The sequence below is a fragment of the Benincasa hispida genome, chromosome 2, assembly GCF_027475165.1.
Source record: "Benincasa hispida cultivar pf3 chromosome 2, pf3_genome.v1.1, whole genome shotgun sequence".
Classification (NCBI taxonomy): domain Eukaryota; kingdom Viridiplantae; phylum Streptophyta; class Magnoliopsida; order Cucurbitales; family Cucurbitaceae; genus Benincasa; species Benincasa hispida.
This window is the reverse complement of record NC_143479.1, coordinates 57491463-57563551: the sequence shown is the minus strand read 5'-3', so window position 1 is coordinate 57563551 and position 72089 is coordinate 57491463. Positions and strand designations below refer to the sequence as shown.

Below are 72089 nucleotides of genomic sequence, written 5' to 3'. Positions count from 1 at the left end.
CACTAACCAGTTCTTAATTGTAGTCAGTAGACCTACAACATTCCCAATGAGTCAGATATCGTCTACATACAACACTAAGAAGACTACTAAAGCGTTGAAGATCTTCTTGTAGACACAAAGTTCATCAACATTTTGGTCAAAGCCATACGACTTGATTGCAACATCAAACCGCATGTTTCAAGATCGAGACACTTGTGTTTAGTCCATAAATGGACCGATTCAGTTTGCAAACCTTTTTCTCTTAACCTTGGGCTATGAATCCCTAGGACTGCACCATATAAATGGTCTCTTCAAGATTTCCATTCAGAAAGGTCGTCTTGACGTCTATTTTCCAGATCTCATAATTATAATAAGCTGCAATGGACAGGAGGATGCAGATCGATTTTAACATGGCAACAGGCGAGAAAGTCTCCTCATAGTCGACTCCTTCTACTTATGTATAACCCTTTGCCACATGTTGAGCCTTGAAGGTCTGTACCTTCCCATCAGCACCTTGTTTGTGCTTGTAGATCCATTTACAACCTATAGGGTGAACCCCATCAGGCTGATCTACAATATCCCATACTGATTTGAAGTACGTCGACTCCATCTTGAGATCCATAGCCTTGACCCATTCATCCCGGTCAATATCCTCCATTGCCTTCTTATAAGACAAAGGATCCTCAACACCGCCATCTGCTACCAGAGCAAGGATTTTTGTGAAACCCAGATAGCGAACGGGTGGGTTTGCAACCCTCCCACTATGTTGAGGTTCCTATAACTCTTGAGGTGGAACCGACCTACTAGATGAACTCCCATTAACAACTCTTGTTGATGTAGCAGGCTCTTCAACAACTCTTGTTGAAGTTTTAGTAGATTCATTGGAAAGCTCATGCAACATGACTTTGCTTCGTGGACTGTGCTCCCTTATATGATCCTCCTCTAGGAAAGTAGCGTTTATTGAAACAAATACCCTATTTTCCGTTGGATCATAAGAATAACCCCCTCGTGTACCTTTGGGATAGCCTACAAAGAGGCATAACCTCAACTGTGGTTCCAAATTCTTGGGATTAACCTCAAGCACATGTGCAGGGCAACCCCAAATGCGAAAATGATGTAAACTAGCTTTACATCCGTTCCACAACTCTAGAGGTGTTCTTGTAACACTCTTGGAGGGAACACAGTTGAGTATGTTCACCATAGTCTCCACTACGAAACCCCAAAACGAGTTCGGTAAGGAAGCGTAACTCATCATCGAATGAACCATGTCTAACAAGGTTCTATTTCACCTCTCCGCTACACCATTCTGCTGAGGTGTACCGGGCACTGAGAGTTGGGAAACGATTCCATGTTCTATCAATTTGTCCTAGAATATAGAGTCCAAAAACTCTCCACCTCGATTTGATCAAAGTGTTTTAATTCGTCTATCTAATGCATTTTCAACTTCAGCATTGAACTCTTTGAACTTTTCAAATGATTCAGACTTTCGTTGCAAAAGATAAACATACCAGTACCTAGTGTAATCATCAGTAAAACTAATAAAATACTTATAACCACCTTGGGCTCGCACATTCATAGGACCATAAATGTCCGAATGTACTAACTCAAGAGGCTCCTTGGCTCTAGAACCTTTTCTAGTAAAAGGTCGTTTAGTCATCTTACCCTCAAGGCAAGATTCGCACACGGGTAAAGAATTTTTTTCTAACTCACTTGGAAGTCCGTTCTTCACCAATCTCTCAATCCTATTGAGATTTATGTGCCCTAAACGTAGATGCCAAAGTTGGACATTTTCTTTTGGAGAAATTCGTTGACATTTTGATTGAGTTAGGGCAGTTCTGAACATTTCAGTATTATGGAGGGAATTAATGGCTAATGGCCTTAGCACATATAAATTCGATTCCAAATTTGTTGTGAAAATAAAGACACCATCTTTATGAATAAACGCTTTACTCAAATTGAAAGAAATAGTGTATTTACATTGCAATAAACACTTTACAGAAAGAAGATTCCTTTTTAGTTCAGGAACAATATATACATCATTTGAAATTAGAAACCTATTCTGTAAAGTCAACTGGAGTCCTCCCACTGCCACAGCTGAGATGATGTGCCCGGTGCCTACTCGCATCGTCATCTCACTAGCCTCCAGTTGTCGCCAAGATCTAATCCTTTGAAAAGAAGAATAAACATAGTTAGTGGCACTTGAATGAATTATCCAAGTTGAATCATCATTCTCCACTAAAAAAGTTTCGAGCACAAGTAAATCACATTTACCTTTATCCATCCTGGCCTTAACCTTGGCTGCTTTCTTCTCCTTCAGATACCGAGGATAGTTCCTCTTTCAATGTCCATTTTGGTTGCAATGGAAACACTTTCCCTTAGCAACCGATGGATGCCTCCTCGGGGCGATAGGCAGTGGGTTAGCAGGTGCCTTCCCTTTTTCCTTACCACCCTTCTTCTTCTTCCCCTTTGCAGAGTTAGAAGTAGAAGGTGCAGACTTTGTTCTTGAGCTCAAAGTCCTTGAGAATGAAGCGACATTTGCCTCACCCTTCTGCCTCTTCTTACTTTTCAGTAAAGGTTAGTATGTCTGCAACTCGTTGAGGAGAGTTGTAAGGTTATATTTCATTTTTTTAAGAATCACATTGCTAACAAAGTGCAGGAAGCTCTCTAGCAAAGAATGCAGGATTATGCTAACCTGGCTGCCCTCATCAATGGTAGACCTATTCAACTCCGCCACATTGAAGTGGACCATCATGTTTAGCACATATTCACGAACAGAGGTGCCTTCTTGCATTTTGGAGTTGAATATGTATTTAAGAGCCTCATGCATAAGCTGTTCAGATGGTTGTCCAAACATCCCCCGCAGGGACTCCATGATCTCATTGGCTGAGACCATAGGCTCATGCTTCTTGGCCAAGACGTCATAAAGACTTGCCAAGATATAGGCTCCGGCCTTCTCATTTGCCCTCGTCCATCGGTCGTATGCCTTCCGAACATTTCGAGCGGCATTTGGAGCTGGAATAGGAGGATAAGCCTCCGTGAGAGCGAACATGAGATCCTCGATGATTAAGATCGTCATGATCATGTGTTTCCATGTTGAAAAATTGTCGCCAGTTAATTTTTTGGCACTTACAACGATAAGGTGGCTGTAGCCATTTGAAAAAATTGCTGAAAATACAAACAAATGTTTATTAGATTTTGCTAAACCACTTTTAAACCAATTTGTTTTGCAAAACAATTTCAAGTACCCTAAGCAATAAACTTCTATTTTGCAATGATGCCCCAGTGAGTCAGGACAAATGCCACCGGTGGCGTGATCAGTTGTCCCTTCACTGGGATGAGACATTCTCAACCATTAGGCAGAACCAACTCTTGGAACTGAACATAACAGCCACCATTTTTGGGTCCAGAATCGTTACCTTTAACTATTCCGTGTAAGTGTAACCCCTTGTTTTCGGTGTAGAGTCCCGCCCTAATGCGCTTACCGTAGGGAAAAGACAAATTAGGACAAGAGACTAAGTTACATTATCCTTTTATAGGAGATCAAATAAAGAAATGCGCAAAACTGCCATCCTTTAGGGGGACACTCCCAGGGTGCCTCGAGGCGATGTGCAGTAACTTTATTCAACCTAACGAGGGAGACCGAGGAATATGTTGTCACACTTCCCGCTCCCATTTACTATGAACATTCTCTCCATCCACCTTGATATTGACCTACCCAAACACCATCCGTTGGGGGGGACATGCCAAAGGTGTCGCGAGGCCGAGAGTAGATCTCACGGTGTGGACTTTAAGAGAAAAGTGAAAGGTTTAAGTGAAGCTTCTTATGCCCCAAGTACCTCCCACTGAATGTTCTACCTAGGGATTCATTAACCTAGACAATCCAGCTACTGGTTTTAGTCTAAGTGGTCTTTTAAAGCCTGCTCATAAAGAACGTTTGTTTATGAAATATAAACTAGTTCAAGTAGTCACATTTAAACACTTTAATGGACTGTCCTTAACTTGCATGCATGCATCAAATCTATCTAATTCACCTTTCTAGGTAAGTTCCCAGGTAAGGATGTTACGTTTCCATCAACTTAAATACCCTAGCCTAGAAAGAACTTGCCTTAGACAAAAGGTCCCGTATAGATAGATTTGCTGCACTTTAACCTTTTATTAGCCAATTTAATCCTTTAAACTGATTAAAAAATAAAGCCTTAGGGTTGCTAATCATATTAGAACCGTGATCTTAGGTTTATGTGATCTAAGTTTTAAACATTTTAAAACCATGAATTAAACCTAAGTGAGCATGCATGTCTTTCTTATTTCTTTTAGTTCTGATTTCTCTATAACTCTTAAAAAGAAACAACTAAAAAATATTGTGCATAACGAGGCATTTATAACATCTATAAAGTAACCTATGTGTCATGCTTCATGCTATGTCCGGTCATTACTATATATCTTTTATATTACGCGTAATAACCAAGCAAACATGCTATCATTCACCCTTATACTAACAATTATAATATAAAGATGATGCATGTCAATTTTTTTTATGCATGCATAAATATAACTCTTATATTATATGATGCATGAACATGCTCTTACATAATTAAAATCATGCTTCTCTAAATTATAACAATTACAATAAAGAGATGATGCATGATCAATACATAACCTAAGAGGGATTTACTATATGTGCATACCATATGACATAAAACATACATCGCATGTATTAAACAAATAGATTAATGGACCGAGATGAGCCTTTAAACCAAAAAACCAGAATGAAAAACCTTATCTATTACATTTTTCATCGAGCAAACCGGTTCACAGGCGAACCGGGTCTTGAACCGCCAAGAGGTTTTCATCGTGTAGCAAACTTCAGCAGGTAGACGATCATTCAGTGCACACTAGAGGATAGGAACAATAGCAAACGATCGCGTAGACAAAGATGAGGCTATGAAGCCTGATCGTCCATGCAATCATGTAGTGCGACGACAGGTAAACGATTCACCTTGAGTTACTAAGCGATCATTTAGTCAGTTACTAAGCGATGAAGCTTGTTGACCTAAACGATCATCTAGCACTCTTTAAATGATACACGAACGTCTGATCGTCTAACCGATGCGTGCAACTTGGTAAACGATTTACCTTGCGATGCTAAGCGATCGTTTAGTCAGTTACTAAGCGATGAAGCTTGCTGACCTAAACGATCATCTAGCTCGCACGCGCATTAAACGATTCTCAGTGATCGCGTGCCCGATCATCAACCCGATACGACCAACTCTTGATCGCATACCCCATCGTTCAACTGTGATCGCATAGTCCTTCATCTTCACGATACGATGGACAGTGATCACATAGAACCTCTTCTGCAAGATGCGATCAACCCTAGATCATCTCCTTCCTCGAATAGCCGCAACCTTTGCCCAGAACTTCGACGAACGACTCAAGACTTCAAACATTTTGAATATAGACTCGAGTATGATTATTTATGCCAAAAAACGCAGGGGCCTTTACAAACAACCGCAAATGTAAAAGGAATTAAACAAACCGAGGCAATTCATCCCGAAAACATTCATTAATCCGGCACATCCATAGTAGAATTAACATTTAAAATAGCATAGAAATGCACCCATATGAATGTAAATGTTATTTCGTTGCAATAGATGAAATTAGAGTATCAGAAACCTACTCTAATACCAATTGAAGGACCATACCGAGAGTTCCATGAGCGGGTTTAGATCACTCCGATTTCACAGTGACCGAAATACAAACGATATACATTCAACATATACAGTTATGCATATTAAACTCATTATCGACATGCTTAGAATACAATAAAACACAAGGAAAAAGGTTCATACTGATAACTTGTAGAAATACAAGTTATTTATGCTGCCTTATTTAGATATTGTGGCCAAAAAAGAGTAAATATGCGTCGATTGTATGAAAAATAACTAAGAAATACAATAATTATGAAAAGTAACTGAGTATTGATCGGAAGAAATTCAGGAAGAGAAGAGACAAGGTTTGAAGGGTCTTTTGGTAATAAGGTTTATAAGGTTGTTATGCATTGATGTGCTTTGTGCCAAAGACATCCGAGGCATGTGGACGCATAGGAAAATGGTTTGAAGGGTGACACCGCAAGGGCGCAAACATGGGATGGATGCATATGCCAATTGGTGGTGTCCGGACATAGGAATGTTGTGGCAATTAGATGAACGCATATGAAGGATGGACGCATTCAAGGTCGTCATCTAGACATGTGGCTTTTTGGGAAGGAATCTTAGGTCTTAAGAAAATGAGATGGATGCATAAGAAGACATGAAAACTTGAGGGCCATGCATTGGTGAAAGGAGAAGAAGACACCTCAGATTGCAGTAATATAAAGGTTGCGGTATTAGTGTGTCGGCCAAGCAGGAGGTGTCAGCCTTAGAGAAGTCTTGGACATCTATAAATAGGGCCAAGGACTTCAGATAAGAACTCAAAATCTCTTCAAAGGACATAAATAAGAGTGTTTGGGAGGAGACTATGCGTTGATAGTAAGACCATGCATTGGTCAAGAGGTTCCAAGAGAAGGAGATACTATCAGACAGGAAGGTCTGGAAGTAGCATCAACTTGGGACGAGGATTTCTCCCAAAATACTTGTTTGTTTGATGTGATTTCAAAGCCATATGAAAGATAAAAGAGTCTAGTTTTCAGGGTAGGGCTGCTGAAGAAGGAGCTCCAAGGAATCGGGCTGGAGAATGAGGAAGAGACAGAAGGGTCGAGCTGTCAGGAAAACTGGGCTAGTCTTGATGTTGTGAAGATTCCGGCCTAACCACAAGGGGTTATGGGCTAAGATTTCGAGGTAAACTTCTTGAGACATTTTAGAGAATATTTTTAGAAGGAAGTAACTCGAGATAAAACCTAGAACTTAGTCTGAGCTTTAAGTTGAATCTGGAATTTAGGGTTCAAAAGAGGAGCCCAGGAAGATCAAGGAACTTCTAGAGAGAAAGGTTCCTAAACGACCAAGGTGAGTGGTACTTTCCTTTAAGTCTTAAAGCTTATCTTTTAGAGTAAATTGTATATGCTTATGTTATGAATGAGTACCTAGCAAGGGAATGAAATTATGTGATTGGGATGGTCAGGGGGTCAATAGACCAAGTTCCTGAGCCCGAAAGAAAAACCTCACGGGATGGTCAGAGGATCGAGAGGTCTAGTTTTTGAGCCTGTGGGAGGATCCTCGTATGGGATGGTCAAAAGGCCGACGAGCCTAGCTTTTGAGCCCATGCGTGGGGAGCTATGTTTAGCAACAATTAACTATCTACCGTGTGTGTAGGTAGACAACATACTCATTCTAAGTAGTTATCAGTTTAGCTATCTACCGTGCATGTAGATAGAGTTGAGAACAAACTCATTCAAGGCTGAGGTTTGAACGTAACCTCGTATTTATGATATGCTTGCTATTTATGAGTTGAAATAGACTCTAGAAATTTCTTACCACTCACTGAGCTTTGTGAAGCTCATTCTGTTATTTCATGTTTTTCTTCCCAGGTAGCGAAAGGTGAGAAGTTCCAGGGTGCTGCTAAGGTCAAGGTCTGCCACAAGCCACAGTTACACTTCCGGAGGGTTTTATAGTTGTTGATGTAAACTTTGTAGTTAAGTCTTGGAGTTGTATAAACATTACATTGTTGTAACAAAATGGGCCTACTTAACCAGTTGTTGTTATCTCATTGACTTAAAGTTTATCGAGTGTAGTAGAGAGGTTCGGTTGGACAGTAGGTATCACAAAAGAGGGGTATCTGTGGTCCCTCATGCCTCTCCTCGACTTAGGAGTGTGGGCTCGGGGTGGGGTATGATATTGGTGCCACATCGTTCAAGCCCCGGAATCAGCCCTTAAGGGAGCCATCTATCTACTTACCCCTGCCTCAGGGAAGGAGTGAATTCCATCTTGTGTAGCTAAGTTCTCAGCTCCCGAATTAGACAAATCTCCAAAATGGTAGGTTTGAATCTGCGACTTGGCCACTCGCACCCATACAAATCAAAGGACCGCCCTCAATGGCAGGAGTTCCTAACTCACTCAGGATTGAGGTCAGGTTACCTATGGTCATCCTAGTGAAATGAGGTCTCTGTCATGAACGATGTTATATAACGAGACATTAACACTTCGTGGTCAGGTCTTATACAAACTCTTTGTATAGGATGCTCCCGCTTGCATGTCCTCAACAGGAATGATAAGGATCAGACCATCTGTGGCAAGTCACAACACTTGTGACCATTCCATAAAGCGGGCCGCATCCGTAGCATTACCAGGATAAGGTTTCCCTCCTATATCCATATACTATAGACCATTTTTGTTATCACTCAAGACATGATCCACTTGTATGTCACCACATACATGCTTGAGTCACATAAAGATAACTAGGGATTTTATGTTTATTGGTTTGTGGTAAAGCAAATAAAACAAAGAACCGAGCAAAACAACAAGATGTGAAGTAAATATCATATATTAACAATCATTGGTGGTCATATATACTGTTTACAAACTACAGGACATGAGATTTTAGGGCATCAACCCCAATATATCTGATGTCTTAGCCAAAATATATGAGAGCATGGTCACTGCACTTCAAATCATGCAATCGTTGCAATAATTTTTTGAGTGAGAGTTCTCACAATTCAAGCAGGATGGAGTTGATTTTGATGAAATCAGTAATGTTAGCTCCTTAAATGAACTCCAATCCATATTAAATGTCAAGGGACTAATAAGGGAGACAAATGTTGCCAACTCTAGTCAAGTTTATCATTGTGGTTCAACTTCTAAGATAAAACTTGGAGTTTATGGTAAGGGGTTTGAAGCTGATCTCACTATTCTCCATAAAAGGAAGAAATCCAATGGCAGTAAATCTGATTTGCTTGTCTTAGAAATTTGTTTAGTGGAGAATGATGATTCTGCCTAGATAATTGATTTAGAGGGCCACTAACCATGTCTGTTCTTCATCTTAAGGAATTTGTTCATGGAGACAATTGAAAGCTGAAGAGATGACTCTTTTAGTTGGTATTAGAGCGATCGTTTCAGCTGTTGCCCTAGGTAAACTCAAGTTTGTTGGGAATGTCCTAAAACTTGCAGTTCATAAACATTCTATTTATCAATAAAATATTATTGAGTATTTTATTCAATAAAATTATTGATATTGCATTCTATTATGAAAATTCAATAAACAAATCTATGGCTATAGTATGAATACTTTAACTTTATATGGTGACATAAATAGGATAAAGTTATAGTATATAGCCTAAATGGTCTATAAGTATATGGATGATATCTCATCCTGGTAACACTATTGGATACGGCTCATTTTGTATGCTGATACAAATGATGTGATCCATAGATCATTCATGTAGAGACATGTGAGTGGGGGCACTATGCAATAAGTTTGCATAAGACTGGACCTCGAAATAGTCATTTTTCCTTATAACGACCATTAACTATTAAAAATGACTATTTCAAACTAAAATAACCTAGGATAACTCGATCTTAATCCTGAGCTATGAACTTCTGTTTATTCGAGATTATCCTTTGATCTGCATAGGTGAGAGTAGTCCAACAACACTACTCAATAAGCCTTCTATTTTGAGGATAAGACCGGATAGATAGCTGAGGACATGGTCTTGCAAGATGGAATTCACTCCTACCCGTCTTAGGGTTAGTAGATAGGATGTTCCCTTAAGTGCTGATTTCTGGTTTTGAACAACGGGACTTCACCCTCTTTTGGTAGAGAGGGACATGATTCATAAGTGGAATTATGAATCAGTTGTTCAATAGATGGTCAGTGAGAGCTTAAGGAGCAAGATGTATTCATAGGGGTACAATGGTAATTTTGACCCTGCTGTAAATACGAACGACCTGTGAAGGATCGACTTATCGATTATGGTTAAAATGGACAGAAATACATCTACAATAAGAAGAGTGCAACTATCAAGCTAAAGTGGTATGTTTTCATAGTTAACTAATAGTAATTAATTTAGTTTAAAGAGTTTAACCAATTAATTACAAATCGTTGGAGCTCATAATCTATAGGTTCACTAGGTCCCTCTACTAGCTCGTAAATTGGATTAATAAATTGAGTATTATTGGATGAAATTTGAAATTAGGATTATGAGTTTGAAACGTTCAAATTCAATTTAGGGTTTCAATTAATTGTATACGATACAATTGAAACGTTTAATTTTATCGAAAAGTAAACGAAATTGGAGAATCAATCAATATTTAAATTATGATTTAAATGTTAATTACATGAAATTGAATTCATTATATTGGAATTGGTGTTTTACTAATTTAATATTAAGATATTAAATTAATAAATTAATTAAAGGTTTAATTAAAATTAAAATTAGATTTATTTAAAATTGATTAATAGAATTAATTTTGTAAAACTAATATTAAAATAGATTAGTTTATTTTAATATAAAATTATATTAATATTAAATCAATTTGATTGATTAAAATTAAAATAATGTTAAATTTGTTATAGTGATTAAGTAGTTTAATCAACCAATTTCACTACTGAATCCATTCAAACTTCAAAGCATGTGCTGGCTGCCATGCACCCCATCTCCTTGCATGAAAATAAGCTTATAAATTGAAGTTTAAGGTTGAGAAATAAGCTATGCATGCTGGTTTTTTGCACCAAAGTTCTGCTAAAGTGAAACCCTCTTCCCTCTTTCAAATTCATCCAAATATAGGTCAATTTGAATGTTTCTACCACACAATCCTTACTTGAGATTAGTAAAGAAGATCTTTGTTGTGGTCTATTTGAAGATTCAAGTTCAAATTTGTGGATATCTTGTTGAATTCGTGGGGGTTTCTTCAAAGGTAATATGAAACTCAAACTCTATTGTAAACTTGTTATGAGAAGCATGTTTAAACCTCAAATTAAGAGTAGTTAGAGTGCTTATTGATTCTGAATTCTTCCGTTGTATGTTATCTAATTCGTTCAGTTGATATCAGAGCATGATTTAAGCACTCAATTATCGTTAATTTGTGTGTGAGTGACTTTCTAAGCATGTTTGAGTTTGTGATGGATATGGTATAAATTCAACATTGGCATTAGATTTCTCTTTGATTCCTTTGTTAAAATTGTAATTGGCTTTTGATTGATGATTTTATATGTGTGCTCTAGAGTCTGTAATTTATTTGGAGTCATTAGAGTTGAAATTAGGCTGCAATTTGGAAATTGAAGCAAGCAAGGTCGAGCAGTAAAACGGAGCTGAGGTTTCTGTCCAGGCAGCATCGCGACGCTGTTTATTGAGTGTCGCAATGCCACGGGCTCACTGATGAACAGCGTTGCAATGCTAGGGTGTAGCATCATGAAGTTGTTCATCCTAGATCAGAATGGTCCGCGCACTGCTAGTCCGGTTCACGGGTTGAAGGGATCCGGTTCGACCAGTTCTTCCTCAAATCAGTCTGGTTCGACCCCTTAAGGAGTCTTGGTGGTTCTGTTCGGGTCGATTCAAGTGGTTCTTCCTCAAATTAAAGCTATTTTTATTCAATTTTTTAATAATTTAGTATTTTGTTTACTTAGAATGCCAAAGTTGAACCATATTAGTCTTATTTAATTATTTTATGCATGTGATGTGTATTATTTTTAAATTAAACATGTTTGTGCATATAGTATGTCATTTAGATTTAAAATCCCACCATAGGTAAACATGTTACATGCATTATTGTATTTATAATTAGTTATAATATATAGTATGCATGTTTTTGGGATTCATTCAAATTGATGTAAGTGTTATATTAATTTTGAGTGCCTTTGAAGCATGTTATGGTTTGTTAAAGCATTTTTTTATAAGTTTGTTATAAAATGAAATTAGACTTTAAAATCCATAACAAAGATAAACAACATGCTCACTTAGATTAACACTTAATGGTTAAAATAGATTGTTACCTTGTAAAATTTGGTTACAAACTCAAATCGGTTCATAAACCTATCTAAGGCTGGGGGTACTTAAGTTGACAGTTTACGTAACACCTCCTACCTGGAGATTATGACCGAAGTGTCGAGCATTATTAATTGATTTTATGAGCTTGCGTGAGCAGTGTGAGGTTTAAAACTAGTTTAAATGCCTAGACATCGTAGGTTAATATCTAAATATAAAAGTTATACTTGGATAAAAATAACATAGACTTAGGTTGTTTAAAATTAGCCGTATTAAACCTAAGTAAATGAATACCCAAACATTTAGAACAATTTAGTGGGAGATTAACAATATATTCGATATATGGTTATTAGCTCTCACGTCCTCAAGTGTTGACACCGTGAGATCCATGCTCGGCTTCGTGTCGCTTTTACCGTGACTACTCCATTCGGAAAGTGTTTGCATGGGTCAATAACAAGGTGAATGGGGGAAGTAGTTCATAGTAAGTGGGTGAAGGAAATGTGTCAATATTGTCCTATGGTTTCTTCCATTAGGTGGAACCGTGATATTCCTATGTTGCACCTGTTGTCATTTTTAGGCGGTACTAGCTAGTCGTTAACCACGACGATCCCTACGAAGGGTTGTAACATAGGATTTAGAACAACTTGAGCTTAAAAAATGAATAGGGTCTTATAGTTTCGTCTTGGATATCGTCTTCTAACTTGGGGGATTATTCATACTGTTCTATAAGATTTGTAAATGGTGGGTCACACTTACAAAAATTACTAATTGTTAGTAAAGATCTTGACCGAAAACGATAACCAAATTTAACTAACTTACAAGAATTACTAATTGTTATTCGATCATTCAACTGCTCGCTTCTAATAAGTTGAATGGAGAAGGATATTCCATCTGGAAATCGAACATAAATACAATATTAGTTGTGGATGATCTGAGGTTTTTGTTAACAGAGGAATGTCCTCCGATTCCCAGTTCAACAACAAACCGAAATATTCGGGACACCTATGATCGGTGGGTTAAGGCTAACGAAAAAGCCAGGGCTTATATCTTAGCAAGTATATCTGATGTACTTAATAAGAAACATAAAATGGCCACTGCCCGTGAGATTATGGTGTCGCTTCAGGAAATGATTAGGCAATCGTCATCTTCTGTTCGACACGAAGCCATTAAATATGTTTATATTACACACATGAAAGATGGTACCAATGTTAGAGAACATGTTCTCGACATTATGGTCCATTTCAATATTGTTGAAGCTCATGGGGCGACCATAGATGAAACCCAGTATGATAATAGAATCTCTTCCGAAGAGTTATCTAACTTTCCATACTAATATTATGATGAATAAGATTAATTAAAATTTGACAACATTGTTGAATGAGCTACAGACTTACTAGTCAATGATGAACTTAAAGAAAGTTAAGTAAATGTTATTTCACAAGCAAAAAAGTTTATCAAGGGTTCTTTTTCAGGAACAAAACCCGCTGACAAAAAGAAGTTATTTTTGTCATCTTTAAAAGACAAAAGTGTGCAAATGAAGAAGAAAGAAAAAGGGAATAAAAAACCCACTGCAAAGAAAAATAAAACTCCTAAAGGAAAATGTTTTCATTTCGGAGAGGATGGGCACTGGAAGCGTAACTGCCCAAAGTATTTAGCTGAAAAGAAAGCGAAAAAGACAAACCAAGGTAAATCAGATTTACTAGTAGTTGAAACATGTCTAGTGGAAAATTCTCACTTAAACTGGGTATTAGATTTGGGTGCTGCTAATCATGTTTGCACTTTTCTACAGAAAACTAGTTCTTGGAAATAACTTTCTGAATATGAAATGACTTTCAAGGTGAGAACATGAGAAGTCATTTTGGCTAAAGCAGTGGGAGATGTCAAGCTATTTTTTGGAGAATCTTTCATCTTACTAAAGAATGTATATTATGTACATAAGATGAAAAGAAACTTAATCTCCATTTTCCATCTGTTAGAAAATATGTACAAAATATCTTTTGAAATTAATGAAGTGTTTATTTTTTCAAGAGATGTTCATATTTGTTCTGCAAGACTAAAAAATAACTTGTATATATTAAAACCAACTAAAGCAAAATCCATTTTAAATATAGAGATGTTTAAAACGGCTAAGATTCAAAATAAAAGACGGAAAATTTCTCCTAACGCCTATCTTTGGCATCTCAAACTTGGTGACATTAGTCTCAACAGGATTAAGAGATTGGTAAAAAAATCGGTCATCTAAATTAGTTAGAATATCGTTCTTTACCTCCATGTGAGTCATGTCTTGAAGGAAAAATGACTAAAAGATCTTTTTCTGAAAAAGGTCTTCGTGCCAAAGAACCTCTTGAACTTATATATTCAGACCTTTGTAGTCCGATGAATGTAAAAGATCGAGGTGGATATCAGTTTTTTGTCAATTTTATTGATGACTATTCTAGATTTGGCTATATTTACTTAATAAGTCACAAGTCTGAAACTCTTGAAAAGTTCAAAGAATTTAAGACCGAAACAGAGAACTAGGTAAAAGAATTAAAACACTTTGATCCGATCGAGGTGGAAGGTATATGGATTTACAATTCCAAAACTATTTAGTAGATCATGGAATTCAATCCCAACGCATAGCACCTGGAACACCACAATAAAATGATATTGCTGAAAGGAGAAATCGAACCTTATTGAACATGGTTCGGTCAATGATGAGTTACGCTCAGTTACCTCAATCCTTTTGGGGGTATGTAGTACAGACTGCAATATATATTCTGAACATGGTTCCCTAAAAAAGACTTTTAGAAACACCACATGAGTTATGGAAAGATCGTAAAAGTAGTTTCGTCATTTCTAGATCTAGGGATTTCCAGCACACATGTTGGTACAAAATCCTAAGAAACTGAAAACACATTCGATATTATGCCTCTTTGTAGGACACCCTAAAAAAATAAAAAGGAGGATTGTTTTATGATCCCCAAGAAGATAAAGTATTTTGTCGGCAAACACTACTTTATTGGAAGAAGATCATATTAAAATCATCAGCCATGCAGTAAACTAATATTACAAGAAATGACCAAAGATACTACAGAAAAATCAACAAGAGTTGTTGATTAAGCTGGTCCATCAACAACTTTTGTTGTTCCGTCACGTCCTTCTCAAGAGTTGAGCATGCCTTGACGTAATGGGAGGGTTGTTCATCAACCTAAATGCTATATGGGTTTAACTAAAACTTAAAACATCATACATGGTGATGGTCTAGAGGATCCATTAACCTTTAAACAGAAAATGGAAGTGTTGATAGGGAACAATGGATAAAAGCCTTGGACGTAGTGGAGCCAATGTACTTCAACTATATCTGGGAACTTGTAGATCAACCACATCAGGTTAGGTTATAAATATAGTATGATAAGTTAGTTGTCATTTATAACTTATCATACTATATTTATAATAATATTAATTATTGGATAATTAAATCTTTTCTCTAATAACCAATCGAGTGGGAGGTTATTGGTGGTTCATGGTAACTATGAGATAAAAGAAATTTTATTTTCCTAATTTTAGTAAATTTTTGTGAAAATTATTTTTGAGATTTTCTCTCTCGGAAAAATATCTCATAGAAGTTGTCAAATAAATACGGATTTCTTAAGTGATAACTTGTTTTAGTAAACAATCGTGTAGTGTTTTGTAAGCGATAGACACGCTGCTAAACAATGAGCTAAACGATTGTTTAGCTTTTGCTAGACGATCGCTTAGCTTTTGCTAAATGCTTGGGCATAGACCTATACGATAGGTTTCAGCCATCTCCCACTTGCCCAATCGTGTACACATTGTTGTTTCCTCCATCGTCTGCCTCAATTCAAGTCCACACAGAGCCCATCCTCTAGATTCTCACACCGAGAATTATTGGGGTTGATGCCCTAAAATCTCGTGTTCTGTAGTTTGTAAACAGTATATACAAACACCAGTGATTGTTAATATATGATATTTACTTCACATCTTGTTGTTTTGCTCGGTTATTTGTTTTATTTGCTTTATCACAAACCAATAAACATAAAATCCCTGGTTATCTGTATGTGACTCAAGCATGTATATGGTGACATACAAGTGGATCATGTCTTGAGTGATAACCAAAATGGTCTGTAGTATATGGATATATGAGGGAAACCTTATCCTGGTAATGCTACGGACGCGGCCCGCTTTGTGGAATGGTCACAAGTGTTGTGACTTGCCACAAATGGTCTGATCTTGATCATTCGTGTTGGGGACATGTGAGCAGGGGTGTCCTATACAAAGAGTTTGTATAAGACCTGACCACGAAATGTTGATGTCTCATTATATAACACCGTTCATGACAGAGACTTCAGTTCACTAGGATGACCATAGGTAACATGACCTCAATCCTGAGTGAGTTGGGAACTCCTGCCATTGAGGGCGGTCCTTTGATTTGTATAGGTGTGAGTGGCCAAGTCGTTGATTCAAACCTACCATTTTGGGGATTCGTCTGATTTGGGAGCTGGGAACTTAGCTACACAAGATGGAATTCACTTCTTTCCCGAGGCAAGGGTAAGTAGATAGATGGCTCCCTTAAGGGCTGATTCCGAGGCTTGAACGATGTGGCGTCACACATCTTCTCTTGGCTCGAGAGGTGTTCACACGTAGTTGGGCTATGTTGTATTATTCATTAGAGGAATCAGTGGTACTTAAGGAGTGAGATGTAACTACAGGGGCAAAATGGTAAATTGACCTAGCTGTACTTACGAGCATCTGTGAAGGGTCATCGTACTCATGATTGGTTATATCCGATGGACACAGAAATATATCTGTGGTAAGAAGAGTTCAACTATTGGTCTTTAGTGGAATCACTGTAGTTAACGGATGGTGAATCTCGTGGCTAAAGAGTTTAGTCAGCTATTCATGTACCATTGGAGCTTCGAGCCACTGGTCCATTAGGTCACCTCGGTAGCTTGGATAAAGTCGAGAACCAGTGTTTGAGTTAATTTGAAACGTTCAAATTGACAAGAGGAAGTTCAATTATATATGATATAATTGGACTGGTTAATTATATATGATATAATTGGCTAAATGTATGAGATATATTATTTTGGAGAAAATTAGATATAAATATGATTTATATCAACTAGAGGAGAAAATACTATAGTAGATATATGATATCAAACTATAGGATATAAATATAATATGATTATATTTATTAATTAAATTAATTGATTAATTATTTGATAATTAACCGATTAATTCACGTTCGGACGTAGGAAGTGGGGCTTATGAAGATTATTGTAATCGATGGGTTAAAGCTATGAAAATCGTTTTTCATTTGATACTTCAATTGTGCATTCGTATCGCTCGTGCCTAAAAAGAATCCATGAAAGAGCGATCGCAAGAGCCTATACGATTGAAGCTCGTTCGTCTAAACGTCGTTTAGTTCATGCGTTTTCTAAACGATTGTATACATCTTTCCTAAACGATCGTTCAGTTTTTCCTAAACGATCGTGTAGCGCTACTATACGATAAGTATTTCCGCTATATGATAACAGAGTTCATCTCCCACTTGCTTATCGTTTACACGATGTCTTCTCCTCCGTCCTCTACCAAACTCACCAGAGCCCACTCTTTAGGTTTTTTACGCCGAGGATACCTGGGTTTCTCTTATGGTGGTGTCATCCCTACGGCATTGTTCGTGTACGTTCGGATTGTATTGTAGCAGTCGATAGACTCGTCGGGTGCTGGTAGATTGATAGGAGGTTTTCCGCTGCTTTGAGTTCAGTTGTTCAAAGAGTGTCTTCATCTGGTATGAACCCTTTCTTTGTGTTTTGTTTGTATTTTGAGCATGCTGATTATGAGTTTAATATGCATAACCGTTTGTATGGAATGTATATCGTTTATGTTTCGGTCACTGTGAAATCGGAGCGATCTAAGCCCACTCATGGAACTCTCGGTATGAGAGATTGGTGAAGAATGGACTTCTAAGTGCGTTAGAAGAAAATTCTTTACCTGTTTGCGAATCTTGCCTTGAGGGTAAGATGACTAAACAACCTTTTATTGGAAAAGGTTTTAGAGCCAATGAGCCTCTTGAGTTAGTTCATTCTGACCTTTGTGGTCTTATGAATGTGCGAGCCCGAGGTGGCTATGAGTATTTTATCAGTTTTACTAATGATTACTCCAGGTACGGGTATGTTTATCTTTTACTAATGATTACTCAAGTCTGAAGTTGAAAATGCATTGGATAGACGGATTAAAACACTTTGATCAGATCGAGGTGGAGAGTTTTTGGACTCTGCATTCCAGGACTATTTGATAAAACATGGAATCGTTTTCCAACTCTCAGCGCCGGGTACACCTAAGCAGAATGGTGTAGCGGAGAGGAGAAATAGAACCTTGTTAGACATGGTTCGTTCGATGATGAGTTACGCTTCCTTACCGGACTCATTTTGAGGTTTCACAGTGGAAGCTGCGGTGTACATACTCAACTGTGTTCCCTCCAAGAGTGTTGCAAGAACACCTCTAGAGCTATGGAACGGGCGTAAAGCTAGTTTACGTCATTTTTGCATTTGGGGTTGCCCTGCACATGTGCTTAAGGCTAATCCCAAAAAGTTGGAACCACAGTCGAGGTTATGCCTCTTTGTAGGCTACCCCAATGGTACACGAGGGGGTTATTTTTATAATCCAACAGAAAATAGAGTGTTTGTTTCAACAAACTCTACTTTCCTAGAAGAGGATCATATAAGGGAGCACAGTCTACGGAGCAAAGTCGTGTTGTGTGAGCTTTCCAATGAAACTACTGAAACTTTAACAAGAGTTGTTGAAGAGCCTACTACATCAACAAGAGTTGTTGATGGGAGTTCATCCAGTAGGTCCATTCCACCTTAAGAGTTTAGGGAACCTCGATGTAGTGGGAGGGTTGCGAACCCACCCATTCGCTATCTGAGTTTCACAGAAATTCTTGCTATGGTAGCAGATGGCGACGTTGAGGATCCGTTGTCTTATAAGAAGGCAATGGAGGATATTGACCGGGATGAATGGATCAAGGCCATGGATCTCGAGATGGAGTCGATGTACTTCAACTCAGTATGAGATCTTATAGATTAGCCTGATGGGGTTCACCCTATAGGTTGTAAATGGATCTACAAGTGCAAACGGGGTGCTAATGGGAAGGTACAGACCTTCAAAGCTCGACTTGTGGCAAAGGGTTATACCCAGGTAGAGGGAGTCTACTATAAGGAGACTTTCTCGCCTATTACCATGTTAAAGTCGATCCGCATCCTCCTGTCCATTGCAGCTTATTATAATTATGAGATCTGGCAAATGGATGTCAAGACGGCCTTTTTGAATGGCAATCTTGAAGAGACCATTTATATGGTGCAGCCCGAGGGATTCATAGCCCAAGGTCAAAAGCAAAAGGTTTTCAAACTAAATCGGTCCATTTATGGACTGAAACAGGCGTCTCGATCTTGGAACATACAATTTGATGCGGCGATCAAGTCATATGGCTTTGACCAAAACGTTAATGAACCTTGTGTCTACAAGAAGATCATCAACGCTTCAGTAGTCTTCTAAGTGTTGTATATAGACGATATCCTACTCATTGGGTACGATGTAGGTCTACTGACTGCAGTTAAGAACTGGCTAGCGATCTAATTCCAAATGAAAGATTTGGGAGAGGCTCAGTTTGTTCTAGGTATCCAGATCTTTCGCGATCGTAAGAACAAAGTGCTAGCACTGTCTCAGGCATCATACATTGACAAGATTTTGCTCATGTACTCGATGCAGGACTCCAAGAGGGGCCTACTGCCATTCAGACATGGAGTCACTTTGTCTAAGGAAATGTTCCTAAGACGCCTCAAGAGGTTGAGGAGATGAGACGGGTCTCATATGCATCTGTCATTTTAAGTTTGATGTACGCGATGCTCTGTACTCGTCCAGACATCTGCTACGCTATGGGCATAGCCAGTAGGTATTAGTCTAACCCAGGCCAGGGTCACTGGACCGTAGTAAAGAACATCCTCAAGTATCTTTGGAGAATGAGAGATTACATGCTCGTGTATGGTTCGAGGGATATGATCCTTATAGGATACACGGATTTTGACTTTCAGACTGATAAGAACTCTTGTAAGTCCACATCAGGGTCAGTCTTTACTCTTAACGGAGGAGCTGTAGTATGGCGAAGCACTAAGCAGGGGTGCATCGCCTACTCCACTATGGAGGCGGAGTACGTAGCGACTTGCGAAGCTGCTAAGGAGGTCGTCTGGCTCGGGAAGTTCTTGACAGACCTGGAAGTTGTTCCAGATATGTCTAGGCTCATTACCCTCTATTGTTATAATAGTGGGGCAGTGATGAACTCCAAGGAGCCTAGAACTCATCGGTGCGGTAAACACATAGAGCAAAAATATCATCTGATCTGCGAGATAGTGCATCGAGGGGACATAATCGTCACGCAGATCGCTTCGGAGCACAATGTTCCTGACCCGTTTATGAAGGCTCTCACGGCTATAGTGTTTGAGGGTCACCTATGGAGCATGGGTCTACAGGATCGCCCGCGGCTGAACTAGGGTAAGTGGGAGATTTTATTGTATTGGGCTTTTATGCCCTAATTTATTGTTTTGTACTAAGTTTTTTGTACACCCCACTTCGCTTTAGGACAAGTGGGAGATTGTTGGGGTTGATGCCCTAAAGTCTCGTATCCTGTAGTTTGTAAATAGTATATACGAGCACCAGTGATTGTTAATATATGATATTTACTTCACATCTTGTTGTTTTGCTCGGTTATTTGTTTTATTTACTTTACCACAAACCAATAAACATAAAATCTCTAGTGTGACTCAAGCATGTATGTGGTGACATACAAGTAGATTATGTCTTGAGTGATAACCAAAATTGTCTGTAGTATATGGATATAGGAGGGAAACTTTATCCTGCTTATGCTACGGACACGGCCCGCTTTGTGGAATGGTCACAAGAGTTGTGACTTGCCACAGATGGTCTGATCTTGATCATTCGTGTTGGGGACATGTGAGCAGGGGTGTCCTATACAAAGAGTTTGTATAAGACCTGACCACGAAGTGTTAATGTCTCGTTATATAACACCGTTCATGACAGAGACTTCACTTTACTAGGATGACCATAGGTAACATGACCTCAATCTTGAGTGAGTTGGGAACTCCTGCCATTGAGGGCGGTCCTTTGATTTGTATGGATGCAAGTGGCCAAGTCGCCAATTCAAACCTACCATTTTGGGGATTCATCTGATTTAGAAGCTGGGAACTCAGCTACACAAGATAGAATTCACTCCTTCCCCGAGGCAGGGGTAAGTAGATAGATGGCTCCCTTAAGGGCTGATTCCGGGACTTGAACGATGTGGTGCCACACACCTTCTCTTGGCTTGAGAGGTGTTCACACATAGTTGGACTATGTTGTATTTTTCATTAGAGGAATCAGTGGTACTTAAGGAGTGAGCTGTAACTATAGGGACAAAACGGTAAATTGGCCCAGCTGTACTTACGAGCATCTGTGAAGGGTCATCATACTCATGATTGGTTATATCCAATGGATACAGAAATATATCTATGGTAAGAAGAGTTCAGTTGTTGGTCTTTAGTGGAATCACTGACAGTTAACGGATGGTGTATCTCGTGGCTAAAGAGTTTAGTCAGCTATTCACGTACCGTTGGAGCTTCGAGTCACAAGTCCATTAGGTCACCTGGGTAGCTTGGATAAAGTTGAGAACCAGTATTTGGGTTAATTTGAAATGTTCAAATTGACAAGAGGAAGACCAATTATATATGATATAATTGGACTGGTTAATTATATATGATATATTTGGCTAAATGTATGAGATGCATTATTTTGGAGGAAATTAGATATAAATATGATTTATATCAAGTAGAGGAGAAAATACTATGGTAGATATATGATATCAAACTATAGGATATAAATATAATATGATTATATTTATTAATTAAATTAATTGATTAATTATTTGATAATTAACCGATTAATCCACGTTCGGACATGGGAAGTGGGGCTGCGAAGGTTATGGTAACCAATGGGTTAAAGCTATGAAAATCATTTTTCATTTGATAATTCAATCGTGCATTCGTATCGCCCGCACCTAAAAAGAATCCATGAAATAGCGATCGCGAGAGCCTATACGATAGAAGCTCGTTCGTCTAAATGATCATCTAGTTCACGCGTTCTCTAAACGATCGTATACATCTTTCCTAAATGATCGTTTAGTTTTTCTTAAACGATCATGTAGCGCTACTATACGATAAGTATTTCCGCTATAAGATAGCAGAGTTCATCTCCCACATGCTTATCGTCTACACGATGTCTTCTCCTCCGTCCTCTACCAAACTCACCAGAGCCCACTCTTTGGGTCTTTGACTCCGAGGATACCCGGGTTTCTCTTGTGGTGGTGTCGTCCCCACGGCATTGTTCGTGTACGTTTGGATCGTACTGTTGCAGTCAACAGACTCACTGGGTGCTGGTAGATTGGTAGGAGTTTTCCACTGCTTTGGGTTCAGTTGTTCGAAGAGTGTCTTCATCTCTTATGAACCCTTTCCTTATGTTTTGTTTGTATTCTGAGCATGTCGATTATGAGTTTAATATGCATAACTGTTTGTATGGAATGTATATCGTTTATGTTTCGACCACTGTGAAATCGGAGCGATCTAAGCCCGCTCATGGAACTCTCAGTATGAGATCCTTCATACCAAGGTAACCTTCTTGGTGGTTTCATAATTGTTTGTATGGTGTCAGCGCAAGGGAAAAATCCCAACATGATAAGAGTTAAGTCATGAAAGAAACCTGCTCGTAGTTGGATGTTCGCATGTCACCCATGGGAGCAAGTCAAAACGAAGGTAGGTTTCCAGGATCGACATAATATGAAAAGAAAAAAAAGAGAGAAAATAAGAATATAAGAGACAACTTCTCTGACCCGCAAAAGTAAAACTTGGCTGAGAATCAAGAGTTAAAGTTGAGATTGGTACACAATCAAAGTTGGATGCTCGCATGACACCCGTGGGAGCAAGCCAAAACGAAGGGTGTAACCATGATCAACAGTCTCTAATAAAATGACGCAAACCAGGCCACTACATAAAGACGCACCTAGTTGTTTTTGCAAGAAGAGGTAAACATTCTTCTCAAATCTAGAAGGGAATTTTTTGGGTAGAGGTTTGTTGTAGAAAAGAATAAAGTAGAGCATGCGATGAAATGTCAAAGGATAGAAGGAAGTTGCGTTGTCAAGTAATTTTGTAGAAGTGGAGCATTTGGAGTAGCCAATCGACGCAAAGTTAGGATAGGAATTGAGTGAAATTTCCTTAGTTGAAGATATGCTTGAGGACAAGCATATATCTAAATTTGAGGGTGTGATAACTTGTAGAAATATAAGTTATTTATGCTGTTTTATTTAGATATTGCGGCAAAAAGAGAGAAAAGTTGCGTCGATAGTATAAGAATTGGTTGAGAAATATCAAAATTATAAAATGTCGTAAACACATCCATTAACCCCATTACGATGGCGAAATAGAATGTTCCAGTCTCTATTTTGTAGGAAATAGGTCACCGCATGCGTTAATGGCTTGAGGAAAAAATGTACAACGCATCTACATCGCATGCGCCAATTGATCAAGAATGAAGAAATGATCAATGCAATGACGGCGCATGCAACGATCAATCATGGGTTATAGCGATCAATGCATTTCAACCGCATGCAGTAATCAAAACAAAAACACCGCATGTGACGATCGATCGAAGATGTGAAGAGCAACGCATTCGCGGACGATTCTGAAAAGTGTACAGCTTTATGTTGTACGATTCTAATAGATTAATCATGGAGCAGAGAGGAATTTCCCATTATGCCATGGCAGGAATTATCAGAATTATATAGTGGGACCACTAATTCAAAAAGCCAAGGTCTTGTCTATAAATAGCTTCCTTGAATTCATTGCAAAGGAGGCTGGTCTGAAGAGACTTTATAGAGAAAATCCGGGAGATCGACGAGACAAGGCTGAAAAGTGAGTCTTCGAGCAAGAAATTCTTCCGATTCCCGAAGCTGAAGCTTTGTGCAAAAAGGTCACTTCTACCGAGAAAGCAAGCCTGAGAGGGAAGCTTTCCTCTCCACTTCATCCATATACCGGCAAGCAAAAAGTCTCCGAACGGGATCTGTGTCAAGACGTTGACACGCTTTCCGTATTTGTTTCTATTTTTTCAATTCATCTTCTGTGTTCATCTTCTTTAATCTTTCATTCAAAAATCATGTATCAAACGCTTATCTTTAGATTTAAATGTGATTATCGTCATCATTATCATCTCTCTATTCCTTTCCATACATTTATCATCCATTTTCTCCATCATTTGTTCTTAATCCCCTGGGTAAAGAGAAAGAATTAAGCGAGTGAGTTAATCTTTGTTAAGGTAATCGGTTAAGTTTAGCTAAAGCATGCTCGACGGCATCTTCAGAGCAAAAGTGAAGATGTTATTCTGCCTATCAAGAGAAGGTTGGAAGAATGTGTTAACTAAAGCGAGAAGTATTTCTAGAGATGGAAACAACCTTGCGTTCATCACGTTCATCTCTGTTTCACCATAGACATATGGGAACGCGGCCGATCACTGAAAGGTGTAAGCCAAGGGAAAGCAGAACCTTAGTTGCGTCCTTAACGCGATTGACGAACTTGCGATGTTCTTTCCCTCTACTCATTCTCTTTCTGCCTCATTCACAAGACTTTCCATCGCATTCATTAGATTCTTTTATACAATTTCACAGCCAGTCCTCACCCTGTATCATAGTAGTTTAGACATTTATTTTATCAATGCATTTTATTTACAACGCATTTTACTTTCAACGCAATTTACATTTCTGTCAAAACCAAATTCTTTATTCTTTATTATAACCGATCGCATATACCACATTAGTATCACATATAAATGACAACAATCCCCATGTTCGACCTCGGATCATTCTGAGAAACTTGCGTTGGAATTATACTTGGTTTCAACGCAAGGAAACTTGTGACACGCACTACATCATCGCATACTACGAAACATATCACTACCAACGCATACACTTAGAACGTAATATCGCAATAGTATCTTTATCACAAAACACTTGAGCACATAGCACAGAGCATCATACTTTCATTCATAAGCCATGCGTTAGATTTAGATAAAGAACATTATAAATTTTAGTCATCAAGTTTATGGCGCTGTTGCTGAGGACATGAGCTTGTATCATTCATTCTTTCATCAGTAGTGTGCATAAGCGATACAATAACACAGCATCATAACATATCCATTTTTATATCCTCACAGGTCTTCAAAGAACCTTGACGGTATCGAATTGAGTATGACATCACCAAGAAGGTTACCTTGGTATTCTCGATGTGAGAATCCAGAGGGTGGGCTCTGTGTGGACTTGGAATGAGGCAAACGAAGGAGGATTCAACAATCGTGTACACGATTGGACAAATGGGAGAAGGTAGAAACCTATTGCATAGGTCGATGCCCAATCGTTTAGCTAAAGCTAAGCGATTGTCTTGCAAAAGCTAAGGATCGTTTAGTTCATCGCATAGCTCAGTGTTTGTTGCCTACAAACACTACACGATTGTTTACTTTGAGCAAGTTGTCGTTTAATAAATCTATATTTACTTGACAAGCTCCATGAGTTTTTTTTTTTTTTTGCCAAAACTTACTAAAATTAGGAAAACAATTTTTCTTTTAACTCACGGTTACCATGAATCACCAATAACCATCCACTCAATTGGTTATTAAAGGAAAAAAAATAATTATCCAATAATTAATATTATTATAAATATAAATGATAACCAACTTATCATACTATATTTATGACCTATAGTTTTAATATTTCATCTCATGAAACATATAAACCATAGTTTCTTTTCTATTCCATGGTACTTAATGTAAATCTCATTTACATCAATTCTCCACTAGATGTATCTCATACATCATACCGATTATATCATATATAATCAAAATACCTCTTGTCAATTTGAACATTTCAAATCAACACCAAAAACTGATCCTCAATTGTATCTATTGAGCTACTAAGGGAACTTTAATTGCCAGGCAAAGTTTTGTTTTTCTGAGATCTTTCATCTCAAATTCTTTCTTAAGATATTTCATTGCCTTTCTCTTCAGAAGTTCCAATTATATTCAAGTCATCAATATATACAATTATAAAAGCAATCCTGATTGTGATTTCTTTATAAAAATACACAGATATATTGGATTATTTTTATATTCTTCTTTAAATAAATATCCACTCAGACGATTATACCACATCCGTCCTGATTGTTTCAATCCATATAGTGATCTCTGTAACTTTATTGAATAAAATTCCTGGGAATTTAATGTATATGTTTCAGGTACCTTAAATCCTTATGGGATTCTCATAGAAATATCATTGTCAATAGATCCCTATAAATATGTTGTGACTACATCCATAAGATGCATATCCAGACTTTTATACATAGTCAAGCCAATTAAATATCTTAATGTAATTGCATCCACCACCGGAGAATACGTCTCCTCAAAATCAATACCAGGTCTTTGTGAAAAACCTTGTGCAACTAGTCTTTCTTTATATCTTGTGACCTCATTAATTTCATTTCTTTTCCTCATAAATACACATTTGTATCCCACAGATTTTACACCTTCTGGTGTTCAGACTACTGGTCCAAAAACTTGACGTTTTGAAAGTGAGTTTAATTCTGCCTCGATTGCTTATTTCTACTGAAGCCAATCTTTTCTATTTCGATATTCTTCAACAGATTTTAGTTTAGGATCCTCATTTTCAGATATAATATCAAGAGCAACATTATAAAAAAAAATATTGTCAATAATTACATTAGTTTGATTCCATCTTTTTCCTGTCATGATATAGTTTATTGAAATCTCATTATTATTTTTAGATATTTCTCCTTTCTCACTAGTCATATCGAGGATTTCTTCATGGATATTTACATCCTCAACCAAGTCTTTTTCACTATTAATTATTTTTCATTTTCGAGAATTTTTATCTTTGGAACCCATTGGTCTACTACGCTTCTGTCGTATTCTAGACTCATTCAACAACTAGTTGTGTCGGGATATCAATTTTTGATGCAACATTTGCAGCTGGTATATGTGACTTAGTTACTTTTTTTGTATCTATAAATGCATCTGATAATTGATTTGCTATATTTTGCAAATAAATTATTTTCTGAACTTCAAGTTCACATTAATCTGTACAGGGATCTAAATGAGACAATAACGATACATTCCATGTAATTTCTTTTTCCAACTTCTTAATTCCTCCCCCAAATGTTGGAAAATTTGTCTCATTAAAATGACAATCAGCAAATTGTGCAGTAGATACATCACCCGTCAAGGGTTCAAGATATTTAATAATTGATGGGGAATCATATCCAACATATATTCCCAACTTCCTTTGAGGACTCATCTTAGTGCGTTGTGGTGGAGCAATTGTCATATACTGCACATCAAAAAAATTTCAGATGGGAAATATTTGGATCATGACCATAAGATAATTGTAATGATGAGTACTTATGATAAGTTACTGGCCTAATGTGTACAAGTGACGATGCATGCAAAATAGCATGTCCCCATACAGATGAAGGAAGCTTAGCTCTCATGAGTAATGGTCTTGCAATTAATTGCAAACATTTTATAAATGATTTTGCTAAACCATTTTGTGTATGAACATGAGCTACAAGATGTTCAACACTTATCCCAATTGACATACAATAATTATTAATTATCAAAATCTTGGGATATAAATTCACTAACATTATCAAGACGAATGGTCTTAATTGTATAATCAGGAAATTGTGCTCTTAACTTAATTATTTAAGCAAGTAATCTTGCAAATGCAAGATTTTGACTTGATAATAAGTACATGTGTGGCCATCTACTGGATGCATCTATTAATACCATTGGTCCACTTGGTGGGTTAATAGGTCCACATATATCACCATGAATTCGTCCTAAAAATGCAGGTGATTTATTCTCTACTTTAGTTGGTGATGGTCTAATTATCAATTTTCCTTGCGATTAATTATATTATTCTCATATACGAATAATTTTCCTTGAGATTATTGAGATATATGAATTGTATATTAATGCATTATTAATTGTAAATTTTTTTTCCCTTTCGGATAAATAATATTTGTTTTTCCAAAACCTTCCATCAAGTTTGCAAAACCTAATATCGTATTGACTTTTGTTTTCAGCATTGTCCGTTTGGAAAAATATTTTTTACTTGTAAGTATTGTATGTGTAGTTGCACTGTCTGCCAAACATAGATCTTATTTTCTCATTTTTTAAACATCCAACATATGAAAATAATTCATATTTTTTCATTAAAAGAAAATAATTACAATAAGAAAAACAACACTTAAAATATACAAAAGTTACTAAAAAATCATGAAGATAGATAAAATAAAACAATAAAATTAAGTCTAGATATTCTCAAAATCAAAAGAAACACTTGGTGTTCCATCAACTGCACCAATCTTCTCTTCAAGAGATTCAAAGAAGTCCGAGACATCCAAATTTGTCATATAGGATGGGTCAAATATATCATTACCTTGGTATGCAAAATTTGCTTCCACATTTTTCTCTTTTTCCTTCAGGGAGGCTTGATAAAGGTCAACTAAGTATTTTGACGTATGACAGATATGTGACCAATGCCCAGTCATTCCGCATCAGAAGCATTTATTTTCAACATTTTTTTAACTCTTATCTTGTGGAGTTTTTCCTTTGTGATCATCCTTTTGTGTGGTTCTTTTGAAATTTGAATGATTAAAACGATCACCACGAAAATAATAATTATTTCTTCATCTACCACGGTCACGACCTTGACCTCGACCATGATTATTATTAAAATTCACAACATTCACTTCAAGGAATGGTGTCGTTCTGATTGGTTGAGATTCATGATTTTTCATCAATAACTCGTTATTTTGTTCGACCAAGAGAAGACATGAAATTAATTCAATTTACTGTTTAAAATCTTTCTTTCGATATTGCTGCTGCAGGAGTATATTCGAGACATGAAATGTAGAAAATGTCTTATCTAACATATCAGAATCAATAATTTTCTTTTCGCATAATAACAATTTTTTTAACTAGTTTTAAATAATGTAGAGTTGTAATTACTTACTGATTTGAAATCTTGTAGCCTTAAATGCATCCACTCATAACGAGCTTTAGGAAGAATAACAGTTTTTTTTATGATCATACCTCTTTTTCAAATTTTTTTCACAAGATACGGGGATTTTTTATTGTAAGATACTTCATTTTCAATTTCTCATGGATATGATGATGAAGGAAAATCATAGTTTTTGCTTTGTTCTGACTAGATGTCGTATTTTCTTCTTTAATAGTCTTCCCAAGATTTATAGCATCCAGGTGGATTTCGGCATCAAGTACCTATGATAAATTAATTATTGTCGTTAATATCAAGGGTAGCAAATTCTAATTTTGTGAGATTTGTCATGGTAGCACTATCATAAATATTATACTTATGTTAGAAATTTAATAAATATTGAATATGCAAAATAACATTAAATTTATTAATTATAACGAGAAAAGAAAAACCGTCATACCTTTAGGACCTACCTTTAGCGGGAAAAACGACAGAAGCTCGTGTTGATAACATGTTCTGAATTTGAGGAGCACAACGGGAACACGAATGGTAATAAAATAAAATAAAACAAAGTAATGAGAAAATTCTCGAAATTCTCAACTTTCTCCAATTTGTAGGGAATTTGTTCACATGTGATTTTAAGATCCACCAAATGTCACTATTTATAGGAAGATGTGAATTTAATTGGATACCAAATAGCATGACTTTAGGACACAAAGCAATGGACTTATAAAAGACAAAATATAATGTGGACGACGAGAGAGAGGCAATTGGCGGGAAAGCGCAACCGTCCGAAAGTAGCGTGAAGGAGAAGCTTCTGGTCTCTTCCTAATGCAAAAAAAACCTAACCAAGAAAACCACTTCTCCGTCGCTCTGATTTTCTCCGGCGCCGCTGCCTCCAGTCTTCCGACCACATTCCTTCCTCCTCCGCCACACGATTCTTCTTTATGACGGTTCTTCGGTCTCGTGAAGTTATCCCTCCGCCACCCACTCCCAAATCCCTAAAATCCCCTTCCAAAACTCTCCGTCATCCTTCTACGCCCTCTCAACATCATGAAATCCAACCCCCTCACTCTCCTCCCCATCCTTCCCCTCCTTCATGGACCGCTTCTGTCGCTGATTCCACTGCCTTGCCCTCCGATGGCGTCTCCAGTCCCGGAGTTTCTCGGAGGCGGAGTTCCCGACTTGCTGCGAAAGGGCTTGGCGCTGAGCATTCTGATGTTGATCACGTTTGTGATAACTCCCCCGGAAAGAAGATGAAAGCGGACACGATTGAAAATCGAGATTTGAACCTGGCCTCTGATGGGAAGTTGGAGGTTCGTTCAATTTGTACTGAATTTGAGGGTTTAGGGGTTAATGAAGGGGCCGAGAGCTTGAATGAACCTAGGCGGAGAATCGATTTTGAATTTACAGGGTCGAAGAGGGACGAGGTTGATGTAAACGGGAAGAGAAAATTGAACCCCAGTATGGATTCGCCTGCTGGGGAATTGGTCGATGAAAGTCCTGAGAGTAAAGAGTGTGTCAGTTTACGTTCGGGGAAGAGAATTTTGAAGACGATGAAACAAGCAATTGGTTTGGACATTGGTACACCCCAAGGTAATGTTGATGGGTTAGTAGAAAAGTGGAGGGGTTTAAAGGATAGTGACAATGTTTCAATTGATCTGAATCGAAATGGAGGAGTTGTGATGAAAAAGCTAAAGGAGGAGTGCTCAAGAATTGAAGAGAATGGTTGTACCAATAGTAGGAATAGGTTCAGCCGAAGAGAAAAGGGTAAATGGATTGTTGATGACCAAAGTTCAAATAGAAATGATACGGTTGTATTACATTCTGAGCGAAACAATGAGGTGTTAAGTGATAGTCTAGTTGAGCATCAAAATTATCGGTTGGTTCGTGAAAGACCGAAGGGAATAGTAATTGAAGAAGGTACAACAAAGTTGTCTGGTGCAAGTTACAATGATGGAGGGGATATGGATGCTAACGGCTATACTGCCATTGAAGGAGATGCTTCAGAACATAATAGTGAAGGGAAATTGATTGCAGAAGCTCTGTTGTCTCTATCTGAAGAATTTATAATGGATTCAGAATCGAGATATAAATATAGTTCCATAGAAGGTGAGGCTTCAGGCACTGCACATCTGGCAGATGATGGCCCTCAGAGCAATGACAGTCAAGAGATGGAGTCTAGTTCGGAAGAGGAAGGTCATTTGCATTTTGCTGCCCCACAGAGACAGTGGATGGCTTTATCAGGTGACTCGTACATAAGAAGAACAGCTATTGAGTTTGCTCGTTATAATGAGGACAATGATAGTTTGCAGAATGTTGAGGCTGAAGGTGAAGATGATATGAAAGATTGGCCTGGCCCCTTCTCTACTGCAATGAAGATTGCTAGTGACCGAGCGAACGGTGTACGAGTACGAGTTACAAAATCTTCAGAGGAGGAGAATGACCCTGCACCAGTTGAATGGATCCCTAAAAAGAAAATGTGTCGTAGCCGGTTCCAGTCTTTGCCTCCCTCATTGGGAGATTTGTGCTTAAGGGTTCTTGCTGAAAATGCCGATTCAATTTCTTCACTGGATTTTGTCCCAGATACTTTCAGGCATAAGCTTAGTTGGCTACTTTGTGATTCTCGAAAAATGAACAGTTGTTTTTTGAATCTTCTTCTCTGTGGTTCCCCAACTGAAGTCTGTATAAGGGACTGCTCTTGGCTGAGTGAAGAGGAGTTTGTGAAATCTTTTCAAGGGTGTGACACTAGCAAATTAATGGTACATATAGTTTCCAGCATTAAATTAATTAATTACCGCAATGTTAAAAATTCTAATAGGACTATGAATTTTGATGCGTTTTTTTCATTATTCTTCATGTGGGGGATTAATCATGAGACATCGAAAACTTGATGTAGATATTGCTGCATTGGGCAAAATCCTGCTTCTTAGTATCTTAAATCTTGGAAGAGAACCTCTCTTCACCACTCTTTAAATTTTTCAAAAAATAAACTTCAATATTTCTAATGTATGGTGTTCTTCTTCCTGCCGTTCCTTTTGACTTGGAAACTTGTGTTATGAAGGAATGGAATATGTTTCTTAATAGTATCATCTTTCTTTTGGCTGAATTATGCACAGATTAGGCTTACAGCTTGTTGTGTAGTTCATGCTCTGAATTATGTAAATTCCATTTTCTGTTTCTTTGGACCAGATACTCCAGCTTGACCAATGTGGACGTAGTATCTTAGATTTTGTTGTATTATCTACATTGGCTCGGTCATCAAATAGCTTACCTGCCCTGAGGTCGTTATCCCTAACTGGTGCATGTCGTCTTTCTGACGTTGGTATCGCTGCACTTGTATGTTCTGCTCCTGCATTGCAATCTTTAAATCTGAGCCAGTGCTCCTTTCTCACCTTCTCAAGTATAGACTCTATAGCCAATTCTCTAGGATCAACTCTGAGGGAATTGTATCTGGATGATTGCCTAAAAATCGATCCAGTGCAGATGGTTCCTGCAATGAAGAAGCTTCAACATTTGGAAGTGCTGTCATTAGCTGGGATCGGAGATATTTGTGACAAGTTCATCCAAGAATTCCTGACAGCTGGGGGCCATAATCTGAAGGAACTCATTTTAACCAATTGTGTGTATGTTTCTTGAACATATCTCTATGGATTACTGTTATCAAAACCATTACTTTACATCATTTTGTTTTTGTCTTTGAACTCTGCTTTCTTTCTTGGGTGCAGGAAATTGACCAATAAATCCATAAAAGCCATCTCAGAAACTTGCTCTTCTCTGCGTGCTATAGACCTTGTGAATCTGTCAAAGCTAACGGATTATGCTTTATGCTGTCTTTCAAGTGGTTGCCAGGCTCTTCAAAAGTTAAAGCTTTCCCGAAATCTTTTCAGGTTCTAACCAGAGTTCTCTTATTTAGTTCTTCAATGCTTACTTTCATTTGTTATAAGTTCAAAAGACGTCAACCTCACCATATTTCTATATAGTATTTTGCTGCTACAATAATTGGTTAGATTGAAACAATCCTAACACTGTTGCCCTTCTAGCAATTTGTTATAGTTGTCAAGCCATATTTATCTTTGTTGTGACACTTTTTATTTCTCATGAGGCTCATTAATAATTGTCGAGCCATATTATCTTTTATTGCGACACTTTTTATTTCTCATGAGACTCATTTAGAATTGAAACTCTGTAACTAAATATAACCTTTAATATTCTTAATGATCGTTATTCTGGATGGTTATTCACGCCTGATGGATTGTATTGTATATTTAAAAGGTTTTTTCACTGTCGTGTTTTCGAAGTGTTATAGAAAAGATTACAAATAAATTACTTATGTTATTTCCAATTGGTAAGTGATTATTTACCCAGTAACTTTCTAATGTTTGTTTCAGTTTGAGTTTATATGTATATAGGAAACAATTTGTTTCAGTTTGAGTTTATTTAGGATAAGTATCAGAAAGCAAACAGTATCAAGAACAATCCTGTTCAAAAGTATTACACTTTGCATGAGATGTTGGTACTTAATATCTGCAGTATTTGGCTGATCAATTCAATATCATTTATTCTTGTCAGTGATGAGGCTGTTGCTGCATTTGTGGAGATGTCAAGAGAGAATTTAAAAGAACTTTCACTGAACAATGTCAGGAAGGTGCGTATTTACATCTTTTTCCCTAATATGCATCTTTCTTTTTCCTGGAACAAATAAATGTAGACGTACAACTCGAGCCTAGAAAGCTTCACAGATTAAAGCAATGAAGTTGATATCGATATCAAAATTTCAATTTTACATATATATCAACTAAATATCAATATTGACGAATATTTCTGTAAGTTACAAAATTTATAAAATTTGTTTAGATTAATAATTAAATTGTTTATACCCTGAACTAAATTATGGATACTGCTATTAGTGTTCCTATTCATATTAGGCTAAGTAGATAAATATTTTTTATGTTTTATAAGTATTTATAAAAGATGTTAGAGATCTTCATGGATATTTAATATCGATGTCGGACCTTTTGATTTATGGATGTATTGACATATCAACGAATATTTTCATCTTTGGAAAGCTTATGGGATGGGACATATATATTTCCTGCTATGCGCTTCATAAATGTATTTGCCACATATCATGATGCCCCTCGCTTTGCTAGGCCATTCTTGATTAATTGAGGCTAGTGACTAATGATTTCAAGTAAAGTTCATCGAAGATGTTGGTTTTCCTTGTTGGTTACTGCAGGTTAGCCGCTGCACAGCAATTTCGCTCGCCTGTTTTTCTAGGAATTTGGTTAGTCTCGACCTATCCTGGTGTCGAAAACTGACCAACGAAGCACTAGGCTTGATTGTTGATAATTGCCCATCTTTAAGAGTGCTCAAACTCTTTGGATGTTCTCAGGTGTGTTTCTCAGTCTGAACCCTCCACGTGTGCTATGTTTTACAACATTAAGAAGAAATTTACTTGTTTTGTCTCTTTTTGTTTTTTTTTTCACTGGAAACTGTCAAAAGCTGCTGTATAACATTTAAGACATGACTTGGTTTTAATAGGTAACAGATGTATTTCTCGACGGACACTCGAATCCAAATGTAGAGATTATTGGACTGAAGCTGTCTCCAGTTTGGCATGTCAAGCATCACAACCGTTACGAAGGTCCAAGTTATTATTCCTCTGTGCCATCCTCATGTTAATTTTGAGGGATTGGTTTTAGCTAGAATCATTTTGCTGCCCTTCATATTAAAATACAAGAGTGATCTGTGCAAGCGCCCTTTTTTTTTTTTTTTTTTTTTTTTTTTTTTTTGGTTCAAGACCTCAATTAGCTTCCTACAAAACACTTGTGTATGAACTGTAAATGCTAGTCATCTTTTTTGTAGAAACATTGTATATAGGCATTACACAAGAATGGAAGAATTGACTTTTACTTTTACACATCAAATTTCATTGTGCTCATACTTTTTGTGAGTTTCCAAATTTCAATTGTCAGTACAAGGATAAGTGAATATCGACATCAATGTACATTGTTAAGCTTCCCTGTGTTAATACATAGTAGGTAAGTTTGTTCCTCCACCAACTGTGAACTTGCTATTTCGACCACCTGGAAATTGTAACATATGTGTGAGCTTCACGAAGTGAAACCGTATGCAACAAAGATGAGGGAGCTTTAAATGCAAAGGTAGACGTTACCTCAAAGCCTATCTTTTGGTACAACACTTGGGCGGGTGTGTTGTTTCTATGTACATGCACGTATACCTGTTCAATACCTGCAACAGAAATCTTATTAGAAACCATATTTGCAAGCATTGCATTTTGATATAGTTTTAGTACACCAAGGGAGGGTGGAAAGTTTCATCTTTCTTCAAATTATACCACCGGATCTCGCTGTTACAACTGCAAACTTCAACATATTGCTAGCAATACCCTGACGACGTGCTGCTTTCGCTACGCATAGGTTTGAAATATATGCATATTTATTCGGTATCTCTTTGTTGATGCTGCATACATGACTCTTCTCTCTTTCCTGCATATAAAAATGGTTTCTTCACATAGTTAGCCGAAGGGAAGAAGGGGAGATGAGGAAGAAGTAGATAGTAAACATAAATTTGGTTTTGACCCCTGGGAAAGTCTCGCCATGCATCAAATGCCTCGAGCTCATATCAAGAGTTGCTACTACACTTTTAATCACTGTATGTTTAATATGCTTCTGCTCCTTCCTTACCTGAGAAAGTTCAGAACATGACTTCAGAGCCAATTCCCCAAGCATAATAGTATAAGTTCACGGTTTACAACTTTAGAGACAAAATTTCACACCGTAACAACGCATGTACATGTCTGTCCATGTTGCCCACTGCCTCTTTTTTTTATGGCATTGAACTCCTGCAACATACAGGGGATACATATAGAAAGTAAGGGTAACGAGTCAATTTATCTCAACCCCACTCTAGCAGCAGATTAAATAAATCTAGCCATTCCTACCTGTTCTGCAAATTTCCTTTTGAAGCTATCAACATATCTGTGTTAAAGCAGAGCTACAATCAGTTGTGTTCCTAGAATTCCCATTATTCTATTCTATTGACAACTTATGAGCTTTGAAATTTCAAAATATTTGTTATCATCAACAGCTTCTTGGTTTTCTACTCTCAAACCCATTTTATATCAGGCCACTCTCTATATAAATTCCCAGAAACCTAAAAGCTCTGTCCTAATGTTCTAAAGTCAAGTTTATGGAATATGAGTTTTTTGTATGAATCTCTTCACAGGGGTTAATGACCCGCCTCTACAAATATATGAAATCTAACCTTCTATTTACGTCAGAGAACACAACGACCCATGTCTACGTAGTTTTAAAGTGATAGTCATTCTCCATCGCGATCTTCATTTATGCTCTCACATAAGTAGAAGTTAGTGGAGGTAGGTCATTAATCATAAATACCCCTATGGAAGGGTCATGAGTACAAAAATCTCATGGAATATTGAGTATTAAAAACCCTATCCTTTTAAGCTTTTAGCTTCTTCTACAAACAAAAAAAGGAGTGGCTATGTTTTTGAGAAGATAAGCTATGTGCAAGAGACAAGAAGTTTCTTTACCGTTCATTTGATCGATTCTCCCAATGACTTTCAGCCCGAAGCCATGCCGCTGTCTACCACAAACACCACCACTCATACTTAAGATCCAAAGACAATGATTTTGAGGTACTGAGGTTTTGAAGATTTCTTCCAATGTACAAAGATCAAATCACTTACCCACAATTCCTCATCAAGCACAGCCTCCCTCGCTACGAATTGACCGAACTCTAATCTTCTTTTGTGAACTAAATCCTGCTCGGCCGGCGGCGGCCGGTTGAACTGTAACTCGTTTGCGGCCAATGGTTTTGACTGCGGCAGCAACAGTGGCGTTGAAATCTGAATAGAAACTTCTTCCTTCCTCATCGTTTGATGCGATTTAGAATCCATTGTCCTATTTCAAATTCAACAAATTAAATCCTCCGTATCGTCCGCTCCATTCCCGCCGGAAATCAAATTATAGAGAATTTCGTAACAAATGTTCAAGCAGAGCGGATAAATAGGAACCTTATCCAATCAAATCAACGACTATAAAAGATGAACAAGAAATCGGTGCCAGAATCGAACCGAAGGAAGAGAAAAAGAACAGAGTCAAAGTTTAAACTTACATAGTCCACGGGGCAAAGGCGAAGGTTCTATGAAATTTGAGATGATTTCGGTATCCACCTTGGACTGATCCCAAAAATTCCGGCCGGTAAATTGATATTGCCGCCGACATAGAAACCGTAGGTTCGTTGGTAAGAACAAATTCTTCACCCTCCGAACAGAACAAAAGAAGGAGCCGGATAGGGCAATAATAATCCCCCTTGTTCTTGAGCAAAGAAAATCGTCAGAAAAACAAATTGAAGGTAAAGAGAAGCAAAACACATCGAAATTTCTTCAGAATAGAAATCAAGGAAGAAGACAATCGGGGATTCCCAATCCGCCCTAACGCCGGCACTGGGCGGCGCTTGCGGCAGAAGAAGAACGACGACCACAATCGGCTTCTTCCCTTAATTTTCTCTTTTTTTAATTTTGCGGATTTTCCTTTTCCGAAAGTTATTTATAAGGTAAAGCGATCCTTTCAGATTCCGCCACGTTTCATAAATCTTACTCCAAATAGATGATATTTATGAGGTCAATTTTAGTCTACAAATTCTCTCTATTTAAATTTTAAATTGTTTTTAACTTATTGTTTTCCAATTTTGGATTTTTGTTCAACCAACAAATTTAAGACACTTACCGAAAGTTAAGAGTTTTGCATCCTTAAATTATGGTAATTGTTAGGTTTTTTTCACTCTCGCTCTATGGTTTTTCTACTATTCGGTCTTGCTCTCGCTCTTTGCTCTTTAGCCTTGCACTTGACTTTTAGCTCATGTTCTTTTTATTATAAGAAAAAAGAACAAGAGTTACAAGATTGAAAGCAAGAGAGCAATGGACGAGAATAATGAGTTTCAAGAGTTAAGAGTCCAATATGCGTGAACAATAAGATGATTTTTATAATTTTCATCAATGATAGAAGCAATTTTTTTATAAAAAAAAAAAATTAATTTTAAAAAGTGAGACTAATTTCATTTTAAGCCTAAATTCTAAGTAAACAATATAGTTATCTCATCTTTACTCATCTTTATTAATAACTTTAAGTTAAGTGATGATGTAGAATATTCATTAAATAAATGTAGATCAATTTGGCATGGTGTTTGCAGATATGTCTAAACAAAAGTTGGTTGATTTATCATTGAGAAAACTATTAGTAATGGCATAGATATTTGAAAGATATGACCAAATTATAGAGACTAGATTAAAACCGAACATGAATTGTAGTAATGAAATTGACCCTCATATTTACGCTTTAACATAAAATAATGCTTAGGTCTTTTAAGTTCAAGTGACCAAAAGACTGATTTGTTAAAAGCATCTATGAAGTGAAGAGTAAACTATCAATTTCTACTTTTGATCTTCCATAGAATAATTAAGATTAAAAAGAAAAAAGAAAGAAAGAACGAACTTTCAGCTTCTACTTTTAATATTCATTTATGGAATAATTAAGATTGAAATAAAAACAAGAAGAATAAAGGAAGAAAAATTGATAGTACAAAACTCCATTATTGTAAGATCGAATATAGATAAGTACAATAAATCCATTAATTTGCTTTGTGGATAAAAACCAGCAGCGATTAGAGCTGTTTTTAGGTAGCAGCCACGTGGGTGAAGTGGAGGGGATCCACAAAGAAATATAATAATAATAAGTTCGAAAAATATCAATTTAGGGTTGTATTAATTTAAATTATAAACTAATAATTGTGTCAATTTAGAAAATCGTTCGTCCATTTACTATAATTATCATTTTCTAAAATCGACGTTTAGAAAAGTCCACGATGTTTGAGAATCAGTGCAGGAATGATTTTCAAACATAATTGTAATGAAATATCAAAATTGATTGGCTTATGAAAATTTAAAAAATTGACTCAAATCATAAATTTTCCATGATATTAGTCAAACGAAATCTAAATGAGGGTGTAAATTGATACAAATACAAAAGTTCAAGATTTTAATTAATACAATCCCAAAATTTAAGAGTAAGATTCATATTTGACCTAAGTTGATTACAAATTTAGTTCTACATTTTTTAGCTTATGTTTATCTGATACCTAAACTTTCAAATGTGTGATTAATACGTTCTTAAACATTTAAAATATCTATTTTTTTTTTTTCAAATAGATCTCTGGCATATATATAAATTATGTATAATTCTTGATTCATTTACTTTGGAACAAACGAGTAATAGAAATATCCATGTTCCTCAAGATTCCTAACCTTGATTGATTCATCAAATGTACAAAAAAGATTGAATAAAAAAACATGAGTAATGAAAGAGAGAGAGAGAGCTCCAAAATCTAAAGCAACTTGTAAATTTTGTCATCCTGAGAAAATAGACCAACAAATTTTCATCTTTTAGAAGCTTTGAATTATACACTGCTGCTATACTTTTCACCTTCTCAAGTTCACAATGGGTGATGTTAAAGCTGACAAGATTCTGGATTGTATTATTCATCAAGATTCATCACTGTGAGTGACAATGGCTTCAATTCTATCAAGTGAGGCTTCCAATCTTCCTGAATTCATGTTAAACAATGGTTCACCGGTTCCTAGAGCCCTGTCGAAAACAAGGCCAATATTACGGAAATCAGCTGAGAATTTCTATAACAATTTAAGCTCTAGTTAATGATGATTTATAGAGATCTTTGGAACAGAGATTATATTGAGGATGAATATTTCCACACCCTGTAATTTCAGGAAGAACATAATCTGCCCTCCATCCGAAGCGGAAATCCAATCCTGGAAACGGGCTAATTGATGACTTGTTCCGTATGCGAGATACACCATCTCCACCTAAACATGTGGTTAGCTTCCATTTCCAACCAGTGGCATGCATCTGAAAATTATGTCCGATACCGACCTATGGTTGTATTTCGAGAAACAGAAAACAGAATTGAATGTCATCTACAGTACAGATTGAAAACCACACACTTTCTTCTTTTTGGGTAAGACAGTATAGTGTAGGTGATCATATATAATCTCCTTTTAGCTATGATATACGAAGGGCTCTGGCTCTGTTTCCTTACAACAAGTGGGTTAGAATTTTTGTACCTGAAGATTTAGAAACTTGGCAACAGGAATCTTTTTGGAAAGAAGACGTATGTCTTGACGAATTGGCTCGTAGATAAATTTCCAACGCTGATTTGGATATAATGGCTTCAGAACAAGCTTAGCTTCATATTCATTACATGGCGCATTATAGAACTGAACCAAATAACCAATGCAAATCCATTAAATCTAAGAGTACACAAATTGACATGAACCATGCATACTGCATACAAGAGTTTCAAAGAATGTAAAAAACAGGAGTGTATTACCCTCTTATTGTATAATACAATCTATTCATTTCATAGACATAGTTAACCATCAAGTTCCACTGTTGCAAAATGACCCATGAGCCACAAAGACTCATAATAACATCGAGAAAGCTTAACCACAGAAAAATAGTATAGAACCAACCTCAGAAACACAACTACTAAACTCTTTAACTAATTTATCATCAATACGAGCATAGTCTAGTGGATAAGATATTGTTAGAATGCCTTGAAACATAATTTGTATCCATATTTATGTTATTTACAATTTTGGCTTTATGGTTTAAAAAAGTGCGCTACATAAACTCTTTAACTCTATTGGCGCCTCTTAATCTGTATTATATGATATGTCTATCTACTACAAAATCTGATCACTCCTTCTGCTCGTGAATATAGCTAACACACTGTCAATGAATCACATAAATCTCTTTGTCGATTTTTCTATTGTACGTTTTCTGTTTTTTTTTATTGTCAACTTCATAACAGATACCAACTACCATCTTAAAAGTCGATAGTTCGATATTCCACCCTCCAATTGTTGAACTCAAAAGGGAGGCAAAAAACTAATGTTTATCACTCAAACTTGTCACTCAGTTCCAAACAAAACGAACTAAACAGTAAGAACGACCTTCATTAAATGTCGTGCACCTTTACTAGTTACACAACATCACTTTCAAACATGTACGTTACACTCACACCTTATGCTCAAGAAACTACAAGATGTGAAGGAACGCAAAGAATACATGAGACCCTACAAATTCAACTTGGGATCAATCAGCACCAGTGAACTTACTATTCGCTTCTCACTTCCATTTTTCTTTTTCTTTACAAAGGAAATTGCAACTTCCTAAGTTCATCCTAGTTGTCTAAAATTAAACTATCCAGAACCCAGATGTTCAACAAAATCTCTCCAAAGTCCAAACTACAAATTAATATGACTGATATGGACAATTAGCATTTTCTATATAATTTATGCAGCTACTGTCATAAAATAAACTACAGCAAAGCCTTAAAAATGCAGCCCACAGAAGCAAAAACTATCTAAGCAACACTTAGGCTAACAATTACATCCACCAAAGCCACAATTAGCAGTATAAATATATCTTCAAATCATCTGAATAGTGAAACATAGACCATATTTTGAAGGGGACAATACAATATCAATTCTAATGAGATCTAAAAAGCATCCATAGTTGTAGAATTACCTCCAAATTGATACCGACTCGAAAGCCTTGCAACTCTTTGCGAAACTTCAAGAACAATTCCGAGGGCATCAAATTGATACTGCAAAGGTCTTCCCAAGAAGTGGGTTCGTCGCCACTTGATCCGGAATCCATAGTGAAGCAATTGGAACTGAAAATTTAACAGAAATCAAGAAAACCGGAACCATTTTCAGTGAAATTCAGCCACCAAAAACCCCTTAAACCCGAAGAAAATTAGACATAGAACCCAGAAAAATGCTTTGATTTTGAGAGGAAAAGAGAATTGGAAGTCTTGAAACTAACATAAAATGGGCAATTCAGCGCTTATGCATAGATGTATAGCAGGAAGTGCAGTGGGTTGGGGAATACGAGTTTAAGGGAGGGGCTGATTTTTGAGTTCTCGTTCAGATATGAAGGAGGAGAAATTCTCACGGGTTTGTATCTTTTATTTTATTTTATTTTTAGTTGTTAATTTTTAATTTTTTTTAGTATGGGGTTTTTGTAATTTGAGGATTATAAATTAAGTTAATTTTATCGAAATTGGTTAAATAATAACAATAATTTTCATGTAAAAAAATACAATATCTGAGTACATTTTTCAAAATTAAGCGATGTTTATCGCTCCCTAATCAAATTGTTGCAATGGTAATTGATTTTTTTTATTGTTCATAACTTACAAAATATCAGCTTTAATAACTTGTTTTTGTTTTTGTTTTTGACTTGTTTTAATAACTACTTTAATAATTAAAAAAAAAGTAGCTTTAATAACTTGTTTTTATTTTTGAAATTTAACTAAGAATTCAACCATTGTACTTAAGAAATATGGAAATCATGGTAAGAAATGAGAAGGAAGTAGGCTTAATTTTTAAAAACCAAAAACTAAAAACGAAATGGTTACCAAACGTGGCTATAGTTTTTCAAATTAAATGACAAAAATAGGGTAGTGGAAAAAAAATTTCTAAGATAATGTTGTTAGAAAAACAAATTCTTGATTTAGGATTTAGAGTAAAAATTATTGATAATTTTGGAGTAGTTGAGTATCTGAAGGAAATCTGTATGGTACATGATTTCAAGACTCCGCCTCATCCATCACATTGACAGCCAACGTGTGGCCAACTCTATGTAGTCACTAGGGGTGTTAAAAAATCGAAGACCTCAAAAACCGAACAACCTAACCCAACCCACACTGGTTTGGGTTGGTTCTAAAATAAAATGGTTTCGTTTGGTTTTTTTTTTTTAGTGAACCCCAGCAAGTCGGTTCAGTTCGTGAGTTTAGGGGAGAAAAATTCAGTTTAAACCGAACCGACCTAAATAGCCTCAGCCCATATAAATGTTTTTAGAGTTCTTTCACCTGCAATGTTGTAGATCACTTAACATGTGTTCCTATAGTGATTAGTGAAACCATTTTGGACTTTTTCAATGTTCCGTTTCGTCTTCCTTCTCGTTCTTCATCGTCTCACCATCATTTTTCTTCACAGACTCACAGTCGCCTCTGTCTCTGGAACTCATTCACAGTCGGTCGCTTCACCTTCTTGATCTTTCGTCTTCGTCATTTTGCATTCCATTGTGTTTCTTCACCGTCTGACTTCTTCTTTTTCACTACCCGACCTTCACGTCATGTCGTTGCTTCACAACGTTTACTTGCCTTCACGCCGTCACTGGTTTGCCACCCAACTCCCTTTTTCTTCCTTTTATTTTCTTTATATATTTATTTGCCACTCGTTCATGATTTACCTATGCTCAAATTTTTTTTTTCTTTATTTATTAATATTATAGATGGAAAACAGTGATTTGATCAACACTGAATCATCACCTATAAATGTTCCATATGCATGTTCTAAATGACAGTTATTGGCAAGAGAAAATCAACTAGGCCATTAACTTTAGTGTGGAATCACTTTACAAAGATGGAAAAGTCTAGCATTGAAGGTATTTTATGCAAATGTAACTAATGTGATAATGATTATATTTGTGACTTCATATGGTACTAGTACCTTATGGAAGCATTTGAGAAAATAATGCAGAAATTATCCATTCAGAGAGCAACCTAAAGGGAAAACTATACTAAAGTTTCAACCTAATGAAACTGATGTTAAAGATACTATCAATATTAATTTTTTTGTCTACTGCCTTTAGTCAACAATGAGTTAAAAATGCATGTGCTAAGATGCTAATATTGTCTAAGATATCATTTAGATTTGAAGAGACAGTAAGGTTTAAATATTTTTGTAATGTTGCATATCCAATGTTTGATATTCCTTCAAGAATCACAATTGCTAGGGATATTTATCAGGTGTATGTGGATGGGAAAAAAATTGTTGAAATCAACTTTAAAAAAAAGTGGTCAAAGAGTGAGCCTAATGACGTGAATAATTACCTGCAAGTGAATATGGTCAAGTTATAATATATTAAACTAGCTTAAGAGGTTGAGTATCATCCTTAGGGATCAAACAAACAATTATTACTTATCTATTTAGAACCGTATCGATTTTAGCTAGGGAATTAGAAAGTCAAATGGGGTGATGTTTTGATTGAATTACAATAAAACAAGATAACAAGACAAACAAATGTAATTTCAGAATTAAAGAGTGTTCTAGGGTGTTATTTTTCATTACATACTGTTGAACAATACTTAGGTCAATCATGGAATTAAGCAATACCGTTTATCTAAGATTATTGTCTTTCGAAAACAATTCTTTCTCATACAATCCTAAATGATAACTAACATCTGTTGGGATTACTGCCCTAAATCTCATAGGGTCCTATAGCTTGTAAACCTTGTATGAACAAACTTGTATGTGATTAATAATATTTGATATTTTATTCACTTTGTTTATAAAATATGTGATATTTTAGTTGCATTAACTACAAACCAATAAACTAATATTCAAGGTTATCGTTGTAACTTAAACATGTATGTGGAGACATACAGGTGGATCATGTTTAAGTGATAATCTAAATGATCTGTAGTATTTGGATAAGGCTGGGTACCTTATCCTAGTGACACTACGAGTATGGCCCGCTTTGTAGATGTTACAAATGTTGTAAAGTGCTACAAATGATCTAATCCTGGTCATTCATGTATTAGACATCCGAGGGAGGATATTCTATATAAAGGAGTTTGTATAAGACCGGACCACAAAATGCTTAGTCTCATTATATAACGCCGTTCATAATAAAGACTTTCATTTCACTAGGATGACCATAGGTAACATGATCTTAATCTTGAGTGAGTTGTGAACTTCTGCCTATGAGAGCGGTCTTTTTATTTGTATAGGTGAGAGTGGCCAGATCGCCAACTCAACAAGCCTACCATTTTGGGGATTCATCTGACTGGGGAGTTGGGAACTTAGCTACACAAGATGAAATTCACTCATTTCCTGAAATAGGAATAAGTAGATAAATTGCTCCCTTAAGGGCTGATTCCGGGTCTTGAACAATGTGGCGCCACACCCTCTCCTGGCCCGAGAGGGGTTTAGTCATAGTAGGACTATGATCTGTTGTTCATTAGAGGGATCAGTGGTACTTAAGGAGTTAGAGGTAACTACAGGGGAAAAACGGTAATTTTGCCTAGCTAAACTTACGAGCAATTTGTGAAGGGTTATCGTACTATTGATTGGTTATATCCAATGGACATAGAAATATATCTGTAGTGTGAAGAGTGCAGCTGTCGGTCTTTAGTGGAGTGTCCGATAGTTAACGGATGGTGGATAATGTAATTAAAGAGTTTAATTAATTATTCACGTACTGTTGGAGCTTCAAGCTACAGATCCATAAGGTCCCCTTGGTAGCTCAAAAGGATTTAGTTGAGAATTAGTTTTTGGGTTAGTTTGAATTGTTCAAATTAATAAGAGGAAATTTAATTATATATGATATAATTGACATAATGTATTTGATACGTTATAGTTTAATTGGAGGAATAAATATTTGAATGTGATTCAAATATATTTTCTATGAATGAGATTCATAGTGTTTAAATTTAATATGATTTATATTAAATGCCATAAAATAGAGAAAAAGAACTATAGTTTATATTGTATATGATGCAATATTAAAACTATAGGTTATAAATATAATATGATAAGTTGGTTATCATATTTATTTACATTATTTATTATTTTGGATAATTAATCCATTTTTCTCTTTAGCCACTTTAGTGGGTGGTTAATTGGTTTTTTTTCATGGAAAAAGGAACAAAAAGAAAAAAAGGTTTTCTTCTTCCTAAGTAAGCTACAAGAAATTACAGAGGCTATACGATAGACACTCTTGACTACATGATTGAAGCGGAAACTATACGATAGTCATCTTCCTCAATTGTCTTCCTTCTCCAAACTTTCAAACTCCCTCCTAGCTAAAATTGTCAGAGCCCACCACTCCTGGATTCTCACCCTAAGAATACTGAGGATACCAAGTGGTAGTGTCTTCAACCTTTTGGTTCACAATTTTATTAAAGAGGGTCTTCAAGTTCTTGTTGTTGTTTGAAGAGTTCGTGACTATTCAAGGGTTATACGAGAAGAAGTGTTCTTCAAAGGTATAATCACTTGAACCTCGTTTCTTGTTTAAAAAGCATGTTGTAACTTTATTTAGAATGCTTAATCTATATGTTTACTGTAAATTTATGTTTTCAATCAAAATGGAATTTGGATGATCCGCTCCCACTTATGGATCTCTTGTAAACGAGTTCCTTTAATTGGTATCAGAGCTAGGTTGTAGTTCTGATTCCAAATTCCATTTCTGTATTGAAATCGTTTACAGTTTTTGTGGGTTTTAAGTTCTGCATTGCGTTTAATTATTACATGTATGTGGATGGTTTTTTATGGATATTTCAGGGTAGTAATCTCTGTTTTTTGGCTTTCTGTTTAAATTACAAAAGTTAATTTGTAAGGATCCTTTACATTTTTAGGCATTAATCTTGCAATTGAGTCTATATTCGTTTGGTTTGAGTCGTTGGTGAAGCTTCAGAAGTGAAGGTTTTAGTGTGTTCGATGGAAAAGACGAAATGGTGGTCGCATTGTGTAGCTAGAGCTAAACGATCATTTAGATTTGGCTATGCGTTCGTGTAGCATCTACTAAATGATCGCATAGCTAATGCTATGCAATCGTGTAGAGTTTTCTACACGATCTTGTTGCGTTGGCTGTATGATTGCGAAGGCGCTCGAGAAATAGCTGATCGCGCGGTATATGATACTCGATGCGAGGGTTGCATGCTAAACGATCGTGTAGACTATCATGCTCATCGCATAGTCAGTAGCTACACGATCGCAAAGTATATGATACTCGGCGCATGCTATTTGATCGTGTAGACTATCATGCTCATCGCATAGTCTCTAACTACACGATTGCATGGTATGTGCTACTCGAAGCATGTTGCATGATTGCGTGGACTTTCATGCTCACCGCATAGTCCAAAGCTATGCGATCATTGTTACACGATCGTGTATACTCGATGCTCGTTGCTCGACGATCAGGAGATTTGCTACACGATTAAGTTGCAAGGCTTCTTGGCGAGTAGTTCAAGACCCGGTTCACTTGTTTCAAATCGGTGGACTCAACTTTTGTAATAGTTTAGTCTTTTCCTTTCCGGTTTTGAGATTAACTATCCCGATCCATCAACTTTAATTAAATATGCATGTGATGTATGCTTATTATATATGCCATAATGTATGTCATATAGTTTTAAAACCCACCATAGGTTATGCATTTATTTTCATGCATCATTTTATATTATAAGTCTTATAATATATTATTATGCATGTTTAAATTACATAAAACATGCTCATGCATCATATAATATAAGAGTTATAATATATGTATGTATGCGTTATAACATATCCATGCATCATTTATATTATAAATGTTATAATATAAGGTTGAATGCTTGTATGGAATGTATGCTATAGTTTAATTCATTACTTGTTTATATAAAAGTTATATATTAGTAATGAATGAACATTGCATGAAGCATGACACTACCTTAGGTTAATTTATAATTGTTATAAATAACGTATGTATGTCTAGCTTGCAATGTTAGTTGATTTTAATTGTTTCATTTATTAATCATTTATAAAGTGTTTTAAAATTTGATTGAGACAGACCTAAGATCACGTTTCTAATAAGACTAGAAATCTAAGTTTAATCTTTTAAATTGGTTTAATAGGATTAAATTTATTCCTAATAAAAGATTAGATATATAACAAATGTATCTATAAGGGATCTTTTGTCTAAGGCTGGTTCTTGCTAGGCTGGGGTATTTAAGTCGGTGGAAATGTCGCACCCCTACCTGGGAACCTACATTGAAAGGTGAATTAGAAAGATTTGTTACATGCATACACATTTGATGAAAGTCTGTTAAAGAGTTTAATAAGACTTGAATCAAAGTTGTTTAATCATTAAAAGAAATTGTTGTTTTGAGCAAATTAAACAAATCACTAAGATAAAATCAGTAGCCGAATTTTCTAAATTAATGAACCCTAGGTAGACCATTTAGTGGGAGGAAAATGAAGTATATGATACTTCACTTTAATGTCTACACGTTTCTCCCTAAAAGTTCACATTGTGAGATCCATCCTCGACCTCGAGGCACCTTGGGTGGAATTTGGGTAGGTCAATACCAAGGTGAATGGAGAGAATATTCATAGTAAGTGGGAGTGGGATGTGTGATAACATATCCCTCTATCTCTCTCATTAGGTTGGATAAAGTTTTGTGCATCGCCTCGTGGCATTGTGGGTGTCCTTCTAAAGTATGCCAGTTTTGCATAACTCTTTATTTGATCTCCAAAAATGGATATGGTTGCTTTAGTCTCTTATCCTAATCGACTTTTCCCTAAGGTTAGCTCATTAGGGCGAGACTCTAGAACCTAAAATGATGGGTTACACTTACACAAAATTGTTAAGGATGTTAGCAAGTTCCGTACCGAACAATGGTGACTATTAGATTCAGTTACAAGGAGTTGTTTCTGTCTAATGGTTGAGAATATCTCATTTCAATGAAGGGGCACTTGATCACCCTACGATGACTTTGTCCTACCTCACTAAAGCATCAATGCAAAATAGATATAACTTAAGGTATACAAGACTATTTTGCTAAAACATGATTGGTTTTATAAAACTGGTTTAATGCAAGTACACTTAATTAAGTTTGTTCATTTTTTCAACAATTTTATTTGGCTACCGCGACTTTAAGTTTTCTTGCCGCCGATAAGTTAACTAACGAGAACTATGCTAGTTGGAAAAATACAATAAATACAATTTTAGTCATCGATGATCTCAGATTCGTCCTCACGGAGGAGTGTTCTCCTATTCCAGCTCCTACTGCTCCTCGAAATGTTTGGGAAGCATATGAACGATGTACATGGGTGAATGAGAAGGCCCGAGCGTACATCTTGGCCAGCCTTAATGAAGTTTTGGTAAGAAGCATGAGTCCATGGTCACTGCACGTGAGATCATGGAGTCCCTGCGGGGGATGTTTGGACAATCGTTCGCATAGCTCAGGCACGATTCTCTCAAGTACATTTTCGACGGATGCAAGAGGGGTCATCTGTTGGGAAACATGTTCTCAATATGATGATCCACTTCAACATGGTTGAGATAAACAGGTCAAGCATCGATGAAGCCAACCAGGTTAGCATTATTCTGGAATCTTTACCAGATAGCTTCCTTCACTTTCATAGCAATGCTGTTCTGAATAGAATTGATTACAACCTTACAACTCTACTCAACGAGTTGCAGAATTTTCAATCATTGTTGAAAAGCAAGGAGAAGAAGGGTGAAGCAAATGTTGCTTCATCATCTAAAAAGTTCCATAAAGGTTCGACCTCTGGAACTAAGTCTGCACCTTCTTCTTCCAGCACCAGAAAGTGGAAGAAGAAGAAGGGTGGTAAGGGGAAGGCTTCTACTAACCCACAACCTACTGCTCTAAGGGGTAAACAACCAGTGAGGGTTGACAAGGGAAAAAGTTTCCATTGCAACTAGGACGGGCACTGGAAGAGGAACTGCCCTAGATATTTGGCAGAGAAGAAGAAGACTAAGCAAGGTAAATGTGATTTGCTTGTTTTGGAGACTTGCTTAGTGGAGAATGATGATTCTGCCTAGATTATTGACTCTGGGGCCACTGATAACTTATAGAAATACAAGTTATTTATACCGTTTTATTTAGATTATGCGGCAAAAAGGAGAAAAAGTTGCGTCGACCGTATAGAAATTGGCTTAGAAACGCGAAAATTGTAAAGTGTCGTAAGCACACCCGTTAACCCCATTGCAATGGAAAAATGGAATGTCTAAGTATTTTTTTTGTAGGAAACAGGTCACTGCATGCGACAACCACTCGAGGACAAAGAAAGATCAATGCATTTGTACCGCATGCAACAATTGATAAAAGGATCAAAGCAATTACACCGCATGCGGTGATCGATCGTAGATGTAAAAAGTGACGCATTCGCAAGGACTTTTGAAATTGTATAGCTTTTCTATTGTACGATTTTGACAAATTAAATATGGAGCAGAGCGGATGTTTCCACAAAGCCATGGCAGGAAAAATCAGCTTTTCAGAGTGGGACCACTGATGCAGAAGGTGCCAAGGTCTATAAATAGTTACATCAAATTCAAAGAAAGGAGGCTGGTCTGAAGAGACAACTTAGAGAAAATTCGGGGAGAAAGACAACACATAAAATTTATCCATAAACTTGTCGACATAAAATTTGAAATATATGCTTGATAACATGAAATGTGGTCTTATTATATTATGTCACACAACGCATGGATGATTGTAATGCAGGTTTAACATAAAATGATGCGATACTACTTCTAGATGTATACGTTATTAATGGAATGCTTGTAGTATGCTCTACGTTGTCACACGTTTCCTTGCATTGAAACCAAGTATAATTTCACCGCAAGTTTCTCGGAGTGATCTGAGGTCGAACACAGGGATTGCGTAGTTAATGCGTTACGTTCGTGATATATGCGACCGGGGGTTTTTCAATTCATAAAAGATTGGTTTATACAGGTATTTAAAATTGCGGTAAAGTAAAGTTGCGATAATACAATAAAAGTGCATAAAAGTAAACCTAAACTATTATGATACAAGATACATGATACTGAGATTGAGACTGACTGTGAAGATTATACAAAGGGTCGTGTTATACGGTGGCAAGTCTTTATGTATGAAATAGAGATAGAAAGGATAATTAATATAAATATCGCAAGTTCATTAATTGCGTTAAAGATATGAATACGGTTCCGCTTTTCCTTGGCGTACACCTCTCAGTGATCGGCCATGCTCCCACATCTTTGTGGTGAAATAGGGATGAATGTAACGAACACAAGGTTGCTTCCATCTCTGGAAGTAATTCTTGCTTTAGTTAACACATTCTTCTAACCTTCTCTCGACAGGCAGAATGGCATTTTCACTTCTACTCTCACAGGTGAAGATGCTGTCTAGCAAGCTTTAGCTAAACATATTTATTTCTTTAGCATAGATTAATTTACTTGTTTAATTCATTCTAATTACCAAGGGATTAAGAAAACATCATGGAGAAAGCGATTAATGGAGGAACGAAAATAGAAAGAAAGATGGAGATGAAAATGATCATGACATTCCATACTAATATTTAGCGTCTGATACATGGTGTGAATGATAGAAAGTAAGAAAATGAAACAATTGATGATAAGAGATAGAAACAAATATAAAAAGGTGCCAACGTCTTGACACAGATCTGAACGGTGGATGTGCTTGCCGGCGGATGGAGTGAATGGAAGGAAGAGCTTCCCTCTTAGGCTTGCTCGTCCGGTAGGAGTGACCTTGGTACAAAGCTTCACGGCGGGGATTGAAAGGATTTTCCCTGAGACTCACCTCTTGGCCTTATCTCTTAAATCGTCTCGGATCTTCTCCAATCAGCATTCAGGCCAGTCTTTCTCTCAATATACAAATATCAAAATATGCCCGTCTCAAGTATATCTTCTCATAGAATTTCAAAGGCTATTTATAGGCTCAGTTTTGACTTTCTATGGTGTGGACCCCACTTTATTGTTATGGAAATTCCAGAAATGGTGGAATGAATATTCCTTCTGCTACGCGATCAATCCCATCAGAAATGCACAACGGTCAGCTGTACACATGTTTGAATCCTCCGCAATTGCGTTGCTCTTTTGCATCTTCGATTGTTTGCCTGCATGCAGTGTTGTTTTTTATTACCGCATGCGGTTGAAGTTGCGTTAATCGCTTAGCTCTTGATCGATTGTCGCATGTGTCGTCATTGCGTTGATCGTCTATTCATTTCTGAATGATGGGCGTAATGCGATGTAGCTGCGTTGTTCTTTTCTGTTGAGCTATGAACGCATGCGGTGACTTGATTTCCTGCAAAAAAAACTTGAAATATACTTTTCTACCATCGCAATAGTGTCAGTGTGTGTATTGACGACAATTTATAATTCTTGCATTTCTTAGCTAATTTCTCTACAATTGATGCAACTTTCCTTTCTTTTGGCCACAATATCTAAATAAAGCAGTATAAATAACTTATATTTCTACAAGTTATCAACAGACGAGACAAGACCGAAAGGTAAGTCTCTGGAGCAAGCAATTCATTCCCATTCCCGAAGAAGAAGCTCTGTGCAAAGATCACTTCTACCTGGAAAACAAGCCTGAGAGAGAAGCCTTCCACTCCATTCCTACCACACGCCGACAAGCAAATCGTCTCTGATCGGGATCCGTGTCAAGACATTGACATGCTTTTCGTTTTTATTCTCATTTTCTATTCATCTACTGTGTCCATCTCTAATCTTTCATTCACTATCTACAACAAACGCTTATCTTTAGATTTTAATATCATTATCGTATTCATCGTCATTTCTCTGTTCTTCACCATACATTCATCATCCATTTCTTCCACCATGTGTAACTAATCCCCCAGGGTAAAGGGGAAGGATTAAGCGAGTAAGTTAATCCTTGTTGAAGAAATCAGCTAAGTTTAGCTAACGCATGCTCGACAACATCTTCACCTGTGAGAGCAGAAATGAAGATGTTATTCCGCTTCTCGAAAGAAGGTTAGAAGAATGCGTTAACTAAAGCGAGAAGTATTTCCAAAGATGGAAACAACCTTGCATTCACCACGTTCATCCCTGTTTTACCATAGACATATGGGAACGTGGCCGATCACTGAAAGGTGTAAGCCAAGGGAAAGTGGAACCTTAGTTGCATCCTCAACAAGAGTGACGAACTTGTAATGTCCTTTCCCTTAACCCATTCTCTTTCTGACACATTTCACAAGACTTTCCACCGCATTCATCAGATACTTTTGCATATCTTCACAGCCAGTCCTCAACTTGTATATTTAATTGTTTATTTATTTATTTGTTATCGCATTCTACTTTATTACCGCATCTTATTTTATCACTGCAATATATTTTACCGTAATTTACTTATTATCACTTTATTTACCATCACATTTTACTTTCATTCTCGCATTTTACTGATTACCGCATTTTACTTTTTAAATCTAATTCATTATTCTTTTTGTTTCTCAGTTGCATATATCACATCAGTATCGCATTAACCACCGAAATCCTCGTGTTCGACCTCAGATCACTTTGAGAAACTTGCGTTGGAATTATACTTGGTTCTAGCGTAAGAAAACTTGTGACACACGCACACTACACGAATGCATACTACCAAAGCATCTAAGCATCACCACATACATCGTCTAGAACGTAGTATCGCATATTATCATTATCACAAAGCGCATACGTCAACAACCTCACGAGTTGTTTGACACACACGATCATCCAATGAATCAATCAATTCAAATCAAGCTTACAAGTTTTTGGCGCCATTGTCGGGGATTGGCAATTTTTAGTGTTGAATATTTTTGTGGTATTGTCATACCCCATCCCAGACTATTCTCTGAGCCTAGAAAAGGCATGACTGCAGCAGTTATCAACCCTTTTGTTGACAATTACTGCCTAATAACTCTTGCAGAAATAACTCTGATACTAATGAACAAATTTAACAACCAACTGATTAAGTCAAGGAGGCAAATAACAACGGATAAATAGGCCCATTTTATTACAACAATGTAACATTTATACAACTCCAAGACTTAACAACAAAGATTATAACAACAACTATAAAACCCTCCGAAAGTGTAACTGTGGCTTGTGGCAGACCTTGACCTTAGCAGCACCCTGGAACTTCTCACCTTCCGCTACTTGGGGGGGGTTAAAACATAAAACATGGAAAACATGAGCTATAAAGCCCAGTGAGTGGTGCCTTTAGATAAATAAATAACTTTGACTACAAAGATATACTTTTTGGAAATCAATGCATAGTCAACAAGAACATTACTACAAGTTCACAATTATTTCTCCAGTTAGACTGTTGGATTATCCCCAACTCAACTGCTGGTTAAAACAATCAACCCCAGCTTAACCGCTGGTTATTACATAATATGATCATCTTCAGCTTTACCGCTGGTTATCCCTGGTATGATCATACATTTTTCCCCAGCACTTTCACACATATACTAAAGCAATGTATCAATAATTCCTGTGGAAACTTTCCCTGTACCCTATTATCCCGCCAATGTGCACATCGACTATTTTCCCTTTAGCTATGCTTAGGTAACTTGACTATATTTTTCTTGTCGGTCGTCACCGACTATCATTTCCTGCTGACCGAAGCCGACTATATATTTCTGCCAGCCGAAGCCGACTATATTTTCCTGCCAAGACCTTTTCAAGCATGCTAACTATACATCCCGGGTACAATTTCAGTTTCCAACACAAACATACAAGCAATATCTTAACAAGCATAATAACAAGACAAACATATATCCCTGATCATGCCATTTTAATATTATCCCCTATATATATTTACCTATATATAGAAATTACATCAACAATACAACAACATAATAACCACTCACCTTGGTTGGTTAGGAACTTTCCTTTCCGAAGTTCCTTAGGTTTCCTTGGTTCCTCTTTGAACCCTAAATTCCAGATTCAATTATCAGCTTAGATTACTCATGGTTCTAGAACTTATTTTAAGATATGTCCTTCTGCAAACATGTTCTAAAATGTCTTAGGAAGCTTATCTCAATATCTTAGCTCATAAATTCTCGTGGTTTGGCCTGAAACATCAAAACATCAAGACTGGCCCAGCTTACTTGACAGCTCGACCTCTTTGTCTTGTCCTCATTCTCCAGCCCATTTCCTGGAAGCTTCTTCTCCGGAAGCTCTACCCTGAAAGCTAGACTCTTCTAGCTTTCATATGGCTTTGAAATCACTCAAAACGCAAGAGTATTCTAGGAGAACATCTTGTCCTAAGTTGATGCTACTTCCTATCCTTTCTGCTCGACAACATCTCTCCTCTTGGAACCTCTTGACCAATGCATGGTCTTGCTACCAACGCATAGTCTCCTCCCAATACACTCTTCTTTATGTCTTTTGAAGAGAATTGAGTTCTCAACTAAATTCCTTGGCCTTATTTATAGGCATCCAGGATTTCTCTAAGGTCGACACCTCCTACTTGGCCACATGTCCAAGTGTCTTTTCCTTACATTATCAACCCAATCTAGCATCAGCGCAACCCAAGGTGTCTTGCTCCCCTTTTACCAACGCATAGCCCTCAACTTTGCATGTCTTCTCATGCATCCACCTCAGTTGCTTAAGGCTTAAGACTCCCTCCTAGCAAGCCACATGTCTGGATGATGTCCTTCATATGCGTTCATCCTTCATATGCGTCCATCCAACTCAATATGCGTTCAACTAGGATCATGACCAATACCCCTTTCAACGCATACTACTAGCCTCGGATATCCAATGCATAGCATATTACCAATGCATAGCACATCACTAACGCATAGCAAATCACCAACGCATAGTACATCACCAACGCATAGCAACCTTTGGGTCGACTTGGTTCTCAACTCAACACCTCAAGCCATAGCTCATCATTGCCTAGGATCTTGCTAACACATCTTTTATGACCAACACAACCCACCTCATTAACCTTGTTACCGCAAGCCTTAACAACGCAAGGAAAAATCACTAGGCGTCCACCTTAGCTCATTCCATCGCATAGCTTATACCTTAGCAAGGCCGCCGCATCCATCGTATCCATCGCATCCATCACTGCATGCCATCGAATCCATCGTGCAACATCACCGCATGCCACTATCGCATCAGCGCATACAACCAACGCATTCCTTCAGCCGCATGCCTCTAACACATTCCTTCGGCCGCATGCCTCCATCGCATACTACCAACGCATTCCTTCGGCTGCATGCGTGCATACCATTGGCCGCATCCCTTCGGCCGCATACCATAGGCCGCATCACCGCATGCCCTTGCACCGTATGCCTTCGGCCGCACAATGCATAGCACCGTCCTATGTCATCAACATATAGCACCGCCGCATGTCATCAATGCATAACGTTGCCGCATAGCATCGACGCATAGCATCACCGTGTGACACCAGCGCATAGTGCTACCGTATACCATCGACGCATATCCCCATCATCGTATGCCATCCATCGTCGCATGCTACCAATGCAACCCTTCGGCCGTATACTGTCACGTCCAATGCATCCATCGCACCTGCCTCCATCGCTGAATGCCTCTATTCATTGCATCCATCGCATCCAACGTCTAGCACCCTTGGATATGCAACTTGAGGCTGCCGCATGCGTTGTTCTAACTTCTCAAAACATTTGGCTGCCGCATGCGTTGTTCTTTGCCATACTTCAGCCTCTCTCCATGCCCAAGTAACCTCTCAATACTTCATGGCCAACGCATGGCACCATATCAACACATAGTCCCACATTAGTCATTTTTCTTGCTTCCAACACATGACAACTCTTGGCAATGCCTTTTGCCAATATTTTGGCCAATCATGCATCCAACCTTACAAACGCATGGTTGCCTTCTCAATTTATGCGTTAATGTCTCCTAACCCTTCATGCATGGGTCCTTTTTTGACTTTACACTTAGCCAATATTTCATCAATTAATGCTTAACTCAAAACTACTTAAAGAAAATCTATTCAACACTTAGAAATTTCCTTCTCTTCAACATAGGATTTAACTTTCACTTAGTTAATTCCTTTTAACACCTGCTTAAGTAGGAATAATGGAAATCTGGGTTTCATAGGTATTTTGCAGGACAAATTTCTGTTGTATAGTCTATTTATGCGCAAGAGCACATCAGAACCGTACAAGGAGAAGAAGGAACATGGCAAACAATAACGATAGGCCCGAGGGGAATCAAGGAATAAATTGGCCGGTGCAAGACCCAGTTTTTCTGGCCACTGACCACAACATTACTATGAGGAATTATGCGACGCCTAACTCATACGACTTCTCGCCCAGAATTGCAAGACCTACGATGGAAGAGAATGCAAGATTCAAAATTAAGCCGGTCATGCTACAAATGATTCAGAATGCGGGGTAGTTTGGAGGTTTACAAGGAAAGGACCCACATGCACATTTGACCAGCTTTGTAGAGATGTGCAATACATTCTCCATCCCTGGCGTGACTTCTAAAGGAATGAGATTATATCTCTTCCCATATACACTTCGAGATGAAGCAAAGAGGTGGGCTCATTCATTAGAGCCAAATGAGATCAATTCTTGGGACCAGTTGATTAAGAGGTTCATGAAGAAATTTTTCCCGCCCGCAGTCAACGCAAGAAGATGAAGGAACATGTTAAATTTTGAGCAGATGGAAAATGAGACTCTGAGCACCGCATGGGTGCGATTCAGAAGACTGGTGAAGAACTGTCTGCATATCGGGATTCCCGATTGCATTTTTATGAAAACCTTCTATAATGGCCTAGATAGATCGACGTAAGCTATTGCTGGCGCCTCTATAGTAGAAGGATTCATGGATAAGACGTACACTGAAGCGAAGGTCATCTTAGATCGCATCTCGCGAAATACAGATGACTGGATGGATGATGGGTATAGAGGAAGAGGTCCAGAGTGAAGGAAAGCAGAAAGTGCCATTGTACCAGCTGATACAATGACCACATTGGGCATCCAGATGGCCGCAGTCACCTCACTCCTCCAGACCATGGCTATTAATCAAAGACATCTCTTTCAGAGTGCAGCACAAGCCAATGCGCTGACACAAGTGGCAGCAGTAAGCTGCATCCAATGCGAAGAGGGGCACTCGGTGGAAGTCTGCCTGTCAAATCCACAGTTAGTATACTCCATTCACAATAACCCATTCAGCAACACATACAACCCAGGTTGGCAGAATCACCCCAACTTCAGTTGGGGAGGGAATCACGACCAGGGGGGCCAAAGGAATCTACAGAACAGTCATTTTGGGAATCAAGGTAATCCTCCAGTTTTTCATCATCAGAATCAAAGCCAGGGTAATTATCAGAGTAGACAGCCGCACAACCAACCATCCTCTTCTAACACCTCATCTAGTACCTCGTCCCTGGAAGCACTACTGAAGCAATATATAAAAAAGAACGAGGCAATCATGCAATCGCAAGCTTCTTCCATTAGGAATTTGAAGGTGTAGGTCGGATAGCTTGTGAACGAGCTTAAAAACAGAGCACCTGATACGCTGCCCAGCAGCTTGAAAGCACCGGGACCAAGTGGCAAGGAGCAATGTCAAGCAATGACATTGAGAAGTGGTAGAAAGGAGATCCCTGTGCCAATAGTACCAGAATCAGTAGAACGGCCAGAAGACTCAATCACAAACAATGACCACTCGATTACAAACAACAGATCTACCAGTTTAGAAGCAACTACCTCTACGAAGAATGAATATCCACAAAAATGATGCGTTATTTTATTAAGTGGAAATACATATGATATTCGTTGATGGATTGCGTTGTGCACTCAGGTTTCCCCAGTGGAATTCAAGTGTAAATTCCCCTGAGTTTCCTGGTAAGTCTAGGGTCGAACATAGAGACTTGTGAAAATAGTTGCGTTGGTAATGTTCCTGAAAACTTTATGGTAACTAAGTAAATAAATAAAGTGTTGGGTGTGTTGTTGCGTTAATGAAAAAGAAGTAAATAAAGGGGGCGGATTTGAGAAAGATAGTTGCGTTGATAGATGCAATGCGTATGCAATGAACGAGTTGAGAAGATCTTTAGCTAGCGTTACTCGGGAATGCGTCAAACTATGCGATCATGCTACAACCATGTACATCAAGTCATTTCCCAATGTAAATGCGATGCTCCTAAGTCTAGGACGTATGTGTTGAATGCAAAATGTCCATAGAGCTTATTCCTAAGTCTCTACTCTTGTCCTATGCATTGATGCAAAATGCATGAAAGCAAGGTGATCGCATACAACCATATCTTATCGCTAAGATGCATGCGATGCGTTAATAACAAATAGTGCTTATTCCCAAGTGTCTGTCTCTTGTTTATGTGTTCTAATCTGGTTCTTCCAAACCTAGATTCTAACCTGACCTTCCCAAGTCTAGATCCTATCCTTAGACTACCCTCCCGAGTATCTCTAATGGACAAATAAAGCATACATAAACAAGATAATCGCAAAGAATGAAGATTCCTTAGTTGTGCTAGCTAAATGCTTCTCAACCCATTCAACTAATTTAGCTACTCATGCATGAATCACAGAGAGTGAACAGATATAGAGAAAAAAATTCCATTCTTATAAATGAGTTGAGTACAAAATGCTAATGGAAGTTTAAGGTAGAGAGCCTGGTAGCAATTCCTTGCTGACCGAGGCTTTTTACACTGGAATCTCTATTCTAGATGTTCCCGCTTTCGCAAGCTTCGGCCCTCTCTCTGTCTTGGAGCTTCCGGTGCTTTCCCAAGCTTACCGGAATGATCTACCAGCACACTTTCCTTGCGTCCGCCTTCAAATGAAAGAAAACTATGGATAGAGGTGTGAACTTGTAAAATGGTGAATTAATCGACTGCTTAACCCCTTTTCTGAAGAATGCAGTTGGTATTTATAGAGCTTGCATGGTGAAAGGCAGCTTCTCTCTCCCAATTGTACAGATGGGACAACTTTAATTCCTAATTGACATGCCGAATAATTATCACCGATAAAGCTGAATGTACTTCATGACCGTTATCGGCTGTCAACTTAATTTAGATCCGACTGTCATTAGTTTTCTGTCCCATTGCTCTTAATTATCCTTTCTCCTAGATGCGCCCACCATGTTGCGCCGACCAAGTTGCGGCGATCCTTCTCGGATGAATGTACGTGAGCACGATCAATACAAAGCCTTGCGGTGAAGTTGCGCCCAACCAATGAATTCCTATGATCGCAATCTTTGCATTGCGTTAACGCATATTCTACACAAAAATATGAAGATCAACTGGTCTAATGCGTTGGACGCATGCGACCACAATATTATAGATTTTATGCTTAATGGACGTAATTTATCATATTTCATCAACGCAATCCAATATTGTTTAAGAACTTAGCACTATGATAATGGGCAGAAATCACACCTCTAACTATAAACAATGCTTGTCCTCAAGCATAAGCTAAAGATTCCTTTAGCAAGTCAACCGCAAAGTTCTTTTCCTAGATTTCTCAAGAATACTTCGTTCAAATCCTATATTCCAGAATTTCCTTAAGTCTTATTCAAGTCTTTTCCTAAAATATTTCTAAGACTTAGGGATTGAAAGCTTAACTTTCAAAAGGTCTTTACTAAATTTCGGAACATCGCATGATTTATTTCAAAAAGAAATTTTCCATCGGGGTGTCAAATGATTTATCCTTGCACAAAAATTTTCTTTATTGCTATTTTTTTTTCTAACCTTGCACTTATCCGAGTGCCTTACTTTCATTTTGGCTTGCCCCCATGGGTGTCATGCGAACATCCAACTACGAGCAATGCACTCTTTCTCAGACTAAACTCATACCGATTTGGCATTGGAGTTGCGGTCATTAATTTAAATGTTGATCCTGGTGACTTACTTTCGTTTTGGCTTTCCCCCACGTGTGTCATGCGGACATCCAACTACAGGTAAGTGCCTTTCATAATTTAACTCCTACCAACATGGGTTTCCTATTGAGTTGACAGTGGAGTTGTTATTCTCAATTTTTTTTATAGCAAGGTCGAAAATAAATACCTCACCCCCAAATTTAAAATGCGGTAATGTCCTCATTGCCAAAAGAAATTAAAATAAGTCATGCGATTGTCATAGAATGCGTTGTAAAGAGAGTTTGAAAGAAAGCTAGAAAACCCCTAACTTCTAGAAATATTTCATGAGGTGACTATCTTAAGATTAAGTTGACTCTAGAATATACGAAAGAGATAGAAGCATATTTTTCATCATTAAAATCATACTTGGTAAAGAAACAAAATGTGGTAAACTACTAAATTTATCTACTTGTTAAATGATTGCGGTAATCAAGAAGGATGCGGTGATAAAACTTTGAAAAGTGAAATGCAATGTGATTGCGCAAAATTTGAAATAAGGATAAGGAAGAGTACACCCCCAAATTTTGCCCTGTCGCCCGTAATGTGTATTGATGCATCCATCCTTGCGACGATCTTTGCTTCTGTGGATTGTGGTGATGGAGTGAGATCATTTGCTTCTTCTGGTAATATTTCCGCAATCTTGTGCCTTAACCATTGTAAACAGACAAAGAGAGGGTTAAATGATTTTAAAACAAAACAACAAGTTTTCTTTTTTTCTTTTTTTTTTTGTTCTTTTTTAGACATAAATTATAAGAATGAGTAAGATGCAGATAGTTTGAATAAAAGTAAAGTGATGAAGGAAACAGAGTTCAAGAGTCATGTAAGAGGGTAGTCCGGATTTTTCAACTTTGCGGAGGCTGTTTTTGGCTGGAAATCTCCTCAGCAATATGACTTGATCCGTTGTCCATTAACCTTGAATGTTCAATTGCCATCCTAGGTGATCATTTCCACCGTACCATGTGGAAATATTTCTTTGATGATGAATAGACCGGACCATCACGATTTTAATTTTCCTGAGAAGAGCCGAAATCTTGAATTGAAAAGTAAGACCTTTTGCCCGATTCGAAGGTTTCTAGCGCATATGCATTTATCATGCCAACGCTTGGTGCACTCTTTATAAATCTTTGCATTCTCATATGCGTTGATCCTTCATTCTTCTAGCTCGACCAGCTGTAGTTTTCTTGCTTCTCCTGCTTTCTTTAAATCGAAATTCAACTTCTTGACCACCCATAATGCTTTATACTCCAAATCCAAAGGCAAATGACACGCCTTGCCAAATATCAACGCGTAGGGGGACATACCTATTGGTGTTTTAAATGCGGTTTGGTATGCCCACAATGCATCATCAAGCTTCATTGCCCAATCTTTTTGTGAAGGTTTTACTACCCTTCTCAAGTATCAATTTAATTTCACTATTGGACATTTTAGGCTGGCCATTCGTTTGTGGATGGTATGCGGTGGCCACTTTGTGAAGGATATTGTACTTGCACAATAGCTCCTTGATATTGTGATTGACAAAGTGTGATCCTTCATCACTTATGATGGCACAGGGAGTGCCAAAATACGTGAAAATATTTCTTTTGAGGACCTGGGAGATTACCGCCGTATCACTTGCGGCGCATGCTATTGCCTCTACTGAATTGGAGACATAATTGATGGCTAATAAAATATAGTGCTTGCCATGCGAAAGAGGGAATGGTCGCATGAAATCAATCCCCTGTACATCGAATAATTCCAGCTCCAAGATGGTATTCATTGTCATTGCATTCTTCCATGAAATGTTGCCGGTGCGTTGATACCGATCACATTTCATTGCGTAGTCATCAGCATCCTTAAATAATGAAGGCCAAAAGAATCCACTTTGCAAAACTTTGGTTGCAGTGCGTTGTCCTCCAAAGTGCCCTGGCAAATCGTGGCACTATGACAATATGCGTTGTTGAGCAGCATTGGGTACGTATAATCGAATGATTTGGTCTGCACCCCTTCTATAGAGATTTGGCTTATCCCAATAATAATGTTTGCATTCATGCTTGAACTTCTTTTGTTGATGGTAGGTGTAATCTTCAGGAAATTGTTCACAAACTAAATAATTAATGATGCCCGCATACCAGGGCAAATCTTCTATGTGGAACAGCTGCTCGTCCGAAAACATGACACTCATTTTAGATTCATTGCGGTCAACCTCAGGATTTTCCAATCTGGACAAGTGATCCGCAACTTGATTCTTTATCCCCTTCCGATCAATTATCTCGATATCAAATTCTTGAAGGAGGAGAACCCATCTGATCAACCTCGACTTTGCGTCTTTTTTTGTCATTAAATATTTGATTCCCGAGTGATCAGTGTGAATGAATACCTTGGTTCCCAACAGACATGCCCTGAATTTCTCCAACGCAAAAATCACAGCCAGGAGTTCTTTCTCAGTGGTTGTATAATTTATTTGAGCAGGGTTTAGAGTTTTACTCGCATATACTATGGGGTGCAAAATAGTTTTCTTCTTTTGAGCTAATGCAGCCCCCATTGCATACTCGCTTGCTTCGCACATGACTTTAAATGGCATTGTCCAATCCGACGCATTAGTACGGGCACGGTAATCAGCGCATCTTTTAATACTCTGAATGCGTTGAGGCAATTGTTGTCAAACTCAAATTTTTCTGTCAGCCTCTAACAACACACTCAGTGGTCGTGCAATCTTAGAAAAGTCTTTGACGAATCGTCTGTAAAATCCAGCGTGCCCCAAGAAGCTTCACACAACCTTTACGTTGGTTGGAGGTGGGAGTTTTTCAATCGATTCAATCTTTGCTTTGTCCACCTCCAACCCTTCCCGGGAGATTTTGTGTCCCAACACTATACCCTCCTTAACCATGAAATGACACTTTTCTCAAATGAGCACCAGATTTGTTTCTTTACATCTTTTCAAAATCTTCTCCAAGTTGGCTAAGAAGACTTCATAAGTGTTCCCATAAACGGAGAAGTCATCCATAAATATTTTCACTGAGTCCTTGAGATAATTTGAAAAGATCGCCATCATGCACCTTTGGAATGTGCTTGGTGCATTCCAGAGGCCAAATGGCATGCGGCGAAAAGCAAACGTCCCATATGGGCAGGTGAATGTGGTCTTGTCTTGATCTTCAAGAGCTATCATAATTTGATTGTATCCGGCATACCCATCCAAGAAGCAATAAAAATCATTCCCTACTAGTCTGTCTAGCATTTGATCGATAAAAGGCAGAGGGAAGTGATCTTTCTTTATGGCCACATTTAGCTTGCGGTAGTCGATACATATGTGTCATCCAGTGATGGTTCTTTGCGGTATTAACGCGTTGTTCTCATTTGGGACTACCGTCATTCCGCCCTTCTTCGGCACACATTGCACGGGGCTGACCCACATGCTATCTGCTATGGGATAGATAATGCCTGCATCCAGCCACTTGATAATCTCCTTTTTGACGACCTCCTTCATTGCAGGGTTAAGTCTGCATTGATTTTCAATTTTTGCTTTATGGTCGTCCTCAAGACGAATATGGTGCATGTAGTACGCGAGGCTAATTCCTATGATGTCAGCGAGCGTCCAGCCAATTCCTTGCACATGTTTCTTGAGAATTCTCATCAATGCATTCTCTTGATCTTCATTGAGCGTAGAGGAAATTATCACTGGTAGCTTCTCATTCTGCCCCAAAAATGCGTACTTCAAATGGGTTGGTAGGGTCTTTTGTTCAAGTGTTGATGGTTCCACGAGGAAAGGTTGCGTTGTTTTTCTTTCTTCTTTTGGCTCTTTTTCTTGCGTTACGATCATTTCTTCTTCTTTTTTTAGTTTTGTTACGATCGCATTGCAAGCAGCTACGGATGCGTTGGCATCCTCTTCTTCACACTCTTCATCAGACTTTTCTTCTTCAATTGAATTCAGGTCATCATCAGAATCTTGCAGGTCTTCTTCATCTGGAAATTTCCTGGCATGAATTATATTAAATTTGAGCTTCTGTCCATTTATACTCAAAGTGATTTCTCCCTCGTGCACATGAATTTGAGCACGACATGTTGATAGGAAAGGTCGCCCCAAAATGATGGGCACATCTTTGTCGGCCTCATAGTCTAGAATGATGAAGTCAGCTGGCAGAATAAATTTATTTATCGTGATCAGCACATCCTTCACCTTACTTCTGAATGAACCAAAGATCTGTCAGCCAATTGGAGAGTCACTGATGTGGGCATAAGTTTCCCCACATTTAACTGTCTAAAAATTGACAGCGACATCAAATTTATGCTAGCCCGCAAGTCACACAGGGCATGCTCAATATAGAGTCCTCCTATGGAGCAGGGAATAGTGAAGCTCTCAGGATCGCTCATCTTCGGTGGGATAATGGATTTGGAACTTTGCGTTAATGCCACCGTGGCAAATTTTCCAGTGCCTCTTTTCTTAGTTACCATGTCCTTCAAAAACTTGGCATAGGTAGGCATTTCCTTAATCACTTCACTGAAAGGAATGTTAACATGTAGTTGCTTTAACATAGATAAGAAGCGTTGGTATTGTACCTCTTCATTTTTCTTCTTCCTTAGCCTCTGAGGGAAAGGTGGTAATTGAACTTTCACGGTTCCCATTTCTTTTGACTTCGAGGTCGGCGCAACCTCAGGTTCCACTACTTCATTTTCTCTTTCTTCTTCTTGGGTTACCACAATCTTAGGCTCTATTGCGATGGAAGTTGTTCTACTATGCTTCTTCTTTTCCCCCTCCACAGTCTTTCCACTGCGCAATATCACAACCTGGCATTGCTCCTTACCTGATCCCCCTGGGTTGCATGGAAGTTCGGTAGAACTTGGTAACGCCCCTTGCGATCTACTTTTCAGGTCACTCGCAATCTGGCCCATTTGCAATTCAAGGTTGCGGATGGACGTAGCCTGATTTTGAAGCATTGTCTCATTTTTCTCTATATATTGCTTCAATAGGCTTCCTAGAGGATTGCGGTGGTTGTTGTGAGCTACTTGCTTGATTGCTCTGTTGACCGTTGTTGCGTTGGAAGAATCCTAGTGGCCCTTCTTTTTGCACCACAGGTTGAAAATTTTGTTGTTGATCCAGGAAAAATTGGGGTGGTTTCTCCACCCGGGGTTGTAAGTGTTTGAAAAGGGATTATTCTTTACAAAATATACAGATTGTGGATTTTGCGGGCAATCTTCCACCGCATTCCCAACACTACAAGTCGAATTATTGCGTTGATTTGCCCACCTTGCAGTGTTGGGCTGGTGATTGCCATTCCTTGAATCAAATTCATCATTGCGATCATTTGGTTTTTTAATGAAACAATAGCACCGTTGTTTGCATCAGAATATTTAAGTCTCAATCTCTGGTCACTCTCCCTCCAGTCTTCATGGTTCTTGGAGATACGGTCTAGGATATTCTTCGCCTCATCGTAAGTTTTGTCAAGCAGACCACCAACGGCTGCCGCATTGGCAGCAATCTGCGAATCGGGATTCAAAATGTGATAGAAAATTTCCATTTGAAGACAGTGTGGTAGCCCATTATGCGGCCAATCTCGGACCAACCTTTTAAACCTCGCCCAAGCATCGCTGAGTGATTCGTCCATATCTTGTTCAAAAATAGTAATAAGCTTCCTTCGTCTTGCATTCTCGGTAGGTGGAAAATACTTTTTCATGAATTTCTCTACTACCTGCTCCCAAGAAGTAAACTCTCCTCGTTCGAGCGAATAAGCCCATTTCCTAGCCTGATCATAGAGAAAAAATGGGAACAACATTAGTCGAACTTCTTCAGCAGAGATGTTCGGGAACACAAAAGTATTGCAGATTTTAATAAAACTTTAGAGGTGGGCGTGCGGATCCTCGCCATGCCTTCATCAATGCATTCTCTTGATCTTCGTTGAGCGTAGAGGAAATTATCACTGGTTTCATCTCGAATCTACTTCCATCGAGGGCAAGCCTCATGATTCCCGGAGAGAAATCATAGAGGTTTGGCGATGCATAGTCCCTAATGGGTCTATTGCGATCGTTTGCCAACAGAATCGGATTCGCCATGACATTATTATCATTTGGTGCTCCTCCTCCAGACTGCTCCGCCATCTCTTCTTTGTCTGATTGTGGTTGCTATTGGCAGTCTCGTAGTCTTCTTCAAAATATTCTCTCAGTCTCTGGGTCGTAGTTCACTAGAGAGTGAGAGTTCTGCAAAGAAATCACAAAAATTACCGTTAACAAACTATTTTGCCGAAGTCCCCAACAACGACGCCAAAAACTTGATGCGATTTTTTATTAAGTGGAAATACAGATGATATGCATTGATGATTGCATTGTGCACTCAAGTTTCCCAAGCGGAATTTTAGTGTAAATTCCACTGAGTTTCCTGGTAAGTCCAGGGTCGAACACAAGGACTTGTGAAAATAGATGCATTGATAATGTTTATGAAAACTTTGTGGTAACCAGGTAAATAAATAAAGTTGTTGCGCTGGTGAAAAAGAAGTAAATAAAGACGGCGAATTTGAGAAAGATAGTTGCGTTGATAGATGCAATGAGTATGCGATGAATGGGTCGAGAAGATCTTTAGCTAGCGTTACTCGGGAATGCGTTAAACTATGCGATCATGCTACAACCATGCACAACAAGTCATTTCCCAATGTAAACGCGATGCTCCTAAGTCTAGGATGCATGTGTTGAATGCAAAATGTCCATAAAACTTATTCCTAAGTCTCTACTCTTGTCCTATGCATTGATGCAAAATGCATGAAAGCAAGCTGACCGCATACAATCATATCTTATCACTAAGATGCATGCGATGCATTAATAACAAATAATGCTCATTCCTAAACGCCTATCTCTCGTTTATGCATTCTAATCTGGTTCTTCCAAACCTAGATTCTGACCTGACCTTCCCAAGTCTAGATTCTATCCTTAGACTACCCTCCCGAGTATCTCTAATGGACGAATGAAGCATACATAAACAAGATAATCGCAAAGAATGAAGATTTCCTAGCTGTGCTAGCTAAATGCTTCTCAACCCATTCAACTGCTTTAGCTACTCATGCGTGAATCACAGAGAGTGAAAAAAATATAGAGAAAGAAATTCCATTCTTATAAATGAGTTGAGTACAAAATGCCAATGGAAGTTTAAGATAGAGAGCCTGGTAGCAATTCCTTGCTGACCGAGGCTTTTTACACTGGAATCTCTATTCTGATCTAAAGATGTTCCCGCTTCCATAGGCGTCGGCGCTCTCTCTGTCTTAGAGCTTCTAGTGCTTTCCCAAGCTTACTGGAATGATCTACTGGCACACTTTCTTCCTCGCGTCCGCCTTCAAATAAAAAAAAAAACTATGGACAGAGGCGTGGACTTGTAAAATGGTGAATTAATCGACTGCTTAACCTCTTCTCTGAAGAATGCACTTGGTATTTATAGAGCTTCCATGGTGAAAGACGACTTCTCTCTCCCGGTTGTACAGATGGGACAACTTTAATTCCCGATTGACGTACCGAATAATTATCATCGATAAAGCTGAATGTACTTCGTGACCTTTATCGGTTGTCAACTTAATTTGGATCCGACTATCATCAGCTTTCTGTCCCATCACTCTTAATTATCCTTTCTCCCGGATGTGCCCACCATGTTGCGCTGACCAAGTTGCGGCGATCCTTCTCGGACGAATGTGTGCAAGCATGATCAATACAAAGCCTTGCAGTGAAGTTGCACCCGACCAATGAATTCCTATGATCGCAATCTTTGCATTGCGTTAACGCATATTCTACACAAAAATATGAAGATCAACTGTTCTAATGCGTTGAACGCATGCGACCACAATATTATAGATTTTATGCATAATGGACGCAATTTATCATATTTCGTCAACGCAATCCAACATTGTTTAAGAACTTAGCATTATGATAACGTGCATTTTTGCCCGTTATCAAAAACCTAGAACCAAAGTCATCGCAAACTCCAGCCCCAAGAATACAGAAAGCAAGGGACCTCAAGGAACAGTCAAAAGATCAGGAAGTACGACGGGATCCTCCATCTTTCCCGTCTAGGCTGAAAAAGAAAGAAAGATGATAGTAAACAATTCAAGAGGTTTTTGGATGTTCTCCGACAGCTACATATCAACATTCCCCTAGTAGAAGCGCTGAAACAAATGCCCAGCTATGTGAAGTTCCTCAAGGATATACTCGCCAATAAGAGAAAGATCGGGGAAAATGAAACTGTTGCACTAACGTATGAGTGTAGTGCGCTCTTCCAGAACAACATCCCCAAGAAAATGAAAGATCCAGGGAGCTTCACATTGCCATGTTCAATCGGGGGTAAAGAAGTCGGAAATGCGTTTTGTGACTTAAGGGCAAGTGTTAACCTGATGCCTTTATCAATCTTCAAGAAGTTAAACATCGACAACGCAAGACCCACCACAGTCACGTTGCAGTTGGCTGACAGATCAATAACGCATTCAGAGGGAAAGATAGAGGTGTACTCGTGCAAGTGGATAATTCATCTTTCCTGCTGACTTTATTATACTGGATTACGAAGCTGACACTGAGGTGTCGATCATATTGGGTCGCCCGTTTCTTGCAACAGAGCGAGCGCTGATCGACGTACAAAAAGGAGAACTCACTATAAGAGTTGACAATCAGCAAGTAAAGTTCAACGTTCTCAATGTGTTGAAATACCCAGATGATATGGAAAATTGCCAGTATATTGGAGAACTACAGGAAGAATAATGGCACGAGTTTCAAGAAGAATCGAAAGAAGAAGACTTTGAGGTTGGCGCAATGCTGGAGGAGAATTGTGCCGCAATACAGACTGACCTAGATTTCGAATCAATAAAGTTATCTGAAGGATCAATACAGCAAACTAAGCCATCTTTGGAAGAACTACCCATGTTAGAGTTGAAGGCGCTACCAGTGCACCTCAAATATGTTTATTTAGGAGGCAACGACACTCTACCAGTCATAATCTCTGCCTTATTGAGCAAAGAAAAAGAGGAAGCACTTATTCAGATCCTCAAGAAATATGTGAAAGCCTTGGGATGGACCTTAACGGACATTCGAGGGATCAATCCCTCATATTGCATGCACAAGATCCATCTTGAAGAGGGAAAAACAGGATCCGTAGAGAGCCAGCGCTGTCTGAACCTTGCCATGAGGGAGGTTGTCAAGAAAGAAATTGTGAAGTGGCTTGATGCAGGTGTCATTTACCCCATATCTGATAGTAGCTGGGTAGGCCCAGTGCAGTGCATGACAGTCGTCACCAATAGAAAAAAGAATTAATTCCAACCAGAACAACCACGGGTGGAGAATATGCGTGGATTATATCAAGCTAAATTTGGCCACAAAGAAGGATCTTTTTCCACTACCATTTATTGATCAAATGTTGGATAGGCTTGCAGGAAATGAATTCTTTTTCTTTCTTGACGGCTATTCAGTGTATAACCAGATCGTGATTACGCCAGAAGATCAGGACAAAATAACTTTCACATGCCCATTCGGCACATTTGCATTCCGTCGCATGCCATTTGGACTCTGTAATGCACCAGGCACCTTCCAAAGTTGTATGATGGACATTTTCTCAGATTTCTGGAGGAGTCAGTCGAGGTGTTCATGGATGACTTTTCGATTTTTGGCAACACCGATGAATCTTGTTTATCAAATCTAGAAAAAGTTTTGAAGAGATACGTTGAAAATTTTTTTGTTTTGAAATGGGAGAAATGCCATTTTATGGTAGAAGAAGGAATAGTGCTAGGTCATAAGATATCAAAGGTAGGATTGGAAGTGAATCAAGCAAAAATTGACGCAATATCCAAGTTACCACCACCAGTCAATGTGAAAACACTTAGGCGTCTTTTGGGACATGCGGGGTTCTATTGAAGATTCATCTGCAATTTTTCTCAAATTGCAAGACCTCTAAGTGTGCTCCTCAAGATTGACCGTGAATATGATTTTGATGACGCATTCGCTGAAGCATTCCACACGCTGAGAAATGCGCTCATCACCGCACCAATTCTGGTTGCACCCGATTGGACGCAACCATTTGCGTTGATGTGTGACGCAAGTGAATATGTAGTGGGCGTAGTCTTAAGCCAACAAAGAGACAGAGTTCTACATCCTATCTATTATGCCAGTAAGATGCTGAATGATTCACAAGAAAATTATACAACCACAAAAAAAGAAATGCTTGCAGTGGTGTTTGCCTTGGAGAAATTTTGGAAGTACCTGATTGGATCAAATGTAGTGGTGTATATTGATCATTCTGCGATCAAATACCTCATGAAGAAAAAGGACGCAAAACCTAGACTGATTAGGTGGGTACTACTCCTGCAAGAATTTGACCTAGAAATCAAAGATCGGAAGGGCACTGAGAACCAAGTCGCAGATCATTTATCACGATTAGAAAATTGTGAGGTTCAGAAGAAAGAGAAAGAAATTGAAGATAGATTCCCTGACAAGCACCTTATAATGGTATGCGTTAACGTCCCATGGTATGCGGATATTATAAACTTCATAGTTTGCGGCCAAGTACCTGAAGACTACTCATACCAGCAGAAGAAGAAGTTGAGACACAAAGTCAAATTTTATTTCTGGGATGACCCATTCTTGTATCGACTCGGATCTGATCATATTCTGCGTCAATGCGTTCCTAAGCACGAAACCAAGCACATTTTAGAACTTTGTCATGAGTCCCCTTATGGAGGACATTTTGGGGGGCAAGGGAGTGCCGCAAAAATCCTACAGAGCAACTATTTTTGGCCAACACTATTCAAGGATGCCCACGCCCATGTTGTGCAATGCGACAAGTGCCAGAGAATAGGGAACATGTTCAGATAGGATGAAATGCCTTTGACCTCAATGTTAGAAATTGAACTGTTTGATGTATGGGGAATCGACTTCATGGGCCCATTTCCGTGTTCAGAGGGTCATCAATATATTTTGGTTGCTGTTGATTATGTTTCAAAGTGGGTTGAAGCCATCACATGCGCTAAAAATAATGCGGCCACAGTGGCAAAATTTCTCAAGAAAAACATCTTCATGCGATATGGAACACCACGTACATTAATTAGCAATGAAGGCACACATTTCATCAACCGCATCATCACCAACCTATTGATCAAATTTAATGTCAGCCATAGAGTTGCAACTGCGTATCACCCACAAACCAATGGGCAGGCAGAAATCTCCAACAGAGAAATCAAGACCATCTTGGAGAAGGTAGTCAATACCTCCAGGAAAGATAGGTCACCCAAGCTTGATGAAGCACTATGGGCATACAGGACTGCCTTCAAAACTCCAATCGGTATGTTCCCATATACCCTGGTCTTCGGAAAGCTTGGCATCTGCCTCTCGAGCTGGAACACAAGGCAATGTAGGCAATTAAAAAGCTGAATTTTGATCTGTCAAATGCGGGGGAAGTCCGAAAGTTGTAGTTGAAGAAGCTGGTCAAGTGGCGAATGAATGCTTACGAAAATGCCAAACTTTATATAGAGCGAAC

The 72089-nt window shown here is 38.0% G+C and overlaps 3 protein-coding genes across 5 annotated transcripts; 1 reads left to right on the top strand and 2 right to left on the bottom strand.

Moving 5' to 3' along the window:
- Nucleotides 1-29816: 29816 nt before the first annotated feature.
- LOC120070955 (F-box/LRR protein) lies at nucleotides 29817-34987 on the top strand. Its single transcript, XM_039022889.2, has 6 exons — nucleotides 29817-31819; nucleotides 32250-32683; nucleotides 32786-32947; nucleotides 33630-33705; nucleotides 34297-34452; nucleotides 34602-34987. The coding sequence occupies exons 1-6, from the start codon at nucleotides 30005-30007 to the stop codon at nucleotides 34740-34742; spliced, it is 2784 nt and encodes a 927-aa protein (XP_038878817.2). The 5' UTR covers nucleotides 29817-30004; the 3' UTR covers nucleotides 34743-34987.
- On the bottom strand, nucleotides 34955-37673 carry LOC120070956 (Acyl-CoA N-acyltransferases (NAT) superfamily protein). 2 transcript variants are annotated; one of them, XM_039022890.2, is made up of 9 exons: nucleotides 37221-37673; nucleotides 36793-37006; nucleotides 36637-36689; nucleotides 36025-36061; nucleotides 35860-35925; nucleotides 35663-35767; nucleotides 35419-35569; nucleotides 35236-35312; nucleotides 34955-35146 (listed from the first exon to the last, which is right to left on the bottom strand). In XM_039022890.2, exons 1-9 carry the CDS (start codon nucleotides 37328-37330, stop codon nucleotides 35060-35062), a joined length of 900 nt encoding a protein of 299 aa, XP_038878818.1. In that variant the 5' UTR covers nucleotides 37331-37673; the 3' UTR covers nucleotides 34955-35059. The 2 variants fall into 2 exon arrangements, with proteins under 2 accessions (XP_038878818.1, XP_038878819.1); XM_039022891.2 differs by lacking the exon at nucleotides 35663-35767 and having other exon boundaries at nucleotides 37221-37668.
- Nucleotides 37674-39324: 1651 nt separating this feature from the next.
- On the bottom strand, nucleotides 39325-42177 carry ORG4 (OBP3-responsive protein 4 (ORG4)). 2 transcript variants are annotated; one of them, XM_039023783.2, is made up of 5 exons: nucleotides 42011-42177; nucleotides 41711-41858; nucleotides 40243-40395; nucleotides 39876-40051; nucleotides 39325-39748 (listed from the first exon to the last, which is right to left on the bottom strand). In XM_039023783.2, the coding sequence occupies exons 2-5, from the start codon at nucleotides 41840-41842 to the stop codon at nucleotides 39646-39648; spliced, it is 564 nt and encodes a 187-aa protein (XP_038879711.1). In that variant the 5' UTR covers nucleotides 41843-41858; nucleotides 42011-42177; the 3' UTR covers nucleotides 39325-39645. The 2 variants fall into 2 exon arrangements, with proteins under 2 accessions (XP_038879711.1, XP_038879712.1); XM_039023784.2 differs by lacking the exon at nucleotides 42011-42177 and having other exon boundaries at nucleotides 41711-41992.
- Between the last annotated feature and the right edge of the window lie 29912 nt (nucleotides 42178-72089).

Bases quoted from the DNA above. Each gene is read 5' to 3' on its own strand.
- LOC120070956 (XM_039022890.2), bottom strand. From the start codon at position 37,330: ATGTCGGCGGCAATATCAATTTACCGGCCGGAATTTTTGGGATCAGTC. The intron at 35,926-36,024 runs GTAGGAATGGCT...TGTATGTTGCAG, and splicing joins AAAGGAAATTTGCAGAACAG to GAGTTCAATGCCATAAAAAA. The intron at 35,768-35,859 runs GTGTGAAATTTT...GAACTTTCTCAG, and splicing joins CATGTACATGCGTTGTTACG to GTAAGGAAGGAGCAGAAGCA.
- LOC120070955 (XM_039022889.2), top strand. From the start codon at position 30,005: ATGACGGTTCTTCGGTCTCGTGAAGTTATCCCTCCGCCACCCACTCCC. The intron at 32,684-32,785 runs GTATGTTTCTTG...TCTTGGGTGCAG, and splicing joins CTCATTTTAACCAATTGTGT to GAAATTGACCAATAAATCCA. The intron at 33,706-34,296 runs GTGCGTATTTAC...TGGTTACTGCAG, and splicing joins CACTGAACAATGTCAGGAAG to GTTAGCCGCTGCACAGCAAT.
- ORG4 (XM_039023783.2), bottom strand. From the start codon at position 41,842: ATGGATTCCGGATCAAGTGGCGACGAACCCACTTCTTGGGAAGACCTT. The intron at 40,396-41,710 runs GTAATTCTACAA...TATTTGGTTCAG, and splicing joins GAGTCGGTATCAATTTGGAG to TTCTATAATGCGCCATGTAA. The intron at 40,052-40,242 runs GTACAAAAATTC...ATACAACCATAG, and splicing joins CCAAGTTTCTAAATCTTCAG to GTCGGTATCGGACATAATTT.